The sequence below is a fragment of the Medicago sativa genome, chromosome 1, assembly GCF_051527215.1.
Source record: "Medicago sativa cultivar Bolivia chromosome 1, Bolivia_mono, whole genome shotgun sequence".
In the NCBI taxonomy this organism is placed as follows: Eukaryota; Viridiplantae; Streptophyta; class Magnoliopsida; order Fabales; family Fabaceae; genus Medicago; species Medicago sativa.
In genome coordinates, this window is record NC_140749.1 from 92,717,001 (window position 1) to 92,777,772 (window position 60,772).

The 60,772-nt window shown below is 32.7% G+C and overlaps 5 protein-coding genes and 1 pseudogene across 8 annotated transcripts; 2 read left to right on the top strand and 4 right to left on the bottom strand.

The window, feature by feature from the left end:
- Positions 1 to 6,378: 6,378 nt before the first annotated feature.
- Positions 6,379 to 11,583, bottom strand: LOC146959228 (uncharacterized). The gene is made up of 7 exons (XM_085753297.1): positions 11,544 to 11,583; positions 9,319 to 9,408; positions 9,161 to 9,219; positions 7,503 to 7,623; positions 7,124 to 7,173; positions 6,954 to 7,036; positions 6,379 to 6,857 (listed from the first exon to the last, which is right to left on the bottom strand). The coding sequence occupies exons 1-7, from the start codon at positions 11,581 to 11,583 to the stop codon at positions 6,743 to 6,745; spliced, it is 558 nt and encodes a 185-aa protein (XP_085609423.1). The 3' UTR covers positions 6,379 to 6,742.
- Positions 11,584 to 16,935: 5,352 nt separating this feature from the next.
- Positions 16,936 to 25,174, top strand: LOC146959229 (uncharacterized). Of its 2 annotated transcripts, none has more exons than XR_015024838.1 (14): positions 16,936 to 17,198; positions 19,580 to 19,691; positions 20,921 to 21,033; positions 21,179 to 21,301; positions 21,614 to 21,804; positions 22,094 to 22,169; positions 22,346 to 22,432; positions 22,576 to 22,656; positions 23,162 to 23,194; positions 23,279 to 23,332; positions 23,441 to 23,482; positions 23,897 to 24,049; positions 24,146 to 24,216; positions 24,555 to 25,174. XR_015024838.1 is itself a non-coding variant. In XM_085740779.1 (14 exons), exons 1-14 carry the CDS (start codon positions 17,034 to 17,036, stop codon positions 24,648 to 24,650), a joined length of 1,323 nt encoding a protein of 440 aa, XP_085596905.1. In that variant the 5' UTR covers positions 16,936 to 17,033; the 3' UTR covers positions 24,651 to 25,174. The 2 variants fall into 2 exon arrangements, 1 of the variants encoding a protein (XP_085596905.1); XM_085740779.1 differs by having other exon boundaries at positions 23,971 to 24,049.
- Positions 25,175 to 25,467: 293 nt separating this feature from the next.
- Positions 25,468 to 27,464, bottom strand: LOC146959230 (Zim17-type zinc finger protein). Its single transcript, XM_085740780.1, has 4 exons — positions 27,233 to 27,464; positions 27,028 to 27,143; positions 26,642 to 26,902; positions 25,468 to 25,868 (listed from the first exon to the last, which is right to left on the bottom strand). Exons 1-4 carry the CDS (start codon positions 27,387 to 27,389, stop codon positions 25,695 to 25,697), a joined length of 708 nt encoding a protein of 235 aa, XP_085596906.1. The 5' UTR covers positions 27,390 to 27,464; the 3' UTR covers positions 25,468 to 25,694.
- Positions 27,465 to 30,242: 2,778 nt separating this feature from the next.
- Positions 30,243 to 34,012, bottom strand: LOC146959231 (uncharacterized). Of its 2 annotated transcripts, none has more exons than XM_085740782.1 (6): positions 33,946 to 34,012; positions 33,724 to 33,841; positions 33,336 to 33,587; positions 33,103 to 33,246; positions 32,271 to 33,023; positions 30,243 to 30,627 (listed from the first exon to the last, which is right to left on the bottom strand). In XM_085740782.1, exons 2-6 carry the CDS (start codon positions 33,832 to 33,834, stop codon positions 30,397 to 30,399), a joined length of 1,491 nt encoding a protein of 496 aa, XP_085596908.1. In that variant the 5' UTR covers positions 33,835 to 33,841; positions 33,946 to 34,012; the 3' UTR covers positions 30,243 to 30,396. The 2 variants fall into 2 exon arrangements, with proteins under 2 accessions (XP_085596908.1, XP_085596907.1); XM_085740781.1 differs by having other exon boundaries at positions 30,243 to 30,996.
- Positions 34,013 to 37,741: 3,729 nt separating this feature from the next.
- On the top strand, positions 37,742 to 42,591 carry LOC146959232 (pentatricopeptide repeat-containing protein At3g49240, mitochondrial pseudogene; annotated as a pseudogene). The gene is made up of 3 exons (XR_015024839.1): positions 37,742 to 39,495; positions 40,402 to 40,489; positions 41,914 to 42,591. The product of XR_015024839.1 is annotated as a pentatricopeptide repeat-containing protein At3g49240, mitochondrial pseudogene (transcript).
- Positions 42,592 to 50,258: 7,667 nt separating this feature from the next.
- Positions 50,259 to 56,373, bottom strand: LOC146959233 (aspartate--tRNA ligase, chloroplastic/mitochondrial-like). The gene is made up of 12 exons (XM_085735789.1): positions 56,264 to 56,373; positions 56,077 to 56,152; positions 55,381 to 55,472; positions 55,017 to 55,137; positions 54,042 to 54,164; positions 53,650 to 53,827; positions 53,367 to 53,554; positions 53,199 to 53,270; positions 52,992 to 53,090; positions 52,815 to 52,895; positions 51,335 to 51,392; positions 50,259 to 50,660 (listed from the first exon to the last, which is right to left on the bottom strand). The coding sequence occupies exons 3-12, from the start codon at positions 55,422 to 55,424 to the stop codon at positions 50,461 to 50,463; spliced, it is 1,164 nt and encodes a 387-aa protein (XP_085591915.1). The 5' UTR covers positions 55,425 to 55,472; positions 56,077 to 56,152; positions 56,264 to 56,373; the 3' UTR covers positions 50,259 to 50,460.
- Between the last annotated feature and the right edge of the window lie 4,399 nt (positions 56,374 to 60,772).

The window sequence follows — 60,772 nt, forward strand, 5'->3', positions numbered from 1 at the left end:
CATGATTTTGTCAATAATAAGTGTTTTTCTTGTTGTGGCGGCGCAGATTCAGCTTCTTGTTTTCAGTGGCTTAACTGTGGAACACTATTTAGGGCTTTTGCTGGATTCATCTGTAGAACAAGGAACACCAACGAGGATCATCATGATATTGAAGATAAATGACAGAAAGAAACAAATAACTGGGAATGTGATAAGGGTAGAGTAGAGGGACAGTTTTACTATTGGAACATTCTGTTTGACAAAGGTTTTGTACTTTTGTTTACTTTTTTCACTTTACTTCAGCTTAGCCCATTGGGATTTGTCCAAAATTTAGGTTCTCAATGTTTTTATCTCTGACTTGTAGTACATAAATTAGTGTTTTTTTCAATTGAATTTTTTTCTACAATATACAATTGGCTAAAATATGGTATTGGTCCCTGCAAAATAGGTCAGTTTTGGTTTTAGTCTCTGCAATTTTTTTTTATAGTTTTTGGTCCCTGCAAAAATAGGTCAGTTTTGGTTTTAGTCCCTGCAAATTTTTTTTATAGTTTTTGGTCCCTGCAAAAATAGGTCAGTTTTGGTTTTAGTCCCTGCAAATTTTTTTTTATAGTTTTTGGTCCCTGCAAAATTTTTGTTTTTGGAAATAGTCCCTGACCCTAATTATGTGATGATTTGTCACTTTTGTGCATATGTGACATATGTGCTTACTTAATAAAAAGAATATTATTTTTTATAATTTATATAGCAGTAATTATTTTTTAATTAAAAAATAATAATAAAACAGATACAATAATTATTTTTTAATTTATAAAAGTGACAAATCATCACATAACTGGGGTCAGGGGCTATTTCCAAAAACAAAAATTTTTAAAAAATAATAATAAAACAGATACAATAATTATTTTTTAATTTATAAAAGTGACAAATCATCACATAACTGGGGTCAGGGGCTATTTCCAAAAACAAAAATTTTTGCAGGGACCAAAAACTATAAAAAAAATTGCAGGGACTAAAACCAAAACTGACCTATTTTTGCAGGGACCAAAAACTATAAAAAAAAAATTGCAAGGACTAAAACCAAAACTGACCTATTTTGCAGGGACCAATACCATATTTTAGCCTATACAATTATATATAATTGAAAGAAAAGAAAAACATCTTTTGTAACTCACTGTGGAGGTTAATCGTTCTACGTCATTTAGATCTATTTAAAGGATTATAAAAATCCATGTTTCGTAAAATTAGAAGACACGGGAGTAGAATTACAATTAACAATTGACATGTGAGTGAGATACCGTTGTTAATAGTGATAAGAATAATATAAACAATGCACGTTTCCGAAATTTATATAGGACTTACTCCCTCCGTCTCGGAATAACTGACCCATTTTCTAAAAAAAAGTGTCCCAAAATAACTGACCCATTTCAATTTTCAATACAACTTTCATCATTCCCAATACAATATAACACTAAATAATACTACTTTTATCATTCCCAATACAATATATTCCACTTTCCCCTTTATTTATACATTTTTCTTAATATGTGTGAAAAACAAAATTGTATCAATTAAATTGGGACGGAGGTAGTATATGATTTGACGAGATTCATAGAAGTTTTAATCAATAAAATAGAGTATATTGATATTTGTGTTAGAAAGTGTCATGCCAACCCTTCTCTAGCAATGATTAGGGTGTTTGCGGTACAGTTTTGAGCTAAAATTCAATCGAACTACAAAATAAAAAATTATGTGGTTTGGTTCGATTCATTAGACTTTTAAAATTGAAATCAAACCAACGTTGTTTAGGTTGGTTTGGTAACCAAACAATGTGGTTTGAGTTGGTTCGATTGTTGTAATTTTTTGTGATACAATTTTTTTTTTAGTGAATACAATCTTTTTTTTTTTGTTTAATCTTTTGTTTTCAACATTACAATCAAGTTAAAAACAACTTATTTCTAACAATGTTTCAAATTTCATCCAACATTCCAATTTCATTTTCTTCCATAATGTTCACATTAACATAGGCCAAATGAAAAACATGGACCAAAAAGTAACCTTTTTCAAGAAGAAATACAAAAGACTAATATTTAATCATTCTATAAAGGTTTTTATTGAGTTTATATGATTTAAGATATATATCTAACACAAAAGATCTACAAAAGTGCAAGTAACATCAAATTAAAGCACATATATAAATACATTTTTGAAATAAAAATCAGAAGAAACTTAACAAGAGAAAAAACATGTCATTCTATGAAAGTTTCCATTGAGTTTCTATGAGTATTGGGTTGAGTGACATAAGCTTAATTAGATTATCTTTTATGTTGTGGTTTGGTTCAGTTGATAAAATAAAAACCGCAAATCGAACCAAACCGCACGCTCGAATCATAAAATAACCCGAATACATCGTAATCAAATGTAATTTTTTACTCCCTCCGTCCCAAATTTTATGTCACTTTAGAAGAAAAAAAATTGTCCCAAATTATATGTCGCTTTACAATACCAATGAAACATTAATGTTACTTTTCCTATTATATCCTTAACTATTTATTACTCTTTCTTCTTTCAATTCTTTCATTTATTTTTCCCATATCATTTATTAAGGACAATTTTGTAAAACAACTCATAATATCTCTTTCCCACACAATATTAATTACATTTCTTAATATGTGTGAAATGCCCAAAACGTCATACAATTTGGGACGGAGGGAGTATTGTGTTGGTTTGGTTTTGAACACCCTTGATAATGATGATTCTCTAGTGATAATGATATTGACTTGACGTTAGAGACAATGCAAGGAATCTATACTATATATAAAGAAAACTACCCCTTTCAGCACACTTTTGGGTTGGAATTTTCTTTCCAAAAATACCCTTAATTTTAATTTTAATTTTAAATACAAATAAGACATGTAACAAATAGATAAGAATAAATTTAATCTAAGGAGAAAACTTACGCACAATTCCATATGAACTATTCTTACTGTTAGCCAATTATAAAATAACACGTGGATTACTAATCCATGTCACTAATCGTCCCCGTTAACCCTCTTTTACCTCCGTTAACCACAGATCAAACTCACAAAAAACTAAGACAAAGCAAAAACTCATGTTACTTTTTTATCAGCCAATTTTATGGTGTACATCTGTGTTGTTCCTCTCAATACAACCGACAAAGATTGCCATGTATTTTCATATCCCTTCCACAAAAAACAGTATTTCCATATTATTTTATTACTTCCACAAAAAACAGTATTTCCATATTATTTTATTAATTTATTAATATAAGTTACTCATCCTTAGCTTTTGATCAATTGTAACAAACGTGAGCAAAAAATAATGGTAAAGATTGGACTTTAAATCCTCTAAATAAATATTAGTAACAAACGTGAGCAAAAAATAATGTTAAAGATTGGACTTTAAATCCTCTAAAAAAAGATTAGTAACAAACGTGAGCAAAAAATATTGTTAAAGATTGTACTTTAAATCCCCTAAAAAAAAGAAGATTAGTAACAAACGTGAGCAAAAAATATTGTTAAAGATTGTACTTTAAATCTCCTAAAAAAAAGATTAGTAACAAATGTGACCAAAAAATAATGTTAAAGATTAGACTTTAAATCCTCTAAAAAAAATATTAGAAACAAACGTGAGCAAAAAATAATAATGTTAAAGATTAGACTTTAAATACTTTAAAAAAAATTAGTAACAAACGTGAGCAAAAAATAATGTTAAAAAGTGGATTTTAAATCTTCTGATAAAAAAATTAGTAACAAACATGAGTAAAATATAATGTTAAAGATTTGACTTTAAATCCTCTAAAAAAAAATTAGTAACAAACGTGAACAAAAAATAATGTTAAAGATTAGACTTTAAATCCTCTAAAAAAATATTAGTACTCAAAATATTTTAGAAACAGATTTGTTAGCACTATATTAAATATTAATAAGCAGGGTTCTCACAGTTAATAGTTTGTTCACGAATTGTTTTGTTTTTCTCAACCTCTCTCAACCCTTTGCATTAGAATTCAGAGTTAATCTGTTTAGTTTTTTTCTTTTTCTTTCATTTTACAACTAATCAAAGTCGATTAATATTGTGGATTATATATCTGACTTTCCTGGTTTATAAGCGATTATGGTTTAAATTGTTTACGATTAATTTTAAGAATTATTTGACTTTATTGGTTTATAATTGCTTATACAAACTATGATAATGTCGCTTTTTTTTTATATAAAGAGAACCGTGGTTTTTTTAAATTATTAAATAAAGGGAAAATAAGCAATAACATCCTATGTCGTTAAGCTCCTTCCACTGCCGTTTAAAGGAATAAAAGCATTGCTTTTTTCTTTGTGATTCCAAACATTTTGCATGTATACAATTGATAAACTGCTCCCATGGCTCCCATCCAATATCCAACAAAATACAATGAAATCAAAGTGTTAAAACCATTTAAACAATTCAAAATTGTTAAATGATAATCACACTCATTTTACCAACAACTAAAAACATAAACACTAGAAAGATTCAAACCATCATCTTTTGTTTTTGATTCCATTCAAAGCACCATCTGAGAGGCCATAAAAAGAGAGGACCGCTAAGAAGTATGGATACGAACACCGACACCAGATACAACACGGATACTGACACGCCAATAACGTTGATAATTTGAGAAAATCATATAATTTAGGGTAATTATATTCGTGGATGCAGATGTAACACGTGTTCAGACACATCTAATACGAGGAGTGTTTGTGATTCATAGGTGGGGAGTAATATCATAATTCATATATGGTCGAAAGAGCCGTAATCACACCTACAAATGATGATGTTCAAAAATTGAATGACATAATTATCAATTAGTTTCCAGGAGAATAACATAATTTGTTGTCATTTAACAAGGTTGAAGGGGATACTCATAACTTATATCAACATGAATTCCTAAACTCAACTGCCCAAGGAAGTATCCCACTACATATTTTAAAGGTAAAAAAAGGTGCACCTTTGATGTTGTTGCGAAACATAGACCCTAGATATGGCCTGTGTAATGGAACACGATTGTTATATCGTGGTTTATTTAAGAATATGTTGGATGTGGAAATCCTAATACGAAGCAATGCTGGAAAAAGAACATTCTTGCCCAGAATTAAATTAAAAACAAATGCGAGTTCATGACTTCCCTTTGTGCTTAGTAGAAAACAGTTTCCCGTTAGACTAAGTTTTGCTATTACCATAAATAAGTAACAAGAGCCGACCATTTCCAATGTCGGAATCCATCTTCCATGACATGTTTTCAGCCATGGTCAATTATATGTAGCTTTATCAAGAGGAGTTTCTCAAAATTCAACAAAAGTTCTCATTAAAGAAGCAAAAATAGAAGGAGAAGATGGAGACTTTACGAAATAATGTAGTTTTTAAAGATATTCTTTTATCGCAATCATAGCATTGTTTCTTTTACGTAACATGTCATTTATACATTTATTTATGATGTTTCTTTTACACAACACACACATTTATGTTATGATGTTACTAATTACTATTAGAATAAACAATAAATGATCATTATTTTACCTTAATTTTATATGTATGCAAACTAAAATATGTTGAGTTCAAAAATAATTTTGTTATATGCCTTGACAATATTTTGTTTATAAATTAATATATCAATAATGTCCATATTATTTTAAAATTTTAATCAAAATTATACAAACAAACATAATAAAATAATCACATGTGTTAGCGCAGTAAAAAGAGCGGACAGACGGGCACGATAGTGCCCGTCTTTCCGCTAGTATGGATAAGGTCGATGGTAAGGAATTTGAAAATTGATTTTCCCACTTCACACAAAGTTAAGAAACATCGTGAAATGACAAGTTTAATCCCAAATTTCATCGGTAGTTAACTAACTACCGCCGGTTAAAATCCAGCAACAATTAACTGCCGTTGGGGTTAAACTTGTCATGTCATGATGTTTCTTAACTTTGTTTGAAGTGGGAAAAGCAATTTTCAAGGAGTTGAAGGCAGTCAATATTAACGGGCCATGCAAAATCCTAAAGAGTCCAAGAGCCCACTTCATTATCAATGAAACCCATCAACTCATTCACACCAAACTCATGTTGTTACTCTTTCTTTTGGTGAAGTTACTAGTTACTACTAACAAACTATTTTGATTACCAACTAACCATATTTCCTGCACGAAAGCACAGATAGAAATTTTAGACTTCAGGCAACTCAAACCTTATCCAAGAACATCAGGCAACTCAAATATCTGAGTGGTCGTCGATGCCAAAACATTAGCTAAAATTACAGGGAATGACATCCTCACACTGTTAAGAGTTGCCCAGATAGTGGTCACTGATAGTTCCTGGAACTTATTTCTTAGACAAATTTCAACTCCAAACCATGTGGAAACATGACAAGTATATTACAGTAATACTATCAGTTGTTTTGAATCAATATTCTAGAATACAAGAAGGTCCAAATACTCTAGCCTGCCTTCTTTTCATCTTTCAATTATTTAGAGTCAGAAAGTGTTTCACTGGTACAATAATAAAACAATACAAGTAGTTTATTGGTAAGCAATTGTATTGTCGAAATTCCACCATGATCTCTCTGATCTGTCATACAGAAGAGCTTGGCGATCACGACTAAACTCAGTATTGAAAAATGCCTAAGATCAATAAAAGCTCATTTATCTAACTTGGTGCGAAGCTACAAAACTGAGATCGCTGCATTCTTTGCATTACACCCAAAAAACTTCCAGCAATAACTAGTGTAGTTTCGGCACGTAACCATCAACAGCAAAATTGTGAGTGGCAGCAGGAAGAGCTAGACGAATTCCATCAAGTTTGGGTGTAGCGATCACTTGGCAACCGAGACGTGATCTGCATAACTCTCAAAATTAGTCTATGAAGTATTTGAGAGGAACATGAGTAGCACATGAAAATTAAACTCCAAGTTCCATACATAAGAATACCCACGTTTCACAAAGCCCAAAAGCTAGATCCAACATGTCATTTTCCTCGTCCGTAGGATCTTCTAATTTATTGTAATATTCTACATCCTGCAAGTAAGTTGAAAACAGCATTTCAGGAAACTAATAAAATTAATCTCAAACGACACTTTACTCCATATATCACCATTGTTGTACCTTGACTATAACATGGCAAGTTGAACACGCAAGCGAGCTTTCACATGCTCCTACAGTAATATCACGTAAGAAAATCAACACTGGTAGGAGGAAACGGGAGATGCAAATTGACATGAACTAACACAAGCGCGTAATTTAAATAAAAAAATGCGGCACATGAAAAGGATCGATGATGAAGGCAACACAAAACATGTAGCAGGAATGAAGAAAGATTTTGCGAAAAACCAACAACGAAAAAGATGATCCAATTGTAGTTACATTGATGAAATAATAATATCTGTGTGCTCTATCAAACATAAAAACCATACATAAACAGAGATGTATCCACAAGACCATCAATGTAGAGAAAGAGTATAACAGTAATATCAAAAGTTCACACCTTCAAGTTCAATGTCGTTTACATGAGCAGCTTCTAGCATAGACATTCCAATAGGGACTTTTATAAGCTTTTCCTCACCGTCCTTCTCAACAAAAGTCACAGATATCCTGCATAAAGTTGTCTTGAAGAGTAAGGAGCATATCAGAAATATAGACAAATATATGACGTATGGCTTCCGCCTGAGTAGAAGCAAAACATGGTCTATGGAATGTAATTTTAGCAAAAGAAGTATTTCTAAAGTTGGAGATCATATAATACTGCAAGTTACATAGTTTAAATATCTTGGGTCGATAGTGCAAAATGACGGAGAAATAGAAGCAGATGTAAATCATCAAATTCAAGTTGGGTGGTTGAAATGGAAAAGAGCCTCAGGTCTTTTATGTGGTATGAAAGTACCGCTCAAGTTGAAGGGAAAATTTGATCGGTCAGCTGTAAAACCGGCAATTTTGTATGGAACAAAGTGTTGGGCAGTAAAGAACCAACACGCGAATAAAATAGGCGTAAGGTAGATGAGGATGTTGTGTTGGACGTGTGGTAAGACTAAAACATGATAGGATTAGAAATTACAACATTAGAGAGAGTTGAGAATGTAGAGATAAGACCAGTTTTATAGTAAGGAGAGTAGATTAGAAGGCGAATAGTCCGATCACTAAAGGTAAAAGATCTAAAACAAAACTATAATAAAAAATTAGTAAGAATCTAGAGATTAACAAGTTGGATTATAACAGAACATTGTGGCATAATATACTTGCTTGGCTAGTTAGCTAGGTAAAAGAGGGACTCCAAATTTTACATGAAGGCAGCTTATATGAACATGATTAATGTTGATCGTAATTACTTTTGTGATCATTATTACTCTTATATGTTAAGAAGAGTGTTTTGTTGAGTTCCAGTATCAGTCACTATGCAAAAAGAAATTCGGTGGATATCGATCCTCTCTGTTTTTTTTTTTTTTTTTTTTTTGGAGAGAAATAGAAAGCTAGCTACGTAAATCCCAAAAATTTAATATGTATGTATGAAGACATGTGGTTGGGTGGTGGCTTATGTTGGGAATTCTAGGGAAGGTTAAAATACCATAGTAAATCACCACATTGGGTTAAAAGCAACAACACAAATGATTTTGAGCTCCGCATCTTTACTCAAAAGGCTAAAACTCAATGTTTAGGTATATGAGTCTTCTCGCACTTTCTCGTTGCTCAACATCTAAGATTTCTAACTAACACTTGAAATATCAATAGCTTAAATAGTTCATTATACACATGATCGTCCTAAACACATTGAATGTCATATTCTAAGGCCCAATTTAAACACGGTTGAACTCTGACAAATTATTAGAAGCCGCGTAGAGTAGATCTCATTGTCGACCCTGATTATACACTAAAATACCATATATAGTATAGTGATGAAATTTGAACTGAAAATGGATTATCTTTTGACCTATTTTTGCAAAATGAGAACAATCTTTACTCCATTCATCCCAATATATTCAAACGCAGATGTGGTTGTTGAGAGGAATTATGTTTTTTAAATGTGGATCACTTGAATAAATGAGTGAATCCATTATTACGTTGAAACTGTTGAATAAACAAAAAATATTACAAGAGTGAAGCAAAAGGAAAAGCGAAATTGAGAGTATACTAACTAACTAACTAACTAACCGAATAATAATTAGGGGCGATTGGAGTAATTCTATTTGTACAGATGGATGAGTAATCACCTGAAACAGAAAGAAAAATGATTAATTAATTATTAGCATAGCATTAGCATGAGAGCATGAAAATTAAATGGAAAAGTAGAAGCAGTGGTGCATACGTACGGTGTTTAGCGATGGAAATAGCTGCTAAAATTAGCGATGGGTGGTTTAGATGATTGAAGAAGAAGAAGAGGAACAGGGAAACGCTTAACGCTTATTTTCTTTTTTTTTTTAATCTTCACCGTTCAAACTTATTTTGCTACGTGTCACACATCGGGGAAACACCCACGTGCGAGCTTCTAAAACAAACACTCCAGCTACTGGGTCCATTAAAATCTCTAAATTTTGTTACAAATATTTTCCAATTCTTTTTCTTTTGTTTTTTTTTGAAGGAACAAAATTTAGATTTTCTTCCTTCAAACAAAAAAATTTAGATTTTCTTTACTAAAAAAAATAATTAGATTTTCTGTTTTTTTTGGGTGAATTTCTAGATCTCTGCAAGCAAAAAAAAAAAAAAAAAAAACATGTCGTTTAAAATTGTTTTTTTCTTAATGTTTATATCTCTGACTTGTACATGAATTAGTGTTTTTATTAATTGAATTTTCTTCTACACTACCATTATACTCCTATAATTGAAAGAAAGAAAAGAAAAACATGTCGTTTATAAATTAATGTGCATTGCGGAAGTTAATCATTCGAAGTAATTTAGATTTATCGGTTATAATAATGTCACATGAGTAGAATTACCGGTTGACATGTGAGATAATGTTATTAATGGTGATTAGAATAATGTCAGAAAACTTGTAAAAATTAAAAAAAAATATCAGAGATACATTTCTATACACATTTTTTTAACATAGGCTTTTTAATCGGTTGAAATTCACATGTGTTTACGAAATTTATATAATCCAAAGAAGGTAGGGTTTGATGGCTTTGATGCGTAACTATGATGAAATATTTTAATTTCGTTTCTATGGGAGCGTAGGTTTGTCAAATATTCTCCATATGGAAATACAAGCGTTTTTAGTGGACATCAGACGGTGTTGGCATGCTAAATTTAGGAAAGTAATGTGTTTCACATATACCCTGCATGTGGTTCAACTTGTGAACATCTCAGTTTCATCATTATGTGAATGAGCTATAAATTATTGGAGATTTCATGAAAAAAGATTGGACAATATCTCTTCATCACACCTTTCGCGAAGGGAATGCATGTGCACATGTGATGTGCTAGCAAAGTTGAGAGTTATTCATTTGGTCATTGATCCTGACGCAGTTGGAAGTGTAGGCTAACAAGCATTAAATCTAGTTTGAAAAATTCTCTAAAATATTATTGAATGAATAAAAGTTGTCTCTTAACTACAACTGTTAAACTTAAATAGGGAAATAAAAAAATCCTAATTGGCCGAAAATAACAAACTGAACTAAAAACAAAGAATTACTAAAATTGGATTAAAATAAAAATATTAATATATTGCTAAGAAAACCCTCATACATCGTCTCTAAATTCAGCCTCTGCACTCCTCCTACACAACTACATCTTCCTTCCTACTTCTCCATGTTACCAAGTTTTCTCCACACGTATGTACAATAACCTGAAGTCGACTTTCTATATAACAATTTTGTAAAACAACTCATAATATCTCTTTATCATACAAATTAATTATATTTCTTAATATGTATAAAATGAGCAAAACAGCTTATAATTTAAAGACGAAGAATAGTAATTCCACATTAATCATGGGGATGAATGATTTAAATTAAACATGAAATTTTACATCGATACCTTTCTTCATTCAACCCGAACAAATATCTTTATTTTTTGGGGTCAAAAAGGAACTGAATTAAAATAGAAAGTATGGTGATATAGCAGCTCAAAAGGGGAAACAAATAATGCATCGTCATCGTCATCCTTTATTAGAGTTGAATTAATGCTGTGTTAATAGACGTTTATCCTTTTTTGAGGCCAAGTTAATCCACACCTTTCATTATACCAAGCAAATAGACTACTCACCTCACCCCATCTTCGTCAAAAAACACCGTTTTTCTTCTAATCTCATCTCATACTTAATTTATTTTTTTGGTCAAGCCTCTTTTCATATATAAAAATATTCCGATTACTACCAGTGACTAAAATTAGTAAAATTTAACCGCAGCTGAAGAATTCATGGTTTAGATTCACTGTCACTTTTAAAGCAGTAAAACACCATAAGGTGTTGAATAAGAATTTGATCATCCATCATTGCTTTGCTTGGGGAACTAATCTAGTAGAATCCATGTCTTTAGACCGACACTCTAGAATAGAATCAAATTATTGTAAGCTTTAAGGAATCAAAATGTTGCCGTACCTCTTTTCAAAGCATATCCATTTCCCAATGTTATCTTCATTTTCTATTCTACGGAATAGTAGTACTTCCTCTATTCCTTTTCTTTTGATGTTTTAGGTGATTGCACAAATATTAAGGAATCATTAAATTATATGAATAATTGTATGGTTTATACTAAAATACCCTTATCTACTCCTTTTTTTTTTTTTCTCAAAATTCTAATCTCCTTAATTATTGAAACTCACCACACAAATTGCATTTATTATTTAAACTTTCAATTTTCAAAGTGTGTTTTTCAACAAGGGTAAAGTTGGATAAAAAGTATTAAAAATTCTAAAACATCAAAAGTTTTGGAATAAAGTTTAAGCTCTAAAACATCAAAAGAAAAGGAATGGAGGGAGTAGTACATTACGAGCCAAACTCAACACATTAAACACCGATAAATGAATGATTGTAGGTTCAAATATGGAGCCAAACATGAGACGGTAGAACTATTTTCAACTGAAATTTAAACTACGTTCCCCATGTTGTAACAGTCTAGACTATTTTTCTCATTGTGATTATCTTATTCAAAATATGTCGGACACTAAACGTGGATATTACTTTCAATTAAAATTCAGATAGTACATAATATTTTGAATTTTAAAGTTGTAATTGTTTATACAACTATCTTTTGGATTTGATAGTCTCATATATTTCGGCATTGAATGAAAGCAAAAATAAATTACTATTGCAAATGAATAGCAGATTAAAAGAAATAATTTTTATTCTCCCATAAAAAATGAAAGTACCAATTTAATCCACGAAAAAAAAAATAAAGGCAACAATTTGGTCCATCTGAGGTCAGCACACGGTCATTTTAGTGTAAAATACACATCACATGGATTATTACATGAAAAGTGGAGTACCACAAAAGTTAGTCCATGAGTAAAGATCCTAACTCGTCAGTCATTTGTTCAAGAAATGGTAAGAAAAATCAATTGAAAAAAAAATGGTAGAAGGACTATCATAATTCATAACCCCCCCGGTTTAATTTTGCAGGGTACAAAAAAAAGAGTAAATTTGCCCCCTTAAAGACTAATATGAGTTTTGTGGTTTTTGTGATGGACGAAACTGAAATGCACTCAAAAAATTAAGATTATGTTTACTTTGTGATATTGTCTATTTTCATTTTTTAAAGTATGTGTTCATTTTGAACTTGCTAATAAGAGGACATAAAACTTTTGAAATGAACCATAGTGATGGAAAGAAGATAAAATATTAGCTAGATGTGACTTATTTATGAAAATTATTAAAACAACTTTTTGACATTTTTGTTGTTATCAAAAAGTAAAATTACTACAAATTTTAAAAATTGAAAATAGAAAGTATTTTCATAAAATAAATTGGGCCTAAGATAATTGGAGGTGCAAGTGTGTGAACGAAAATAAAATAATATGTGCCAATCACGGTTGACAGTTTTAAATACTAAGTTTTTTTTTAACTACACTAGTACGAATTTAGATTTTAGATCAATTTAAATTCCTTTTACCAAATTTTGTCTGTCTAAAATTTTCAGGAATTCATCAAAATTTTCACGATTGTTAATTTATCATCAGTATATAGATCCGCACAAACGTTGAAAGGTTTGTCTCTTGCTTAGATTTAATCGTTTCTTATAGGAAACTGCAATGTCATTTCACATTTTTGTCATTTTCACAACACACAAATTCTTCACTGATTTAGGCTCAACGTAACGTACTATTATTACGGGTACTATTGTGATGTAACATATGTTGCTCTCTAGGCAAGCATATGTAGTTTCATTTTTCAAATTATGCACTTTTATTCAATCAATAAATTCAAGATATAGCTCGATGAATTTACGGATAAATTGATGAAAAAACTAGTTTCAATCATGAATCTAATAGTAGTAGTATCGTTCACTCCAAGCGACTGATCGATCACTTTATCCATATTCTGTCGTTGTCCTTTGGCTTCTAGGGAAATCTCTTTAATACATAAATTAAGACAAATATTGTGTGAGCTAAAACCCTCTTCGAAGCAAAGAAAACAAATAAAGTAATATTGAGAAATAAAATACTCACTTAATTACACTTAATTTTAGTCTTTCCAAGCATTAAGCAGTGTGTGATTTTGTCCTAACAAAAGGTAACAAAAGAAAAGCTCCCAACAAAAGCAACTCCAATAAAGCCGTTGTATTGCAGCAATGTTACCCCTTTAATCACGTCCAACTAGCGATGGGAATAGGCTAGGCCGAGCTAGGCTTTGCAAGGCTTAAGTTTGGTCTGCCATATTTTTTTAAAGCCTAAGCTTGGCCTGCGGCCTGTCATATGTCTACTTTTTAGGTCTGAGTCTGGCTTTCTGAAAGCCTGATACGGCCTGCTAGCCTGTTTAAAAGCCTATATCTTATGAACATCTTTAACTAAGCAATGTGAGCTAAGTTTAAATGGACTAGAGAACTAATAGTTCAATTAGATTAAACTCTCTTTTGATAATCAAAATCAGGTTTTAGGGAATTCGACTATATATTGTATCAGATTTCTATTCTAGTTTATAATATTACATTTATATATGCAAAAAATTAATGTATACTAATAAAGCTTAAATTATTGAAGAAGTTTACAAATTTATATTTTAATTTAAAGTACAAAATATAGTATAATAATAAATAATATTATTCATATTACTTAAATAGGCCGACCTAATAGGCTCAAGAGGCTTTTTGAGAGGCATGTGGTCTGACCTTTTAAGCTAAACAGGCTTAAAAAAAGCCTAGGCCTTCTCTATTTAAAAAAAAAGTTTGGCCTGGCCTGGCCTGTCGTAGGCTAGGCCGTAGGCCCCTGTAGGCCGGCCTGTCCTATTCCCATCCCTACGTCCAACAAATGTGCTCATAAAATACCCAAACCAAACATGTTAGACTAGATTAGATTTTGTTGTCACAATTTCCCCTTCTACCTTATGTCCTATACCTCTAAGGCCACTATATAAATCCAACAAAAAGTCCTACATGAACAATTTTTTTTTTCTATGTCAAGATTTAATTGATAAATGTTCCCAATTTTCAACTCTTAACCACTTTCAGGAGACTAATATGATTCAAGAATCTTTAAGTACAATGAAGTGTAAAGCGTACTTAATGGAAGATATTGATTCATGTTACATGTTAAGAAACCAAATACAAAAATATAATCTTGAGAATTATGAATGTAACATATCAAAAACTTTAAAATTTATTTTTTAATATAAAACTTTCTTCTAATTCTTTTTTAACTCTTTGACAATTTAACTTGTGCTTACATATAGAGACGGAGGAAGTAGTTCCATAATACGATGAATCAATATTTTGAATATCGATTCTATAAAAAAAAAATAATAATACCGTTGGACACTAAATATAGACACCTTACAATTCCATAGAGAAAATTTATGAGAAACAAAAAAGAAAAGATGTGGTCCCCTAACATATATGTGTTGAAAATGGGTACAAAACTTGACGTCGGTAGGAAGGTATGATATTGAAAAAGCAATAGAATGAAACATAGTTTTGTACCCCACCACCAACATTGATTTGCATTTGTGCACGCAAAAGTAACCTGCTAATACGGTAAATCCAATAAGGATGAGCTTTCGTTAAAGACGACACAATCCAAACCAAATGAATAGGCTTAGAGAAAGAAGCTTCGAACCCACGTCTCCTTCTCTTCTTTTGCTTTCCTTGGTTGGTTTGTGTTGCAGTTAATATAATGAAAACGACAATTGGAATCTTCTTTTTATCTTTCTTTCTCTTTATCTTATTGCCTTCCCTCACTCACACTCTCACACTATAAAAGTAAGAAGATCTTGAAATATATTAAGAATTTTAAAAGGCTAAATTAAAGTAATAATAAATTAGTATCAAATGAATACTTTCATACATAGATTAGTATTGGGTTAATTATGTTTCTAGTCCCTATAAAATAGCGACCTTGTAAGTTTAGTCCCTACTTAATTTTAATAGCATTTTTAGTCCCTAATTTTGTTTTTCTGCACTGAGTATTAGTCCCTACTCAATTCAAATTTGTTTAATTTATGCATAAACTCTTAAATTTTTGAACAATTTTTTGCAGACATGTTTAGAACATTACTAAAAGTTCGTCCGCAAAAAATTATTGCAAAATTTGATTTCTACGTCCAGATTTTATTACTTTTTATCTTTAACTTTTGTCGTTTTAAAAAATTCATATTTAATTCATTTCATGTCAGAAAATTCTAAATTTTAGTAAACGAACCTTTCATAGTGTTCTAATCTTGTCTCAAAAAAATCGTTCAAAAATTTAAGAGTTTAAGGATAATTAATCAAACTTTGTTTTAGTAGGGACTAAAATTATAAGTAAATTTTTTTTATAGGGACTAAAAATGCTATTAAAATTAAGTAGGGACTAAATTTACAAGGTCACTATTTTATAGGGACTAGAAACATAATTAACCCATTAGTATTTGAGCTTAATTTGATTGGACATACTCCTACATAAAAAAAATGATTGGATATTGTTTTGTTATACCGTTCAAAGTGAAATATAAGTAACAATAGTTTTTTTGAGAAAATAAGTAACAATGGTTAAAAAGATGATGTAAACACATACATCAACTTTTCAACAATATTTTTGTTGATATTTCATTCTAGAACAAATAAAAAGAGTTCAGTAACTGTAAATAAACTTTGTAAATATATTTTACAAGATATCTATTTATTTATATCTTAGATAAAGCTATGTTATTCTCTAAAAATAGGACTCTAATGACTAAAACACGATAATTAAAAAAATTGAGGAATTTTTTCCACTTGAACTAAACTTAGTTGTCTTAGACATTTTGGATAATATAGGTAGGAGTTAGAGTTCGAACACCTCACCTATTCATCTTAAAATGTGAATTTCTAACCACTAGACTACTTAAAAAAATGGATTATAAGAATTAAAATAGTTTTTTTTAAGAAGAAGAATTAAAATAGTTGTTAATAGTATTAAATATGTTAATAATTTATTATTTTTACAAGTTTACCCTTCAAAAGAAAGAGATCGAGATGATTATGTTCTCAACATACGTCGATCGTAGGAAAAATATATAAAAAAAACCGAGGAAAAGGAAAAATATAAAATAATTAAGGGTATTGATTTCTTTGGCAGAAAAAAAAAATTAAGGTTATGTTGGTAGAGAAATAATGAACGCAATTGAAAATTCAAAGTGAATTTTACAAAATAGGACAAATAATCAATAGAAATAAAAAAGGACGGTACATAAATATTTACATTTTTTTGGTGAATACACGGGTTAAAATATCTGAATGAGAGGAGTACGGGCCCACGGATCTGTTTCATTGTAGAAGCAACGGAAGCAAATATATATTGAGTATAACAGAGTGACATTTTCTGAGTACTATAACCTCTCTTCTCTTCTCTCTGTACTCCTTCCACTTCCAAAATCATAAAAGGCCAAACCCAATTGAGGAACATATATACATAATAATTCATGGAAGGGTTAACAGGGCTTAGTCACGTATTTGTGACAATGTTTCTAGCAGGCTTTGGAGGAATTATAGTTATGCCTGCAATCACTGATGTCACCATGGCTGCACTTTGTCCTGGTCAAGATGAATGCTCTCTTGCCATTTACCTCACTGGTTTCCAACATGCTGTGAGTTCATTCATCTCTTTTCTATCATCTTATAACATGGCCTTTCATTTTCAATTTTCAGTTCTCAATATGAAACAAACTTCTTTGAATTAGGCAGGCGTTCCGGTGTCGGATACGTATCGTGTCCAACACCAACATATGATTATATTGAATCATTTTATTTTTCTACTTAATGTCGCGTTTATGATGTTCACGTGGAGTATGTGCTTCAAAGGTTGTCATCACTTTCTGGGTACAAAGCTCTTCTCATAAAAACAACTGTCTAGCAGCTACAATATTAACGTTTCTTTTCATAATAACGGTTCTTTTCTTTCACACGCCACAGGATCAGTTATGCACCTCACCTCTGTTTTTTTATAAAGAATTTAGTAATATTTATTTTTTTCCTTTCCAAAAATTTGGTAATATTTTTTATTCTTATTCTAATATTATAACGATAATACAATACTCAAAAAAAAACCGATAATGCATTAATTAAGTTCCAATATCTCTGATCGATGGGGCAAAACGTTTCATTCATCAATGTCTCAATATATAGTGTAGGCATAATTGCAATGATTAAACTAACTATATAATTTTCATAAATAAAAAAAAAGCTAATAATCTCTTTAAAAGAACTATATAATAAAAGGTTTTTAACCACAATTTTGAATTTTATTAACAACGATTTTTAGACGTTTGTGATATTCATTAGCCATGATGAATTTCAATTTGGTTTGTTTGAAAATATTAGGAATTAGGAATACTAGTAATGTAATGTAATGTGTTATTTTATTTAAAATTTAGTTGTTTTTTTATTCTATTAAAAAATGATCATGCTTACAACAAAAATAATAAGTTGAAAAATGGCCATATCGTACTGGTAACACAGTTGAATATTTATTTATAAAATAATAATGTGGTAATATTCCCCATTTCTGTTCCCGCAATGGAAAATCCCCATATAGGGACTCAATTAGGACAACCTCTGCGAAGATCTCCTTTTACTATGGCAAATTGACTTCCTTCATCGTTAAGTTTTATTCACAAGCTTTCTTATTAGGCGATTGGAACAAAGGAATCTAGCAGTGATTAAGCTTAGAGCAATTACTTTGGTTGGAGAATGAGTGAGAAGAGTACTTACTCTGTCTCCTCTTATATTATATAGTTATAGTTAATCTTGATGATTAAATAATCAATGAAGTTGTATCTAGCTAGGTTAAAACTCTCGCAATGAGCTAAATTGAATCCCGATTGAGAGAGGTACAACTTCTATTTAATTTAGTTTCTAATACATTTCAAATATTATCATTTTATTTAAGTTGAGGGAACCTAATGATTAAATAAATATTATTATTGAAATATAATAATATAAAATCATCAGTGAAACATATTTAATAATTTTTTTGAGGTGATGTGTATAAGAGAGATCCGGTATTTTATTAATTACTAGGAGTAACATTTCAATTAATTATTTTTTTATAAATCAAAGATGTATTCTTGCGGAAGCTCTATTGAAAATTTTAGATGCTTAAAACGGTGGGAGCTTCATTGAAAAAAAAAATTAGATATGAAAATGTTAAGGTGATATGAAAGAAGTTAGGATTCTCTCCGTTTATCCTTACTCTCATGAAAGTGGATATAGAGGTACTATTAATGATGTCGTCACATGGCCAACAAAAATTAAATTGGTAGTAATAGTATGAGCTAAGCTACTATCTCGTTTGCAATTGAATCCCTGTTTGCGTTCCAGTGTATATTCACTTACAAGCTTACTAATAGTATTAATCATTTTATGATAAAATTAAGCGATGTGTCTTTCTCTTATTCCTATATTAACATATACTTGTAAGTTACCTAAGATGAGCTTTTAGTTATCCCGTATGCATCGTATACATAATTGTCAATAGCTTGAAAGGTGCTGTTAAATTCATCACATGCTATCATAGTCTAGTGAAAGTGGCTTTTGATAACCACCACTCTTTTGGCTTTTGAAGATCTATTAATAATTAATAAAAGTATTAGTAATTAATTATTTATCTATCCCTAAAATTTTTTTTACCTAAATTTATCCTTCACGAGAAAATTACTTTATCTTTTCTATATTTTAATCTTGATCTTAAATAATAATTAAAAATATTTTGACAAAAAATAATAATTAAATATAAGGAACATGTTCTGCTTAATAGAAATCGCATTTTTTGATCTTGAGCATATGCTTTTCTGATGATAAACATTAAACGCATATATGTCAAAATAAAAGTCCATCAAATTAACCTAGAATTTCCACTTATTCACGGATGAAATTAAACTATTTGTTAAAGAAAATAAGCATAAAGATAAAGTAGTTACTAGAAGTTAAGTGCTGGTTAAGATAATGACTTTTTTTGTGCATGTGGCAGATGATAGGAATTGGGTCAGTATTGACAACACCACTAATTGGGAATTTGTCTGACCGGTACGGCAGGAAAGCCTTGATCACACTTCCTCTCACTGTCTCTCTCATTCCTCAAGGTATATGGAGTATTATAGTTTATGATGATTAATTATTATACAGAATATTAATAACCAATTACTAGTTCATGTTGTTTTCTAACTTATCAGCTTAATTTGTTAATTCATTTTTTCATTATTTCATTTCATTTCATTTCATGCTTAAATTGATTGGTTTGTTATGGCTTGTTGTGAACCCCACCACAATATACTAGTAGTGTGTTTAGTGTATTAGTTTATGATTGCATTTCTTGTAGTGCAGTATATTGTCTTTTAAAATGAGTTTTCACAAGGCTATTCCATTACATTTACATTGGACCGACTTTCCTTAATTGACAAGAGCTAAATAATTTTCCAAACATAAAAAACTGTGAAAATACACTATTGATGTATACATTAGTGGGAAGCCTAATTATCAATGATAATGATTCATCCATAGCAAGGGACCAAGAGAAAGAAAGAAAAAAGTTACAGGCAAACACAAACACACTCCACTCCCATGGGAGTGTAAGATGTAACATGGATACCCTTGCTGTTTGGCACTCAACGCCATTTCAACCTTTTGGTGATGATGGGGTTGCCACTACTTTTGTTTTTCTACTCTCTTGGAAGAGAAAAGTAATTATGGATGAATATTTATTATTATTGTTTTGAATAATTTGTGATGGTTATCAATTTATATTAATTTATAATACTTATTGTACCAACATGTGGTTGGTCCGAGTGTAAGAGACTCAAACACCTTAAAAAAGTAGTCAGTTGAATACAGACTTTTGCATATGGAGAAAATTTGATTGGGAGAAAGATCCAACATTTTGTATACAATAGGTTATTGGACAAAGATAGTTAAGACTAAACTTTATAATAAAAAAAAATATAATTGCTGTTATACCCCGAAAGAATCACTTGAAGAAATAGCATGATGTTTTCATCAGTGTTCAATCTTATCAGTGTTACTACAAGTAATGATTTATCTTACTAACATATTTCTAACCTGGTGGATAACTTCAAAATATGATACCATACAGAACATAAACATGATACAATGGTTAAACAGTTATTAGTAAAGAATTAAAATTGTTAGCAACCACAGAAAAGGATAAAATTCAAAGTGACTCTACAATTTTTCTGAAAAAGAAATTGTATGTGCTTATGATTTAAGGAATAGGATTGAGTTCGTCCATATTCATTATATCAAGGCAAATTATATACATACTAATTAAATAAAATAATGTCTTGTATATATGCAGCTATATTGGCATATAGCAGGGATACAAAATTCTTCTACGCATACTATGTTGTCAAAACTCTTGCTGCCGTTGCAGGCGAAGGCAGCTTCCATTGCCTAGCTCTTGCATATGTGGTATTTCACAATCTCATTAACCTATTCAATCACACATTTAATTTACACACAAATTGTCACTCAAAACTATATATAAATGCTTCTCAGCTAATCATTTGATTAAAACAAATAATATGTGTTTTAATTTTGATTTACTTATTATCAGGCAGATATGGTTCCGGTTGGAAAACGAGCATCAGCTTTTGGAATACTAGCTGGTGTTGGATCAGCATCATTTGTTGGCGGAACATTAGCTGCTAGATTCCTATCCGCAGCTTTAACATTTCAGGTTACATAGTAAAATCAAATTTGCTATCTACATACACTTGAACAATGTTTAAAAAGTAAAAAGAATACAATTGAATCTGTTAGTGTGCTGCTAGCTGTTTGTGGTATCTGTCATAATCAGATTTTAGTCGTCACAGTAACTACTGCGGATGAGTCGCAATCTTTGATACCGGAAAGATTCATGGTCAAATGTGACGGTCACATTGTGGTTTTGGAAACATAAAAATTGTTACGTTGTGGCCCCTATATTTAAAACCCTAATGGTAATATACCCTCATTCTTATTTTTCTGAATTTGTGATGGGTTTATTTAGGTTGCTTCAGTCTCCTCAATGATAGGATTGGTGTACATGAGAATTTTCCTTAAGGAAAGTGCACCTATGAGGCAGCCATTATTGAAGGAGGCAGAGGAACCATGCATTCAACAGTGTGAGGATGATTTGCCACAAAGAACATTTAAGAAACTACCTTCAATGGGGGATTTAATTTGTTTGCTTAAGTGTAGGTAAGTAAGGCAGTGCAGAAATGTATTTTGCATTGGTATATATAGATTGAAGGTATTAATTCATTTTTGACAAAATCTCTTTGTGATCATCACCTATTACCAACTCAAGCAATTACTGAATTGTTAGCATTTAACTTTTTCAGTTAATTTTCTTTCATAATCTCGCCAGGATAGCTTATGAAAACAACTTATACATAAGCACTTAAATGAAAAACGCTTAATTAAACAGTTATCCAAACAATGCTTAAATATGATAGAGTTGTTGATCTTACAAGCTTTACTTTTGCAGCCCTACATTCTCACAAGCAGCAATTGTTTTGCTCTTCAATAGTCTTGCAGACGGCGGCTCGATGGCTGTAACGCTGGTAAATAAGCAGTACATTCTTACAGAATACAAATCAATTCATAAGATAGCATGATTTTAGGTTAGATGCAAAAAATCATAGGGTACACTTCAAACAACAAGCAACTGTCTATGGATACTGCATAATCAAAACCGAAATTCTGTTACTGATTAAAATAAACTTCCTACCATATGCAGTATTATTTGAAGGCACGATTTCAATACAACAAAAATCAGTTTGCCGATTTGATGATGATTTCCGGGATTGGAGCTACTCTGACGCAAGTATGCCATAGTCCTAGTATAATCATTTTGTTGAATTTGATTGTTCTTTAATAATCTGTTCAACATTTTCAATTTCCCTATATTTCAATGGAAGATTGGAAATTTTACATTTTAATCGGTTGTGTACTTGCAATTTTGTCCAGCTATTTCTCATGCCCATATTAGTACCAGCTGTAGGAGAGGAGAAGTTGCTCACAACAGGGCTCTTTGTTTCCTGCATAAGTGTAAGTTCAAACCTGACACAGATGGATTTCTTGTTTGAAAGCATGCTGCTTATAGTATATTTCAATACTAATCATGCATTGATTGAACCATATGTTATGCTTTTCGGCTCCTCTAAATTGAAAATATTAATCGTTGATAGATAAACCAATACTTGATATTTATGTACATTATAATAAATCATGAATAAGTTAAAATGTCAACCACTAATTTTCCAATTTTATTCTCTATTCATTTTAGATGAGCCAAATCCGATTGAACCACATTGTTATATTTCAATACCATAGTGCTTGAGTTTTTCGTGAATCTGTTTAACTTGATACAATTAGCAAAAATCAATCACAGAAATCAAAGAAAAACTTAAAAATATAGAGTTGAATCCATTCAAACCAAAGTTTAGCTATGAAATTATAGTAGTATCATATTTATGCAATTTTCATTCTGATTTGTTTTCTCCTTAATTTTATTTTCTCAGTTACCTTATGATCAGTTTATTATTCTATGCAGATGTTGATGTACAGTATATCGTGGTCAGCATGGGTAATTATTTTTTAAAACCTTTTCATTTGCTTATTTTATTTTATTTTGCAAAACATTCCTTCAAGACTGTTGAAAACCATGCAGGTTCCTTATGCTCTAGCAGGTTTCTCTGTTTTAGGAGTTCTAGTGCGCCCATCTGTAAGTTTCTCATATTTTCATATTACTCCCTCTATCATATTTTCATATCTGTTATTGTTTTAATACTTCGGAATTGTACTCTAATCTTTCACATTTCCATTGCCACAGCTAACCAGCATTGCATCCAAACAAGTTGGACCTAATGAACAGGTATCTTAATGGAAGAAGAAAAAAAGACAAGACGATGATTCTCTTTATTATTATAATGCTGAGAATGGATTTTGGATCTTCTCATGTTGAAATTCAATATAAGAAGAATAGGCTGGTGATCTTACCATAAAAAGTATTTAAGTAAATTTTAATGGTGGGATCACCAACATAATCCTCTTATGTTGAATTACAACACTAGAGGATCCAAAATCTACTAAAAACACACTCATTTTGACTTAGGTTTTATTACAGAGTAAAACTCATGTGAGTCTTATCAAATAGAGAATGGGATCTATTTTTGAATTTTATCTAATGATAGAAATATGTTGAAAGAGTATGTTAGAGAATACAAGACTGGCTCGGAAAGTTCAGATTACAATGTTGAAAAATCATACACTGAATCTGTTGTTATAGTTACTCTGTAGCGTTGAGTGAAAACTTTGCTCAACTTCATCTCCATGTGCTTAGAAGTTCAGTGTTTGATTTAGGGAATGGTTCAAGGATGTCTCTCAGGAATCACTTCCGCCGCCAACATCATATCTCCGTTAATTTTCAGTCCACTGACAGGTAAAACTCTTATTAAGAGCAAAATCTACAGAACATATATAGTGCTACTAAATTAGGGGGAAATCAGAAACTAATAAGCTTCTACATGGTATGCAGCCTTATTCCTGTCAGAAGATGCACCATTTAATTTTCCTGGATTCAGCCTAATGTGCCTTGGGCTAACACTGGTAAGCTGATCCTTCCACCTTAAGATTCAGCACTTAATGAGGGTTAGTTATAGCTGTTTTGATTACATAACAAGATAACTGATTCCTACCCTTTGAATTAAGAGTAGAAGTAAGGCTAGAATATTGATATCATGAACATGTTTTGCATGGTTTTCTAACTCTCACAGACAATGATACCACAAATTCACATGTATGAACAAGAGTTGGTTTATGATCATAAATGAACTTTCTCTAGGCATGTTGCTGACTGCTAAAAAAATTCATTATTCATCATATATGTCAATTAGTTCTTCCAATTTTCCTTGGTCATGAAGTTAACATTGTACATTGTATTTCAGATGACCGCGTGTTTCCTTAGTCTAATGATTCGTGCTCCCCCTCCTATTGTGGGCGACAAAGTTAGTAGTAACCACTGCACAGAAACCTTGGTATGAGGTGGGGAGATAAGTCTGCTTACTATTTGGCAGAAGCAAGCAAAATTATCTATCCATCATTCATTATTTTGCCTCTCCAAAATTGTTGTACATAGCCAATGAGAGATAAGTTGCAAAATAATAGAATGAACCATACTTTAGGCACATATTCTAATTCTACAGAAGACATGTATGCTTTGACACGTGGAGAGCAAGAACACTCAATATCGAATTAGAGAAACAGGGACATGATTCAGTTAAAGTTGGTTTTGAAATATCAGGTGAACCAACTGCTAAATCACAGAATTCCCTGTAATTATAAAGAGGAAATGTGGTATGTATTTATGAGCCACGGTATCTCATCAGTTGTGTTGGAAACCTTTAAGTCTCCAATATTATGTATGTATGTATTGTATTCAAACAGTCTTGGAGTTATGTTGTATTTCTAGCTGTTATCATTTTTCCGGAGTTTCCTCTAGCTAGAGGGGCCCGTTTGACACTCAGGTTTCCACATATAAATTAGTGAAGGACTATGTTTTTTAGTATGATTTATGTTATGGTTGACTGATTTCAATCAAGCATGTGAACTTGAACTGTTTCATATAATTATTGATTTTGATTATGAAGCATTCTTTAAGAAAAAATAGGTTCTTTTCTTAAAATAAAATTATTACCATGACAAAATTATGGAAGGAAACAAGGCTAAAATGCACTGATTAAAAAGATTTTTAATTATGGTGGAACATTCAGACTTCAGAGATAGGCAAGGAAGCAATGGAACAGAGAGAAACAAAAATTGATCCTAACCATCTCACAAGATGAAGAGAAGCGAAAGAGATAGTTATGTAATGTATTGTATATTATCAAATTGATGATCGTACAAATCAATTGCGAAGCTATACATGCACATATTAATATTATTTTGTTTATTACTATACAAAGCAAACCCCTGACATTTTTACTATTAAGCATGAAAACATAAACAATATACAAGACAGCTAGTCTAAAATTCCTTATATGATGATCAGAGGCAGAAAATATATGCTCCATAAGCTGGCAATTCACTCATGTAACGGGGAATACATCATCATCGTCGTCGCTATCTATGTCCATGAACCTGAACTTGAGATCATCCCATCCAGGACCTTTATACTTAAAACTTGAATTCAAATAGCAATTCGTCTCCTGAAACAAGTTCAAGTGATCCACAAGCTTATGATACGCATTGCATTCACAACACTGCCAACAATGGGAAACACAAAAATATGGTCAGCTTTCTTTCCATCAGTCTCCATTAGAAATTGGACATGACATTCTCAATTCTTTTTTCGTATACTGCTTTTTTACATCCCTTTCTTGCAATGAAATTTTTCACTCCAGAATATCGACGTCAGTCTTTTAAGAGCGGGTTGAAGGTTTTTAAATTCAACCGGCAGGGTTGAAGTACATTTTGCTCATTCATATATAGAGTGCAAATATGTTGTAAAAATATTATATAGTACATATTTTCTGTATACAAATAAATTATGAAAAATATTAAAATCATAATACTATCAAATTTATAAACACTTGATTAACATCCTTCAAAAAAAAAAAAATTTGATAGTATTAAAAACATAAGTGTTGATATTTTCCTATCAGCTTTCCTAATTCTCAGGGCCAACTCGAAGTCTAGCATCATATGGCAGTTTATACTTGTCATCTTTGAGAGTTAAGTTTCAAACTCCAATGGTTAGCTTGTTATTCCAAGATCATGTTTAAATTATAAATGGCATGTCCGGATTGCCCCTTATTCATGACAACTATCAGCTAAATATTTCAGTTTAAAGACAAACTGCCTGTCTTATGCAATCCATGACAGTTCACATAAATAATTGAACCAAACTTTGAGCAGCTCGGCTACGCAATCAACATGCAAAATTTTACCGTTTGAGAGTTTTGGTCAGATATAGTGCAACATTCGTAACAAGTTTGGTGTATAATATTCCTACTTCCTTAAAAACCATTATTACCTGAACAAAAACAGTGCCATCAGTGTAAGCATGAGGATTAATAGCGCGAGTAGTTCGCTGGCCACAAATGGTACAAGTAAAAGCGATGAGCATCCTTCGCCTGGGAGATTTAGTGAAGAGTGACCATGGGAAAGTGGAAATATTGTCAGTCCCAGATTGGCCATCCTTGCCAACAGCAGGAACAGGGGGACCTTCCATCCCAGAACCTGTTGTCCATCCTCTACCTGTTGCTGCACTCAACACCAGTCCCATCGCCGCATCCTGATCCCACAAATTATAATCAGAATTTAATGAATTTCACAAGTCAACAAAAAAAAAAAATCAAACTTTTTCATCCATCACATATAAAAATAGGGAAATTAGGGTTAGAGAGAAACATTACATACATTGGAAAGAGGGGAAATGGAGAAACAGCGATTAGTGGGAACTGGAGAAAGGTTGAAGTTGAGTTCGTTGGATGATGATTTAGATTGCGATTCTGAATCGTTGTTACCATCGGCACCTGAAATGAAAAAAAAAAATAATAGTAAAATTAATGATGGAATTAGAAGATTGATGAAAGAAAAGATTGATCGAGAAGAGAATACGGACGCTTAGAAGAGGGTAGACGAAAGTGGAAGGTTTTCTTGGAAGAAGAAAGAGATGATGATGATGATGATGATGATGTTCTTGTTGAAGAAGGGAAGATGGAGAAAGAAGGTAGAGTTGTTGTTGCTACAGAAGATGAACTCAAACATTCCATCATCATCAGATTGATTCTCAATCTCAAAAACAAAACAAAACAAAACACCTCCTCTCTTCACCTCTAAAAATATCCCAACACAAACACAACAATACACGGCAAATAATATTTATGTTTATATTTCTTTAAAAAAAATTATATTTATATTAAATATTACTCCCTCCACCCGCAGAGATAAATAATATCGTATAAGATATTTGTCTCGGTGAGTATTTTCATAATATCAAATTTTCATAGTTCCTGTGAGTTTAGTTCAGTTGGTAAAGACAATGCATAATATATGCAAGATCCGAAATTCGAATCCCGATCACCACAAAAAAAAAAAAAAAAATCGATCCAACCCTTAATTTCGGTAACATTTCCTCATATAGTGATGAGGATATTGTGATTTTAAATCAAGCTATGGCCCTTTATCAGACGGTTGTGATAGGAACCCAATTTTGAGAAAATCTATAATTCATCAACTATTTGGAAACCATGTACACAAGTAACTTGGTTGGTTGTGTGTTTTCGATGTGTAGTAATTCACAAGTGAAATGTTTCTTTATCAAAAACAAAGGAAACAAGTTAAATGAAACAATATCCGAATCGTCAATCGTGTACTCGGGAGGTCAAACTCAATTTTTGAACACCAAGAAAGAAAAAAAAAAGATTAAAGCCTTAAACAAAGTCTCATCTACAATGGTGTTGAATGGTCGTGTTGAAAGCAAGGTTAAACACTTGGATGTAATGCAATGGTGTGTTGAATTGGAGGTGAGAGGAGTTGAATTGGTTCAACTTATGTACAATGGTCATTTTTATTCAATAACCTTCAACACCCACTTTTTCAATTCCCAACACTCCACATCATTTTCTCTCTCTTAATTCAACACCCATTCAATTTTTACCACTCCAATGGTTTTCATTCAACACCCTACCCCACCACTTTTTATTTCTTATTCTTATTTAATTTTTGTTTTTATAATTACATAAAATTATAATTATCGATTATAATTAAATTAAAATAATACAATTAATTTTTTTAAAAAAAACTATTTATTTAAATAATTTATGTTTATTTTCTTAACTTAAAATGCAATACAACAAACTAAGCACGCGACACACAAATAGCTTAAAATGCAAGACAACAAACAAGCACACAACACACAACCAATTTGAGGATATTGGTTGGGAAATTGATTTGGGTTTTGAGGATGTTGGTTGAGAAATTGATTTGGGTGTTGATAATTGTTGGGATTTTGGTAGCTAAATGGGTAATCAGAAGAATTTTGGGTGTTGAATTGATTGTTATTGGGATCCATTTCACTAATCAAAGACTAAAACTTTAAAAGAAAGACTAATAATGAGATTAAGAGAGTGAAAAACTTGATTTTTTTTTCTGTGTCCAAATGAAATGATCCAAGTCTCTATTTATAGAGAAAAAAAATCACGAATTTTGGTAAAAAAATAAAATAAAAAAAATTTATTTGCAATGAAATAATTGAGTCCAAATTATTAAGAAGATAAAAATCCAAGCAGCCTGTAATAACGCGCCACGTGTACTGTGCCACCCACTAAACATTTCTCTCTCCGCTTCCTCTCCTTCTTCACGCGCCTTGTTTGCTCTTGTAAAGCACATGCGCTTTTTAACCAACCAGATGACGACACGTGGCAACGCGGTGCAGGATTCAACAAGTTGAATTGATTCATCACCCAACTCCTCCAGCTCATCTTCAACAAGGCTCTTCCAATGGCTTCAACAGGCTTCAACATGTTTAAGGTCAGCATTCAATAAGCCATTGCATATGGTCTTAGTTGAATTCTGCCATGCGGGGCCCGTAGCCGCCACGTGGCAAATTTTGATTGAGATTTCTCTTATCTTAGTAATTTGAACTCAATTATTTCACTGCAAATTAATTTATTTTTTTACCAAAATTCATGATTTTTTTTTATAAATAGAGACTTGGTTCATTTGATTTGGACACAGAAAAAAAAAACCTTTTCACTATCTTAATCTTATTATTATCTTTCTATCATCTTAATCTTATTATTATTTTTCTATTAGCTTTTCTTTTGAAGTTTTAAACTTCTTTTTAGTGAAATGGATCTCAATCATAATCATTTCAATACCCATAATTCTTCTGATTACCCATTTAGCTACCAAAATCCCAACAATTTTCAAAATAAATTATTTTAAGTTATTTGTGTGTCGCGTGTTTAGTTTATTGTATTGCATTTTAAATAAAGAAAATAAAAATAAATTATTTAAATAAATTTTGTTTTTACATAAAACTAAAAAATAAATTGTTAAGTGTTTATTATTTTAATTTAATTATAATCGATAATTGTAATTTTCTGTAATTATAAAAACAAAAATATAAAATTAAATAAGAATATGAAATAAAAAATGGTGGGGTGGAGTGTTGAATGAAAAACCATTGAAGAGAATACTTGTTGAATTATTAGGTAGAAGAGAGAGAAAATGATTGAAAAAGTGGGTGTTGAATGGTATTGCCATTGAAAATGGTAAAAACGGCTAATTTACATCGGCTATGCTCCATTTAGGCTAAGCTCCATTTACTCCATTTAGGGTTTGGATGCAAGACATGTGGCAAAAAAAATATGTACCGGTTGAGATTTTAAATTAAAAAACAAATATTTGTTTAATAAAAATACATAATAATAACAAACAAAATCATCTTCCCTTCTTCTCTCATATCACAACAACCTTTTATTGTTTTTTAATTTAAAATCTCAACCGTTAGATATTTTTTTGCCACATGTCTTGCATCCATATCCTAAATGGAGTAAATGGAGCTTAACCTAAATGAAGCATACCCGAACTCAAAGAAGTAATAATGTGTGTGCTATAGATCAAACTTCATAAAAAAACAGAAGACCACAAATAAAATTTAAGGGCAGTTGTATACGCACGAAGTACGGTTAAAAAAAAAAAAAAATTCTACTCAACAGTTATTCTTAAACCTATGTTATATATACAATTGACTAACATTGTCAACAAGCACAACTCAACTCAACTGAACAAGTCATCTTGGTTGATTGCATCTCCATCATCACCATCATCGTCGGTAGAATCGTCGCTAATAGTATTGAATGTCAGTATCAAGTCTAAAAGTTCTTGATCTGCAGTTGAGTGTTCTGCAGTGTTTTCTGTCCTAGCCCTCCGTCTTGGAAGTGAAAACAGTTGCAACATCAGGTCTTCCTGAGAAGCTATCTGGTACATCCAGCCCCTAGCCTTGGGTTTCTGTCGGACACACAAAAGTATTATCAATTCGCATCATTACAAACCACCAGAAAAATTATCATCTTTGCCATTGTCATCATTATTATCATCACCAACACCATTGTTGTCATCATCATTACAATCATTGACACCGCCTTTGTCACATTCATTAATATGATCGTCGTCGTCTTCATCATCACAATCTTCATCGTCATCCTTGTCCTCATTATCATCATCATAATCAAACATATCATCGCAATCATCATCATCATCATCATCAAACATATCATCATCATCATCAAACATTTCATCAATAAAATTGTCATCGTCGTCGTTGTCGTCCTCATCATCATCACTCTCAAACCAACGAATTTCATCAAATATGACAACCTTTTTCAAAGTAACAGCAGAGAAATTAGTTCCTCTGCTGCTTAATAGTTCACTCGTGTAACATAAACATCAATATTCATATGATAAATCATTTAACAATAACAGACCAGTACCAATGTTAAAATGATGTTGGTTAAGGACTTTCCAAGACGAGGATATTAAATTTTCTTTTATCAATTTAGAAGCATTTTAAATCGGGTAAAAAGTATTACTGCTATTTCATAAAATTATTTGTGAGATCATAGTACTTATCAGGCTTTGCATTCATAACACCCACCCAACTCCCCATGGCCAGCATGTTCAAACCTTGTTATTATGTTATTTAGGTCTTAACCGTGCTGCTGTCTGGATTAGTCCCCATTTCACATGGTCAAATAGGCCCAGTCCATTATTCAAACACTACTAATCTAAAGAAATCCCCGTATGAACTGTTGTGGCCAGAAAATCAAATATTTTCCTTAAAAGATTATTTTAAACCAAAATCACGAGCTCTAAAAACAACTGATCTGGGAAAGATTATTTCCCGTGTGTGTGTGTGTGTGTGTGTTCAATACTTCATCATAGGATTTCATATTATGCTCAACACATAATAACAGAAATGACTCGGCTTTAACTGTTGTGACCTTCAATAAATCACCCTTCATTAATTATTCTAATAGAAAACATTACTTTTATAGGTAAAAAAAATGCTTTGGCACTGAACCAGTTAATAAGCAAGCATACTACAACTTTGCCCTGGACTACATAATCAAATAACCACAGTCTGGTCAAGGGAAGATTTGTTGTAGAGGATAAGAGTTGAGGTTTTTAATATTTGTGGTGTGGGTGATACCAGACTAGTATATTCTTGAACTTGTTGAGATTGAATGTCAGCCAGGGGTAGTTAGAGGAAAGATGACCAAAAAAAGCTTTGGACAATATCTTCAGATTATTTATTTGGGTTCTAATTTTATTTTTTAAATGAAGATTTTATGAAAACTGTCCCAGTTAGAGAGATATATATAAATAAAACTTGCGTCATGCTAACATGTGCCCTACGGGCACTTGTTAAGGAAAATAAACATAGAAGTTTATATTGAAAATAACAATTTCAAAGCTCTAAAAAAATTAAATACCTCTTTCCAACACAACATTTCTATATTGATTTCCTTAACTTGTGCTGTAAGTGCACTAACTAGTTCGAAGCATAAAAGGCATCATCCACATAAGATAATATATGATTTTTGGTCGAGTTCTGAAATGCATTAACTAGCTCAAGAAGACTGAATTCATACCTGCTCAATATTTTTTGGCAAAGTAGCTTTCTCGAGGGCCTTTGGAGTCCATATCTTGATGTCATGCTCAATACCGCTGCTTGCAAGAACTGTTGAATGAGGATGAGACTCGATACAGTTCACAACATGCTTGTCTGCTTCCATGACACGAATAAGCTCACCACCTTTCTTCTTCCATGTGAAAATACGACCACAGTCTGACCCACTCACCACATACTCACAATTAGGCCCAAAGAAATTAACACCCTTCACTGTCTCGCAATTCCTGTGTCCTTTGAAAACTTGAGGGGCAATTTTAACATCAGCATCTGTGTTTGATGGAGATTGTGCAGATCCATGACTGCCTCCTGCTTCACTTGTATCACTATCCACAGATGTAGGGGATCCGGGAACAGGGTCCAGTCCCAAACCCATATCTTGTGTAAAAAGGTAAATAAATTCATCATTGTATGACACAAGAAGCTCCCTTTGTTCAGAAAAGGCCAGGCCTGTTATTCCTACTCTCTCATCACCAATCAAGTGCGGAGGGCAAAAGTAGTCAGTCGGTTGACCAAAATCAGTGGATGCATCCCATTTATACTTGCGGATATCAAAAAGTCGGGTATACTCATCAGACCCAGCCACCGCAAAGAGATTTGGGTTCCTTGGATCAATTGCAATTGCATTAAGATGGATGACTGGCATGTAATTCCAACTATCCTTAAGTGGCTTGCAGGTGAAAAGCTCTGTTGCAGTCCCAGTTCTAAGATCAAACTGTAAAGATAGTTGGTGAGAGAGGACTAATCGATAAAGAACGAAAAACTATTGGTATGAAAAAAATGCAATGACTCACATGCTGAACTAATCCATCTTCACCACAAGTGTAAAATATATGAGGGCTCCCAGGCTCGATAGCCAACTTATGAGCCCGTCCTTGATGCCTGCCCAATAACTTGGTTTCCACACGTCCATCTTCAAGAAGCTGAGCATGTCTCACCTAAAATTGATAGTTTACATTGTTTTAGTAAAAGGGCCTAATGACATAATAATAAGAATGATGATTATGTGAGTGAAAGTGATGGATACCTGGCCATCAGCAGCACAAGTGACAATGCTACGATCATGGGAGTGAGGCATGAACTTAGCCTGGAAAACATTGTTACTATGACCGGAATGGAAGGAGAGCTTAATACGGCCGGTTTCCCAATCCCAGAGAATAATCCTCCTATCATCAGAACCTGAAAGCAGAATGTCACCATCTGCATTGAAGCATACAGTGTTGACACAGCCTCTGTGCTTATCGAGCTTTTTGAATACATCAAGTCGAAGAACAAGATCCTAAATCACGTAATAACATCAATTAATTAATTAATTAATCAGATTACAGGAAACACATTCATATGTTTTGTTTTGAAACCCTAATTATTTGATTTCGAAAATTGGTAGAGAGAGAGAGAGAGGGGTAAATGGTGACCTCGGAGGCGGCAAGGCGGTTAGGGAAAACTCTGGCAGGTAAGTGACCGAGCTCTCGATTGGAGAGATCGCGAAGGGGTTTGTGGACGCTGTTCCTTGCTCTCTTGTACATCCTGATCCTGAGAAAAGGAAAAGAGTAAAGTTAATTAGGGTAAGAGAATAACGATGATGATTGATTGATTGATTGATTGATTGATTGAAAAAAATGGTGGTTGAATTCAACCTTGGAAGCCAGATTGTGTTTCGTGTTTCCTGTGATGCGTTCGTTGTTGAAGAGTGAATCTGAGAGTGGGGTCCTTTCTTCTGCGTGCGTGTTTCTTCACGTAAATTTACTCTGTTAACGTGGCACCCACGCCTTAACCCCTCTAAAAAAATTGAAAAACTAACTTCTAATCAAAAATTGGCAAGGTTCTTTTTTTGAAGGGAGAATTGGCAAAAGGTTCTTTGTTACAAAACAAAAAGGGTTAAATATGTTTTTGGTCCCTATAAATATATCAATTTTTCGTTTTAGTCCCTATAAAATTTTCCTTCAACTTTTAGTCCCTATAAAATTTTCAATCACAACTTTTGGTCCCTATTTTAAAGTTAATTTTTGTATTTTTTTAATGAAATTATGCAGAAATGTGTAGAATATTGTAAAAATATTTCCCAAAAAAAATTAGAATTTTTTAACAAAATACAAATTAAATATGAATTTTTAACCATAAAAAATATAAAAATTCATATTAAATTCATGTTTTGTTAAAAAATTCTAAATTTTTTTGGGAGAGATTCTTATAATATTATGAATTTTTCTGCAAAATTTTATTCAAAAATATGAATTCTACATATGATTTTACTTTAAAATAGGGACCAAAAGTAGTGATTAAAAATTTTATAGGGACTAAAAGTTGAAGGAAAATTTTAAAGGGACTAAAATGAAAAGTTGGTATATTTATAGGGACCAAAAACATATTTAACCCAAACAAAAATGATCTTAACATTTTAATACTTTCGAGATTATTTTTTGAGTTTTTTTTTTATAACAAACCAAATGATACACTCCATCTATCTTGTCCTATTTGAGTTTTTACGCAAATGATTAATTAGTTGATTCTAGGGTGGATTCTAGGGTGAGGGCTCTATTAAGTCCCTCACCGGTGGAGCACTCAACTTAACCGTTAGATTAAACAAGGCTTACACGATCTCTTTAGGCTTTACCACACTGAATTAATGTTCTTTCTCTCTTAGCCAATCTCACTCTCTCTCCACCGTGAATACTCAAATCAACTGATAAAATATGAAGACGTAAGTACTCGATAGGCTAGAAAAAAGAAACTGCTAGAACTATGTTGATATCAAAGCCTCCATTAATGTTTTTCTCATGTCAAGATCTATAAGTGCCCTGAAAAATATCACCATTGACAAAATGAAAATGGAAACGTACAGTTGCTAAGTTTTTTAAAACACCCTTATATTATTTTCTGAAGTAAAAAAACTTTTATAACTTAAATTTTCCATTGCGTGCTTGATATTAACGATGTGGTTTTTCAATTTTACCATCGAAGCATAATGGGAAAAATTTGGAATTTGTAAAATTATGTCATGGAACGAGGACTGAATTTCCATTTGTGTGGATGGACAAGTAATTGTGTTTCACATCAATTTTTAACCCAGACAATGGTTGTGGAAATAACTTGACCCTAGAGCCATGGTTTTTACTAGTGAGAGAAGAAGATATTTGTGATCTAGTGTAGACGGTGTACAATAAGATGTGCGTAATTTGATTAATCTGACGCTTCTTAATAGTGGTCCACCGGTGAGGGACATAATTGGACCCTCACCCTAGAATTCACCGTAAAATATGTATCTGTTTCAAAAAATAATTAGTAAAATATGTATCATTTACTTTTTTTTTTGAAGAAAAAAAAAGTAAACGATACATATTTTACTAATTGTTTTTTGAAACAGATACATATTTCAAAAAATAATTAGTAAAATATGTATCATTTACTAAAATATTTTTATTAATAATAAAGGTCGTGCTAACTTGTGCCCTTAATCAACCCAAAAATAGAAGTATTTCATTAATACTTATGCATTCAATTAAAAGGTAAAAAAATTAAATTCAATGCACGAATTCCAATAAAAAAATTATATATTTGACTCATTGACTTGTGCTTTGAGAGCACAAGATAGTATTTCCCTAATTATAATTAGTAGAATAGTTATAGATGATTGAAGGGCTACTTTAACAAGTGCCTTATAACATTAGTTAAAGATTAAAAAAAGGAAACAATTGTTAAATTCTATGTAAAAAAAAAGTTATTTTTTGGTATTTCAATAAGTTAAATACATAATTTCCATGATAAAGTTTTTACTTTTAGTTTCTAAACAGATGCCCAAAGGCACTTGTTAGCATTTTTCATTATTGAAATGCAATAAACAATGGTATGTTAGTGGAAAATAATAATAAATACTATATTGGTATTATAAAAGGGACAAGTAATTTGAGACAAAATTTTTAAGAAAGATGACACATATTGTGAGACGAAATGAGTGTATATCAAAAAAAAAAAAAAAAACAACAAAATGATAATCCCTTTAGTACAAGGTGTACCGGAAAAGACTACTAGAAGTTTACAACATTACAAGCAAGACAACAGAGACATCAACCAATACTCAAAAAAGCTAACGGTTTACCCACCACATATGATAGTCAAAAGAAAAGTTAGTATATTTTGTCTTCAACCACCTCAAAGAGATCAATTTTACTTTATCTAACAGCTGCAAAATAGATTTTTCTTTAAAACTAAAAAGCTTATTATTCTTTCTGTCCACAAAATTCAGATCAATGCAAACCAAAATAATTGTAAAAAATTACGGCAAGCACATGAACCTCATATGGAGTGAGAGAACCAATGAAAATGACCCATGTTTTTTTAGAGTCTATTAAAAATCAGAATTCATCTTGTATTTATTTATTGTAATAAAAAACATTTATAGTTTGTTTGCATATTTAACTATATAAAAAGGATTTTTTATTATAAAACTACTCCATTATTGTAAAAGGATTTTTTTACACTTCTCCTCTCTTTCATGTAACAAAAACTATTTTTTTAAAACCACTCTTACCGGTTTCTCATTTAAAGTTGTTTTTAGATTTTTTATAAAAAAAAACTATGATAAACAGATGCAATATTCCTAAAAATGATTATTTTTATAAAAATAAAGGTAATTTTTTTCTTAAAAAAACTATAACAAACTTTATGTGTATGTAAACATTATTAGAAAGTGTTGATATATTATATAAAACAAAAATCAAAGTATCACTAGAAAGTGATTGATATATATCATATAAAAATTAAAGTACTACATTTAAAAGAATAATAGTAGTGGTGTTTGTCAAACGTGGAGAATATAAAAGGTTAGCTCAAAATAAAATGTTTCCATTTATGTCCAAAATATGTGAATAGGTGATTACCAAAAATTGTTTCGGTTCGTGCTCAAAGTATGTGAATAGTTGTTTACCAAAAACTTCTTTTATTTATACTTTTTTGAGGAATTCTTTTATTTATACTTAACATTTGAATTACAATACGATGCTAAAATATAAAATAATAATTAATTGAAGCCTTTTTTATTTCCTCAAAATAAAACTTATTGAAACCTTTTATTTACACAACTAATTGAAACCTTTTTAAAAATTAAGATATAATATAAGATTTTATACGTAAAATTTGTTGAGATATTCATGATACATAAAAGACAAGAGGTTTTTTATTTGAAAAGACTCGGATTTTACATATATTATGCATTGTTCTTACCGATTGAGATAAGCTCATAGAAATAAATTTAATTTAATTTAAATAATCAACTTATGTTAAAAAAAATTGGTATAATATTTTAAAATCAATAGTATAGATTAAATGTAAAATTTTAACTAAATTAAAGTAATATTTTTTTGTTGAACGAATTTTTTTTTTAAGAATTGGTAGAAGTGCAGGTGTTTATAGTCCATCTTCCTCTCACACTCAACCACGGGCATGGCACTCTCGAAAGCAACATTCCTCACCAGCCTGAAAACCGTCGCACAACCTAACCGCAACATCCGTATATTCTGTTCACGCTTTCTCTCCTTCGCATCGAACCTCTCTCCGCCTTTAACCTCAACCATCAACAATCACCCAATCCAAACCTTAAATCACAATCTCCACCCTATCATCTCAACCCCAGTAACCCTAAACTCCCCTAACCGGTAACCGTGTCAACCTTCACAACACTATTCTAACCTTAATCAGCAAAAACGATCTCGATGAAGCTGCACTCTACATGCGCCACTCTATTTATTCCAATTGCCGCCCAACCATCTTCACCGTCAATGCTGTCCTATCAGCCCTCCTCCGTCAGTCTCGCTATTCCGATCTTCTATCCCTCCACCGTTTCATTACTCAAGCTGGCATTGTTCCCAATATCATCACTCACAATCCTATCTTTCAGACTTATCTCGATTGCCGCAAACCTGATACTGCTCTTGAGAATTTCAAACAGTTCATCAAGGATGCTCCTGTTAACCCTTCGCTTACCACTTTCCGCATTCTTGTTAAGGGTTTGGTTGATAACAATAGGCTTGATCGTGCTTTAGATATTAAGAATCAAATGGATGCTTCCGGTTTTGCACCTGACCCCTCTGGTTTATCATTATTTGATGTTGGGTCATGCCAGGAGTTCTGATGGGGATTCTGTTTTGGGGTGTTTGATGACGGGTTATTTTCTCAAGGGGATGGAGAAGGAAGCTATGGAGTGTTATCAAGAGGTTTTTGTAGAGGGAAAGAAGATGAATGACATTGCTTATAATTCGGTGCTTGATGCTCTTGCCAAGAATGGGAAATTTGATGAGGCAATGAAGCTTTTTGATAGGATGATCAAGGAGCATAATCCTCCTGTTAAGTTGGCTGTTAATTTGGGAAGCTTTAATGTCATGGTGGATGGTTATTGTGCTGAGGGAAAATTCAAGGAGGCGATTGAGGTTTTCAGGAGCATGGGTGAGTCTCGTTGCAAGCCGGATACGTTGTCATTTAATAACTTGATTGAGCAGTTGTGTAATAATGGGATGATTTTGGAAGCTGAGGAGGTTTATGGAGAAATGGAATGGAGGGCAAAGGAGTGAACCATGATGAGTATACGTATGGCTTGTTGATGGATACTTGTTTCAAAGAGAACAGGCCTGATGACGCTATTTCAAAAAAATGGTGGAGTTGGGTTTGAGGCCTAACTTGGCTGTTTACAATAGGTTGGTTAAAGTTGGGAAGGTTGATGATGCCAAGTCTTTCTTTGACCTAATGGTGAAGAAGCTCAAGATGGATGTTGCTAGCTATCAGTTCATGATGAAGGTGCTGAGCGAGGCAGGAAAGTTGGATGATATGCTTCAGATTGTTGATATGTTGTTGGATGACTATGGGGTCGACTTTGATGAGGAATTCCAAGAGTTTGTTAAGGTGGAGTTGAGAAAAGAAGGGAGAGAAGAGGACTTGGCCAAACTGATGGAGGAGAAGGAAAGATTGAAAGCTGAAGCTAAGGCTAAGGAGGCTGAGGCAGTAGAAGCTGCTAAAAATAAAAAAGGACCTGGAATTATATTAACTTCCATGATGCATGGTAACAAGGAAACAGAGTCAGAGAGCTCTGATGCCACTGCTACTGAGTCAGAGCTGGTAGAGAAAACAACTGAAACTGCTGATTCAGACGAAGGAGAGGCTAAAAGTGATAGAGCAAGTGAACAGCTAACAGCTTGAAGGTTCCTTTTGCTTATTTGCATTTGATTGCTAGGTCATGCTTATATAGTTGTAGTTGATTCTATATGCAGATTATTACATAAGGACTGCATCATACTTTTGAAGTTGTGCATTGTAGGCTTAGTCTATAAACACCACAAATCAATTGCAAGCCAAATAAATGTTAAATGCTGTAATAGTGATTATTCGAAATCGACTGTTATGGCCTTGATATGTTCATATCTGTCTGGTTTAATTTGTATTTGTTTCCATTGTTTTTCTTATTCTTCTTTAATCAACTATGGTAGTGTGTTTGGTGAAAACTTGGATTGATGTTCATGATCATGAGCGGGATTGAAATGATATTTTGCATGGATTAGTTTTAAGGAAATTTGTCTTAAGTTTCTGTCATAGCGAAATGATGACAGATTTTGCGCCAATTGTGGCAGCTTGTGAAGTGCTATCTGCCTTGGTGGCACAATGAGTCGCAAACCCAAGTTTATATGTTGAAATTTTGGTCATCTATCATAAACTGTCATCCACCTTTGTCAACATTGTTCCCTATATCTTGTGAAGAAAAAAACATTGTTGCCCATATTACAATCATTGCATCTTGTCAGATACTTTCTTCTGCAAAGTTTACTTGATATTTTCGTATGTCATTACATTGCAATGCGATTTCACACAACTACCTGCTAAACTTTGGCTGCTTATTAAAGATCACTGTTTCTTATGTTATTATAGTTAAAATATATCTAGGACTGAATTTCTAATTGAGCTACTTATGTTGGACATACGCTATTTTGTTGTTCATGTTAACGAGAAAATAAGGAAGTAGTAACTTTCTTTTATTAACACACCTCATTTAATTCATGTAATAAGAAATAATACAATCTTATCTGATCATTTTACATTTTGGGCATGAACAGATCAGACAGGCACAAGAAATTTCAAGGCCTCTCATATCTTATCATCTAGCTCAAATTTTATGGTTTTCCTGTCTCTCCCAATCTTTAGGTACTCCTCAAACTATTATTTTAGGTCTTCATGTAGGTTTGTGGTTGAACTCCATTCCAATTTACTTTTGGCTGCTCTATGCTCAGCATAGAAATACTGCATCATACATAGTTCATATACAATGTTAAGCTATAATAACCGAGAGTTGTGTATTTCAAACTTGACAAATGCCCGTGATGCAGAGTTCATTTGGTTAAAACATAACTGATGAGCTTAATCTGTTCAGTGATTCGTGTTTTACTGTTAAGCAAAACATTGCAAGTAGTTCGTAAAATTTTCTTTACATGAATTCATCAATTCAATAAGGTTGTAATGTATAATGAAAGATAGGATACTAGTACCATATTACGGAAAGGGAAAGCTTTCTTTGCATCAATACCAATAGATTTTGGATCGTAATGAACAATGTTAACAGGTATGTATCTTATTTATACTGAATTAAAAAAATATATATGCAAGTTAAATTTGGATGTCTTCTTTTAATCTTTTTGGATTACCGGGAAACAAACAAGAATATATACAAAATAAAGTAGCAGAAGTACCTGCGAACAGAGCATTGAAATTATAAAAACAATAGTTTGTAAAGTCATTAAATTATTCTTGCAAAATATATCTTACAGAAGCTCTAATGCTTAATTACAGGCCATTTTTTTATTGTCACAATTTATGATTTACACTAGGTAGCCTGTTATCATTTTGCTTAATTGATACTCCATCTGGGTTCAATTATAAGCAAAACTGTAACTAACCACACATTTTAAGAGTAGTGGTTTAACCCATTTGATTTTCTTGATGTAATCCCAAAATATTTCTTTTCATTTAGTTTTGTATGAGAACTTATTTTATTGAAGGGTATTTTGAGAATAATAGCATTAAAAACGATAAATTAGTTAGGTTTTGCTTATATTTAGAACCATCTGATAAGACTCCTTTTTGTCTTAGATTTGAGACCAAAGTAGTAATTGAAAAGGATCTGCTCTTACTGAAATTTAGGTTTTAATTTTAATTATCTCGAGCTAATTTGTCTGCTTTTTTGAGTTTGCACACACGAAACTATCTGATCTGACTGTGCATATTTAGTTGCATAGCTGATTTGGACTAATGTGAAGCTGCCAAGCATGGAATGCAGTTCAATTAACATTGGAAGACTCTTAATCATATTCATGTTTTGCCTTTAAATTATGCTTCATATTATTTTCACCGTCGCTAAGTGCTTGGTCAGTTTTTTGTTGGTAATTTTTTTTACTAAGCCTCTATTCTTGCTACCATTTGTATCAATTGGGATTTTTCAAGTTATACCTTCTATGGCAAGTGATTTTTCAAGTTTTTCTGTAATTCTTTTGTTAAGGTAAGGTCCTTTTCTTTCATTACCTTACCTTCCATTAACAAAAGTTTATGTTATTCTAACGGTAGCATCATTGCAGATATTAATGCGGCAAACAAGCTTGGAAGCTTGTAATCCAGCTGAACAACAGAAGGAGTGTGTGATCAATGCAACACCTTCTTCATGCAGTCATGCTTCTAGCCCTTTATAACTTACATCAAGAGTACTCTTTCACTTGTGATCAAATTTTGGGATTTGTTACTGTTTCTGATATGGATAACGTCACACACTCACACCTATCCTTCTGGCACCACCAAGATATTCAACTGAGCCATATGTTGCCAATGCCCTGGGTGATATTATTGCATGTGCATCTCTTGGAAATAATCAAAATCTTTCTCGAGGAGGACCAACCAACTTTAAGTCTCGTCCCAAATGCGAGCATTGTAATCAACTTAGACACACTATTGGTCGTTGTTGGAAGTTGCATGACAAGCCTCAACATCCGGTAAATGCAGCTCAGGTTGATCCTTCTGACATTGTTCAGACCACACCTCCTCAAGGTTCTCCAACAAGCTACAGTGATTTCCTTCGGTGTTGTCAGTCTAATCAAACTCCAGTTCTACTGCTTCAGTTGCACACACCAATAATTCATGTTTTCCTCTCTCAATCATTGTCATGTGGTATTTAATCAAAACATTTATTAGATCGAGACTTTATTGTGGTATTTGATCAAAGCTTTTATGAAATTTAGAAGATCTTAATTATGATTTGAAAACATTTTAAAAGACTTTTTTACGATGAAAAAAACTTGTGGTATCGATCAATACTTTTATGTAATTTAAATAAATTTAGTGATATTCAATTAGGGTTTTGTAGACTTTTAAAATTGAGTATAGAACAAACAAACAAACAAAAAAACAATAAATATCAAACGATCCTATGTAATCACATGCTTACACAAAATTGTGCGAAAACGCCCGCTGAAACGGAAACCCTTGACGCAAGGTAGATAAAAAGTGGTGAGAGAATAAACAGAGGGTTACAGGTTTTATACGGTGCAACTTCGTTTTTCTTTGTTTTGACGGAATTGCGTGTATTGTTTTGCCATAGACATTAGACTTACTAATAATCATACGCGGTTGAGTGCAACTTTAGGCTCACTAAATTTTTTAAGTTGGGTTTTTTTTTTTTTTTTTGGCTCACTAAATTTTTTAAGTTGGGTTTATTTTATTTTTTTTGACAAGTTTTTAAGTTGGGGTTTTTTTTTTTTTGAATAAAAGACTGATTGAATTAATTGATAAGATCATGAATGTACATGGGTTGAACTTGGCTAGGAACAGACTCCCACCAAATGTCATTGGGCTTATCATGGGCAATTTGGGCTAAAGTATGGGCCACGTGATTGCCATGCCTATGAGTAAAATGAAATCTACATATGTCTAACTGGCCACTAAGGAAACAGATCTCAGATAAGATAGCACCAAGATAAGTTCTATCTTTCAAAACTGGGATTCTGAGCTTGTCAATAACAGCTTTGCAATCACTTTCGAGGATAACTTTACGAAAGCCACTAGCCATCGCGAGAACCAGACCGGCGTAGATCCCATAGGCTTCTGCTGTATTCGCACAATCAAAGCCGTTTCTGTTCCAAGTTGCTGAGACTAGAACGCTTCCTGCCTCGTTTCTGATGATACAACCTAAACCCCACCTGTCGGAGACTTGAAGATTGGCATCACTGTTAACCTTAACGAAGCCATGTTCCGGACGAATCCATCTTTTATGGGCTGAAGCATGTCCTCCTGGGTTAGTGATGGAGGAGCTGGATCTAGTGAAAGCATGAGTAGACTCAGTAGCCGGTATTGGAGCATTAGCTTGAAGGTAAGCAGAGAGGCTGGAGTTAGCTCGCTGGATGATGTGAGTTTCAGGAACGAGGATGTCTTCGTGCACAGCTTGGTTTCTTGCATGCCATAAACTGTAAGTAATAGCTGCTACTTGAATGACTGTATTGCTATCCTTATTAAGAATGATGTCAGAAATCCAATTAGAGAAATGTTGTTCTGGGATGCTAGGCATATGAATAGATAGCTGAGATCCAAACCAAACTCTCTCTGTATAAGGGCATCTCATGAAAATATGGGTAGTAGTTTCTTCTTTCCTGTAACAACGAGGGCAGAAAATGGGGCATCGAATCCCTCTTTTGATCAGGTTAGCTCTAACAGGGAGGGAGTGGTTTAAAATACGCCATAAAAGGGATTTGTGTCTAGGGATAGTTTTAAGGTTCCAAAGTTTCTGCCATACAGAGTTGTTAACTTTACTGACAGAGGGGTCTTTGTTGTTCTCATATTTCCACCTCTGAATAGCATAGTAACCACTCTTAACAGTATAACAACCATTCTGATCATACATCCACATAAGGGTATCAGGTTTATTGGGGTGAATGATGGGGAGCTGGATAATTTGAGAACTGTCTATAGGAAGAAAACTTTGCTGGATAAGGTTGTGGTTCCAGTCAAAAGGGGATTCAGTAAGAAGATCTTTAACCAGGGGAGGACTGCTAGGATTAAAAAGAATTGGTTTGAAACCATTATTATTAGGGAGCCAATTATCCCTTTGGATCTGAACTTGAGCACCATTACCAATCCTCCAACAACACCCTTTATTAAGGATCCAGATAGACCTCTGTAGGCTTCTCCAAGCATAGCTAGGATTGTAACCAATTGTAGCTTTAAGAACATCAGAGTGAGGGTAATATTTGGCTTTAAAGCATTTAGCCAAAAGAGAGTCCGGGCATGTATGTAATCTCCAGATTTGTTTAGCCAACATGGCTAAATTAAAATCCCTAAGAATTTTAAAACCCATGCCACCTTCCTTTTTCTGTTTGAAAAGAGTTTGTTTAGAAACCCAATGGATCTTTTTGGTATGATCTGTACCACCCCACCAAAAATTACAAACTGCCCTCTCTATATCTTCACAAAGAGAGATGGGTAAGAGAAAGCAGCTCATGACATAAACCGGAATGGCCTGAGCAACAGCACGAATAAGAACACCTCTACCCTCAAAGGATAGGTTTTTCTCTTTCCAACCTTTGAGCTTTTTCCTTATCCTATCCATAAGAAACTTGAAATCTTGAGCTTTAGATCTGCCAAACTGAGTAGGGAGGCCCAAGTATTTATTTATATTATCACAAATGTTGATAGGAAGATTGGCCTTAAAAAGCTCTTTGGTACTGGAGCTAATATTAAGACTGAAGACCATATCAGATTTGTTTAGATTAACTTTTTGACCTGATATAGCCTGGTAATGAGCAAGGATTTTGGCAATATTAAGGGCCTCTTCAGGTTTAGCCTTGCAGAAAAGGAGGCTATCATCAGCATATAGCAGATGTGTAAGACATGGAGCATTAGTTGCAATAGAAATACCATGGATAAGGCCTTGATTCTTGTATTTGGTAATTAAACCAGATAGAACCTCCGCACAAAGGATGAAAAGATAAGGGGATAGAGGGTCCCCTTGTCTAATACCTCTCTTAGGTGAAAACTGTTCAGTAGGAAAGCCATTTATAAGAATAGAGAAAGAAACGGTTTTAATACACTTCATAATAGTGGAGACCAAAGTAACAGGGAAACCCATGGAGGTTAGAGTACCCTCTATAAAGTCCCATTCCAAGCTATCATAGGCTTTGACAATGTCCAATTTGATGCCTACATAACCATTACTACCCTTTCTCTTCTTCTTAATATAGTTGAAGGCTTCTACAGCAAAGAGGGAGTTGTCTGTGATAAGTCTGCCAGTGATGAAGGCACTTTGAGCATCATTAACAATGTGAGGTAAGATAGTCTTGATTCTGTTGGCTATAGATTTGGTTATGATTTTCAAAGTGACATTGCAGAGGCTGATAGGACGAAATTCAGCAGGGGTAGAGGGGTGGGAAACTTTGGGGATAAGGCTAATATAGGTAGAATTAAGAGTGGTAGGGTCCCCATTGTGATTAAGGATATTGAGAGATAGGGACAGGATGTCTTTCCCAACTGTATCCCAATAGTGATGGTAGAAAAAGGCTGTTAAGCCATCTGGACCAGGTGCTGAGGCCCCTTTTAATTGGAAGGCAGCTTCCATGACCTCTTGTTCTGTGAAGCTTGCTGCAAGATGTCTAAACATGTCCTGGTTAATTCTGTTGCTAACCACCCCCATAGTGTCGAAAGGAATGCTAGGTCCAGTGCTAGTAAAGATGTCTTTGAAGTAATTAATAAAGATGGCATGAATATGGTTATCATCTCTCCAAGTGTGCCCAGAAGGATCAGAGATAGAGTGAATGGAATTTTTCCTTTTCCTTTGGCTGGCCCTGTGATGAAAATATTTAGTATTCAGGTCCCCATGTTGGAGCCATTGAACTTTGGCTCTTTGAGCCCACCAGATTTCTTCCTTAGCAAGCAAACCATCCAAGATCTTTTCTTCTTCCTTAATTTGGTTGATGATGTTATCTGAGGGAGTAGAAGATTTGAGTTGGGTGAGTAATGATTGGGAGGTTTTCACCTTATTAGGAATGTCACCATATTTAAGTCTTCCCCAGTTGTCTAGACTGTTAAGAACCTCCTGAATTTTCCTGGAGCAGTCACCAATGTTATTTCCCCAGCTGGATTTAACAATTTGGTGGCTTTCTTTATCTTCTGCCCATATGTGTTCAAATCTCCGGATTCTTTGCTTTCTGTATGTGGGCTTGCATTCATCAGTATCAAAAAATTCCAGAAGAATAGGAGCATGGTCAGATGAGTATCTAAGTAAATGCTTGTTGATGAACCTAGGGAACTGAGATAACCAAATAGAGTTAGCACAAAAACGATCAAGACGTTCCTGAATGTGGTGTTGATTAGGTTGATTGTTGGCCCAAGTATACTTGTGACCAATAAAGCCTAAATCATTTAAATCACAGTGAGTTAAAGTGTCATTAAAAAGATTAATAATGGAGGTATGAGAGTCATTTCCCCCTAATTTTTCAGAGTTGGAAACTATCATATTGAAATCCCCAAAAATAATCCAACTATCATGCCTTCTAGTCAAATATAACTCATTAATAGTTTCACAGGTTTTATGTTTAGCATCATGATAGGGAGAGCCATAGAAGCCAGTAGCAAACCAATGAAAATTAGAGTTAAGAGCAGTAATATAGGCATCAATTATCATATTATTAGCATTAAGAATCTCAACATGTACATTATCATTCCACATGAGGGCAAGGCCTCCAGATCTGTTGCTAATACTAGTGGTGCAATCAACTATGTAGGATTTAGAAAAAGAGCCATAAGAAAAACAAGTTTTAGAATTTTTATCAGATTTTCTAAGTTGGATTATTCAATTTATTTTTCTATTTGGTTTACTATTAAATGATTAATCATCATAATTTTTTTTTTAAAAAAAAATCTGTTTAAAAGAAAATACAAAAATTTCTCAATTATTTTTATTTTCTTAAAAAAATTGTGTGACGTATTTTCATTATTATTTTTTTAGCATCATAAAATAATTAAACGACAATATCAAATAATAATAAAGTTTATCATAGAATATTTGAAATTAACAAACTAAAGTTGTATGACATAAAATTGCAATAGCATCAAAACAATAAAAAAAAAAATGCAACATTATACTTTGTCACTTAACATGTTTTGATTTTCAATATAGAGGGCGCATCATGTCAGTTTTGAAAATTATACTTGAATTATGACCAATCCTTACATCTAAATTCAAGGTTTCTCCATGGATTTCATTGTTAGCAAAAATAAAAATGGAGAAAATAATGTGTTTTCATTTTTGTATTTTTGATAGACCGTAGACGTTTAACTCACAGTGGTAGTTTCGAATTTAATTTAGAATGATAGAAGAGCACAGGTAAGGGGTTTAGCGATCCAAGATTTGACAGGAATTAAATTTTGTTATGAAGTAATCGAATGCAAAGCTTGTGAAATAATTGCAAACTCCTAAATCTTCATGAAAAAGAATTGTGCACTGTGCATGTTTTTCCAGATAGATAGATGTATGGATTGGAAAGTGAAATTGTAATCTAAAGAAGGTTGTGATTATATTTTGCAGCAAGCTAGTGCGTTGTCAATTGTACAATTATGTTTTTTAAACAAATGTTAAGAAATGGTGACTGGAAGGCAATTTCTGAAATGTTAAGCAACCTAATTTCTGAATGAGAAGCATATGAAAGCTAAGAGGTATCCGTCAAACAGATTTTTAACGCCGTGACAACCCAAGGGAGGTTTTTGTTTTTTCAAAACTAGAGGGGGTGTTTGTGTCATATACCCATACTTGAGGGGAGGTAAGTCTATTTTTCCCTTGATATTTTACTTATTCCATATGAAAACAAAAAGAATAAATGTTGGGTTTGAATCTATAGTTTTACCCGAAATTCATTTTTCTATATAAATTTTACATTTTTTGAAACCATATTCATCTAATTACTCAATCCAACGCAGTTTTTTGGATTTTTTTAATGGGTTTACTCGAATTTTCTGCGTTGACCCGGAGGTTATTTGCGTTTGTTTCATGTTTTGAGGATTAGCTTATTTATTTATTTTTATACTAGAATCTGACCCGCGCAATGCGGCGGGTGATGGATTATTTTATAGTTTTTGTTAAACTTTTAATTAATAATTAAAACTGTAAGAATTAGCATCCCCTCAAAACAAGTAAGATATATATGAATGTTAAAACTGTAAGAATGTCATTAAGGTAAAAAAATAGACACCTCGTTTGGTCATAAAACTATAGCAGCATGTCAAACCCTTAATTTGATAATAGGACAAAATTTTCTTTCATAATCGGGTAATTTAGTTGTGAAAAAACACCATTACAATGATTCATACATATTGCAGTGAGATTAAGAGACATCAGGACCACATAAGCTAGTGCCTCAAGAACTCAAAGGAATGTAAGGTAACTAAGGAAGGGCTGCATAAGCCGAGTTGTATTTATTCAACTCCAAGTCTGTTTATACTTTATCCACTGAGTTCAACAATTAAAGAGTTTGTGATCCCCAGGTTGTAAGCAAAAGCCCCTAGAAACTCAACATTGCGGTTTATGAATATTCCTCCACGGGAAGAGGGGCCAGGATTTTCATTTGATGCTCCATCAACATTGCATTTAATCCAATTAAATATTGGATGTTGCCAGATAACTTCTTTGATTCTAGGAGCATTACCATGATTGATCTTGACTGAGAATGCTTGCAATATGACAAAATCAGCAATGGAGGAGTTTGCAGCCAAATTAGAGTTGCTACTAGTCATAGCAGTTGCAAAAATGATGATATTGATTGATGATCTCTAACTAATCTTTTTATCAGCAAATTTTAGCCGGTTTCTACAAAACCAAATAGTGTTGAGACAGTTTATTACAGCTGACAAAACAACAATTTTACACAGAGGCGACCAGTTCCTTTGGCAAAGTTGTATTGCATCATGAATTGTTGTAAAGTTGCATTGAAGACTCAATAGAACTTAGCCATTGTCAAATAGACGCCGCAAAGGTGCATTCAAGAAATAAATGAGTTGTTGATTCTTGCAAAGAGTTGCTAAGACTGCACATTGAAGGTTCCTGACAACCTCTTAAAGCAAGATTGTCATCTGTAGGTAGCTTGTTGTGCAAGCTTCTCCAGACCATAAGAGGTTTTGAAGGAGGAATGAAAATGTTCCAAATGCTCTTTGAATGAAAGATCATTATGAGAATGGTTCCAAATATATTGATCATCTCTATCAAACACAAGGATAGTAATCTTCTCTATAATATTCTGCAACGTGGGAAAGATTTGAGAGAGGCTTTGTGGAATATTCAAGGAAGAATTATGAATGAAAAGATTGACTCTTGATTGAAGCAAAGAATGAATGCTAGGTGGAATGTTCAAAGTTGAGACCAAAGGTGCTCCACACGATGAGTTGATAACCACTTATCAGTATTTGTGTTTAATGCTGCTCCAAAAAGATGAAGATATATGATAAGAAATTGGAATTTGGTTTTGTATGACTCTATTTCTCAAAAATTGAGTTTTGTAGGTAATAGTTTTCTTCATTCTCTTTGCACACAAGAAAGAAAATGATTTTGGGTGCAGAAGCGTTCGGCTTTCAACGTGCGTATAGTGTGAATCTTTTCATAAATCCATCCATGCCTTTTGATAAGAATAAACAACTCTTCAAAAAGACTCAATGAAGTAATGTAACATTCCTGCATGCACTCTTTTATGCCTACACCCTTTGATGAACGGATAGCATATTCATTAAAGAACGTACAAATTAAAAAATATTTAAAGTTAAAGGCCATAAAGAGATAAAAACTCTTGAAACAAACCATAAATAAACACATCTTTGTATATAGATAACTTCTTATGGTGTTCTTAGTCTTCCATTATTTTCTTCACTCGTTTCGCCAATGAATAATAGGAGCGGAAAATTGTAATCAAGTCCAACTGGACTTGAATAAAATCAATAAGATTTTCTTCGGCTCGAAAAAAATGCGATAAACAACATGGAAATGTAGGTTTACATGGCAACCCTCCTAAAAATACACAGTGATTTATTTAAAATTTTAAATGTACATAAACTATTCTTTAACAGAGTACAAAAATGGGTATAAGCAACAGAACTATGAAGAATTAAATGCCTATCTGTGTAGTGATGGAAAAATCTTTCAGCTGTCGGGGATCCACCTCGGAAGGTGATCTGGTGAGGGCACACTGTGCAGTTCTTGTTTTTGGTAAAGCAGTTGATGTTTTTGGGAAAGCAATGACATCCTTGATTGAATTAGCACCAGCTAGCAACATAACCAATCTGTCCAGACCAAAAGCTATGCCTCCTGCATTTGATATATAATAACAATCATCGGTAAAATCAACTGCTATTAAACATATTGAGATACAATCGGCGTGCCTCATGTTTTTATAGTTGTGTTCAAATAAAGATACGCCAATTAAATTCCAACTTGATAAATATAAGATGTTTTTAGTTTAGAGGGAATGGAAAGTAATATTAGATTATTTCTATACTTATAACTGATGTGTGAAATGAGACAACAGCAGAAGAGTTAGTGTCACATCCTTCTATTCACTAAGTTCTTTCACCTTCAATAAAATTGCTTGAAATATTTCCTGTCTCTGCAGCTGTAGTTTTAACATAAGTTTGGCTTATAATAAATGTTAGACGTCTTATCATATAACTATTGCCTTATACATGTTTACAGGATCAGCGTTAATACTTGGTTCCCACATTAGTGATAATAGCAAATGCCATTGATTGTGTTGTGAACTTGTGATCACTTCAATTCTCAAACAGATTGCAGTGCAAAAGAAATACTCGTCTAAACCGCCACTACCTTGCAGTTATTGATAACTGCTACTTCAATAAATAAAGAAAACTGGCCTTTTTTTCTTTCCTCAATATGGTTGTGCACAGACAAATGCTACTCTAATAATATAATTCAGTTTATCGACAAGGGAGGAATGGGGCTATAAACCATTTTAGAAGAATTACCATGTGGCGGAGCCCCCATGTCAAGAGCTTCAAGAAGATATCCAAACTTCGCTTCAGCCTGAAAAAGAAATTATAATAATTCAGATCAGTCCAAGCCAGGCATGCCTTGAAGGCATAAATATAAGCATTCTACCCTATTTCCAAAATATAAGGACCGGTAAGATTGACTGTGCCACAGAGCACATAAGAAAAAAAAAGTCAAAACTGAAGTTCACATTAACATGTCAGAAAATTGAAATATATAGATATAGGGTATACCTAACAAATGTTGCAAGGGCACATGTTAAGGAACCAAATATAGAAATATTGTCTAGGAAAGAACAATTTTTTAACTTTCAATGAATTGAATACACCACTACCAAGACAATATTTCTACTTTTTAATTCTTTAACATATGCCCTTACGAAACTTGTTAGCATTTCCCATAGATATTAACGTTTGAGACCTGTGAGTTTGATTTAACGTTTGAATTACATAAGTATTTCAAGTGTTATGTTGCTATTATGTGAGTGCTACTGTTTTTGAGGAAAGAATGTGAGTGCTACTGTTATAATTACATAAGTATTTCAAGTTTAAATTACGTAAGTGTTATGCAACTATGTTTTAATGTGAGCTATGCTTATGAATTAAAATTTACTTAAGTATTTCAGGTGTGATTTAAAGGTTTTGTCTTACGTATGCTATTTTACATGCATACATGTCAATTTATGTGCGCATATTTGAGATTTATGAGTTTTGCATAATCTTACGATTATATGATTTTACTTCCCCTTATCAATCATGCGTAGAATCTATATATTTTGACTTACCTTGAATGAATCAATGTCCTGTCCCATGTGATGTAATCCAAACATATACGTATAGTGACTCCCCTTACTATTTTTATTTTTTTTGCACAATCTCCTCTCTGCTTTTCGGGAAAGTCTCAAGTAAAATTGTCATAGGCTTGTATTTTCATACCGTTGGGAGCCCAAGGAAAAGTTGTAGACCCAATCACCCAAAGTAACCAAATCTACGTGGGAGGATATGTGTGAGGATATATGTGTTAGAGTGGGGTGAGTGGGGAAGTTAGGCAATTTGTGAAATCAATTCTATTCTTATGATCCCCTCTTGTATCAACCTTCCTACTCTAACATTCTGATTTCTAAACCTTTCTGTAACACTTTCAAGAAGAGTATTTGGTGTTGATTTTCTTGTTATTAATAAAATCGTACTACCTGTTCTCCCAAAATTTGGTAGAATTGCATGCAATATTATACCAAGATAGTAAGATACTTGAGCGGAAGGTACTAAAACTTTTTCCTATAATGATAACACAGTGGAAGGTATAGCCAGAAAATGAATAGAGTACAAGAAGCCAATGTTACATGATTCTAGTCTAAAAATTTTCAGCCAACATCACCTCACTTAATAAATATGAAAAGATAGAAACTAAATGAAAAACATAAATAAGAGTAGGAATAGAGTCGCATGTACTAGCCTGCTCCATTGAGATGCCTACAGTCTCCAAAACCTTTTGTTGTATGTCGCGTTTATAAATTCTCAAACTCCCCCCACCAATCTGACATAAAGTATAATATATTGAATATCAGTCGCAAAATTTTAAGGCTCGCAAGATAAAGGGAGAGGAAAGAAATTAGAAATAAATCAGAATCACCTTCACCCCATTGTAAACCATGTCATAAGCCAATGCACGAGCCGATGCAAGGTCGTTCATGTCTTCAGGATTTGGTGCAGTGAAAGGATGATGAAGAGCCTGCACGAGCCCATAATTAAGAATAATGAAAAGAATAATACAGGACATAACCAGATATCTTGTTTATTGAGAAATACATTGCTGGTTGTTATTAAAAGCAAAACTCACCTCAAGCCTCTGCTCCGAATCATTCCACTCAAACATTGGAAAGTCGGTAATCCACAAAATTGAATGTCTGGCCTAAAATTCAAACAAAAATAACTAGATAACATAAGTGAAATGAATAATGGAGAAAGATAGGAAAAAAATTCATTTAAAAAGCAGATACCAACTTACATGGTCGATCAAACCTAATTCATTTGCCAAATAAACTCTAAGACAACCTAGAGTTTTATTTACAGATGCATGATGACCAACTGCAAATAAAATCAGATCACTTGGTCCCGCAGAGCATCGCCTTAACAAATCCTTTGTAGTTGCAGGATCCATACTTGATACTAAAGCGGAAATTCCCTCAATATCCCCTAAAATTAAAGGTTTACACATTAAACACTGGAATATGACAAACATGTCTCAAAATATCATAGAACTGAGTATTGATAGGGAATTACTAATTTACCATTCTCCATGATCTTGAGAAAAGGTAAATCCTTTGCACCGTCTGCTTGCCTATAAATATGACGATACCTAAGAACTGAATTTGAGTACTTTGGTACACACAATACTTTAATAACTCCACCACACTCCAAGGAATCAGAGAAAACCTTGAAGGAAGACCCTGAGAAAATGTCAGATACCTGCAGCCAATGAAAAGTTATATCTCAGCAAAGATGAAGCAAATCTAGGTAAATTATGGCAATACAAACTAAAACACAAACAGTGATTCAACACAGGATGACAACAAGCTATATCAAATAAGAAAGGCATGAAAATATATGAGAGGATCATAGAAACTACGATATGCTACAAACCACAAAAGTACTATGGAGGAGGTAAAATAAAGATCATTACATCTTTTAATTCTAGATCAAATCTGGTATCTGGACGGTCCAAACCATATCTATTCATTGCTTCAGCATATGTAAGCCTGGGGAAAGGATTTGGTAATTCCACACCCTTAATTTCAAGAAAAACCTGCAATAAAAACCAACTTCAAAATTAGACATAATATACATGATTCGATTTTTATGGTTTTCTTTCTGTAAAACCACGTCCACAAAAGATCTATATCAAACAAAATCTACAAGCATCAACACCTTCCCACTTCCACATGGCTTAATTGATCCACCGGTCCCTTAATTTAATTGTTTGCTGCACAATGGTCCCTTAACTAAAAAACGTCTCAAAGTGGTCCCTTAAGTTTCTTGCCGTTATAGGTTTTGGTCCCTTCCGTCAGTTTTAACCCCGGATTGTTGGATCGTGCAGGTCTATTGTATCTTACAGAGAATCATCAACACTTAAAAAAAATTCCCCTTTCTTCATCTTCTTCCGTCCACCACTTCTTCATCATTTATACAATATCCCAGAAAGAATCCAGAGAAAATAAATCAACATTTAACACAATAAATAAAATCCACATTCAACATCAATTCATCCCTTCAACATCATGAATTCATGGCTTCAACACATTCATTCAACACAACAAATAAAACTCATATTCTTAACCAAAATGTTTATCCCAAATTCAAAATTCAAAACTCATCAACAAATTTTTAGTTATGGGACCACTTTGCAACAATCAATTTAGTTAAGGGACCGGTTGATCAATTAAGTCTTTCAACATATATCTTTTCCTGATATAAGTGAGACTGCAAATATCAATACCTGCTTCTAAATCTGTAATAGTATCATTTGACATTTCAAACCACCAAAAGAAGTTATCATCTGTTAGCTTGTTCCTCCATTCTAAATTTTTATTTAATATATGCTTCCATTACTTCAAAATTGTGGATAAAATGAATATAATTATAGATGGCATAAACTAACCTTTCTGATCAACTCTTCATTAAGAGACAACATATCTTCTAAAGGAGTAAAAGCCATTTCCATATCTAGTTGTGTGAACTCAGGTTGTCTATCAGCTATTAAATCTTCATCCCGAAAACATCTGCGAAAAGTAAATTGCATTTAATCCAAAAACAAAAATGCTCAGTTGCATCACAATCTTTATAATGTAATTTTGGTTTAGCTTATAAAAGCAAGCATTCTGTATTCTTGGTTTATGTAAATCGTGCAACCAAATGCTTTTTTTATACGAAAAAGGGAAGAGTTTTTACAAATCCTCCATAACATAAACCAAGATACAAATAAACTCAAAATAAAATTTAAAAAAAATAAAAGAATACCATACCTTGCTACTTGATAATATTTATCAAAACCAGCTACCATTAGCATTTGCTTAAAAAGCTGAGGGCTTTGTGGCAAGGCGTAGAATGTTCCTCGCTTCATAATTCATGTGACAGAATCAACAGAACATAAAATAAATTACATCTCTTAAAAAATAGATAAAACATTCATATTGCTTTTTATCTTAGCAATGCTCTTCTCATAAAAGACGTTATGCCAATAAAATAAAACAAAATAAAAATTCAGTGACATAATACAAACAACTTGCTTATGGAAAAATACTACAATCTTTGCAATCATTTCTACACAGTCAAAACATAACAGATAAATATAAAAGGACGATGCTTTGTGCACATATGCACAAGACAAATCTGCATATGTTCTACATTAATGCCATTGAGGTGTAGGTAGTAAATATCTTTTGAAGCTGGGATCATAAATCCTATCAACCCCTAAATTCAACAGTGCAATATCTAATTGAGCGTTTGAAAAAACAATTAACTGATCTGATTATGCAAAAGATAAAGATAATTGCCTGTGCTGAACTTTTGACGAGACCAATATTTATAAAGTCTGTTGACTTATTTGCTCTATTGTAACTAAAATCCATACTAAACAAAGAGAAAGAAAGACTAACAAAATGTTAGACAAATAAAATGAAATAAGGATCTCATACAATAGATGAAAAAAATCTCAATACCTGGATTCTTGATGGAACTAAATAATCCCGGGCACCTTCTGGTGTGGATCTTGACAATATTGGAGTTTCAATCTACCTTATGAACAAAAAAGGTAAAGATCAACACAGGATGATACTAGATACCAACAACCAAAGCACGATGTGCAAGAGACTCGAAAATTCAAATGATGAATCTACTGGATAGTACCTCCACAAAACCATGTATGTCTTCTAGATATCTTCGTATGAGTTTAACCACATTATGCCGCAGCAACATGTTAGAATTCAATTGCTGCCTCCTTAGATCAAGACATCGATACCTAAAAATTTCAAATGTAAGCAATAATGAAAACATCAACTTCAGTCAAACATGTGTCAGCAGCACATTCAACCACATCATCAAACTTGATAAAATATCATAATTTTACAACCAAATGAGGAATTAATACCAAAAGCAGTCATTTGGTAATAAAAAAAATACCAAAAGCAGTCATAGAGCAACTTATATTAAAACCACACTCAAGCACGAGATGTACTAGGATGGAACAATACCAACAAAAGCCAACCAAAGAGGCAAGCTGGACACAGAACAGATAAAACCAAGAACAAATCCCCAAGGCAAGCAAAATTTCCAGCAGTAGCACACAACACAAAGCACTGACCGAACATGCTAAAAATGCACCTAACTCCTTCGCACCTAACTCATACAACCAAAGAAAAGCCTCCCACCAGAATAACTAACAGACTTCACCAAAACTTGAAACAGCAAGAAATTCTCCACTTTCAAACTTGATTTCAAGCTTCAAGACTATTCAAAAATAAAAACTCATCACAGCTTCCCCCTAGATGTGGATACCTTACAAAGCAAGGACATGCCTTACATAGACATTACAGACGTCAACAAAGGATACCATGACAGAATGTTGGTCTTACCAGTGAAAAAACGTGACAGTATGCTGATAGCAGACCGAAACAGCCCAGACCCGTGGACCTTCAATAGTTCTAATTTAATTTTTAGTATTAAAATATTTTAAATTGGTCCACACTGCATTATGTTGCATCGGTTGGTGAACTTATGTATATTTTTCCAAATGCTTTCTGTTTATGTTTTCTGAGTTTAAAATAATCAATTAATAATGACATTTTTTCAGGGTACGAGACTAATGTAATAATTGAATAACTCTTGTGCAACACTAGCTTAAAGTCATGGCAGTAAAGGATGAATAGCACTAGATCACAAGATTAAGAACAAATCAGGGCTGCGTTAGACTAAAATCTGATTAGAGTTTTGAAAGCTATCAATTAGAAACTCTATTTCTGCTCCATGTAAACTATCTAATGTAGTGCTAAAGCATTAGAAAGACACTGTTAACGAGCATTGTGATCTAATAATGAGCATCATATGATGATTGGTGAAAAGCAATAGTGTTGAATTTCTCTAAGGCTTTGTTTGGGAGTTTGGAGGGAAGGGGAGGGGAGGGATTTGGAGGGTGTGAAATATAGAGGAAAACGGAGAAATCTTTCACATTTTTTCAAAGAGTGTGTTTTTAGAGAATGATAAATTAATGCTTATGATTAATATATTTTTTTATTTTAAGAATATTATAGCCACATAGATTCATTTTGAAGAATTCATATAAATCCTCCAAAACCCAAAACCCTCCTCAAATACAATTTTTGAGTTCCCCAAATGAGGAGGATTTTATGTTATGAAGAAAAACAAACCCCCCCCCCCCCCCCCCCCCCCAAAGCCCTCCCTTCCCATTGTCCTTTATTTCTTCCACTCACTCCTTCCTTTTTTTCCAAAACCCTCCCCTCCCCTCCCTTCTAAACTCGCAAACAAAGCCTAAGGGTCTGTTTGGGAGGGGGTTTGAGGACCAAGTCTATATTTTGATATATATTTGGTATTTTTAAAAAATTAAAAAAAACATCATGATTAATGATCATATAATAGTTCAATCACACTTAATTGATTTAAAAAACATTTTATAGTTTTGATAATTTCAAAAAGAAAAGGAAACCCTCCCCTCCTAACCACTATGGATTAAACTATGTTTGCCTTACGAAACCAGAAATTGAAGTTGTTAATATTACATGTCTCCATGTTTTGGAACTAAAACTAGAAAACTTACATAATACAAAAAAGAATAGGTACCATGCAAAATTCTCATTATGAATAATAAGTAATAAATAAAAGAGTTAATAACATGGACCTGAAAAGGGTTTCCTCTTGAAGAGAATCTCTGGCATGATCATCATCATGTGTGGTAACTAAGAATGGTAACTTTGCATTGACAGAGTTTAACACTTGAACCTCATTTGCAACAACCTCGATCGTGTTGTTGTGGATTGATTGAATTAGACGAGACCTAACAACACCTTGAATGGCAACGACATACTCGAGTCTTACGTTATTGATAGCATAATGTGCGGCTGGAAATTCATGAGGAAGTGTTTTAACCTGAATAATGCCGGTATGGTCTCTAAGATTGAGAAAGGCGAGTCCACCGTGGGATCGGTGAAGTGCAACCCAGCCACAAAGGCGAACTGTTTAGCCGACATTGTTGGAAGATAATTCGCCGCAAAAATGAGTCCTTGAAATCCATTCAAGGGATTCTTTGAGGCGCCGAAGGTTCATCAAACGAAATTCTTTTGGGAATAATGACGACATATTCTTCTTCAAGAATTTAAAAAATCAGAAATTCATAACAAAGAGGGAATTTAGTGAAGGTTTAAGGCAGAACACTGCGGTTTAAGTTATTTCAAGTAAGTATCCATTCAAAAAGACAGTCAATTTTAGGGTACCTTTGTTTTAGCTTGAAAATAAATTAATTTGCTATTTTTTTTTTTTTAGATTTAAAAAATCTGAAGCCATTTTGGTTGTTTATGAATCATGAGAATTAATTAAAAAAAATAATGATTTTTAACTAATTCATGTTTTACCTCTTTATTTTTTGAAAAATTTAATGCTAACCATATGCCAAAAATGATTTTTTTTTATAGCTTTTTTTTAAAAAATAGATTTTCTTTTCTGAAAAAACGAAAAACAAACTCATCCTTAATCCCGGACCTCCAAACATACAAAAATCAATTTTTTAACATTTCAGAATCATGTTTGAATGTTCCAAAGGAGAATCAAAATATAGACAAACTAGAGTTTCAATTTATACTCAATCGTGAAATGGTAAAGCTTTTACCGGTATTTTTGCAAGGACTCACTACTGATGGTTAATTTGAGTTGAAATTTATGAATGCAACACAAGGTGATACACACAAGCACTAAGAACTACTCCCTCCGGTCCTATTTACAAGAGACAATTGATTTTTTAGATACATTAAATAATTTATGTATTTGATTTAGATTCTTGACTAGATACAAAAATTATAAAATGTATCTAAAAAGTCAACTTTCTCTTGTAAATAGGACCGGAGGGAGTAGTTCGCAAGAGAAGCTAGATTGTAAAGATGAATGGCATTAGAAAACTGAAAAGTTGTGTCATGGTAATCAATGATTCTCCAACAAAGAAAAAGACAATGTGTTCAGATTTTAGTCAACACTGAGCTTAAGTTGAATTTACCCCTACCACTATACTTTAAGTATGACTTACCCCTTCCTATAAAAACAAAAAAAGTATAACTTAACCCTACAATTTTAATATTCACCAGATACATAAGGTGTAACAGAGAATCTCTTTTGAGATACAATCAAAATATCCTGACTTTACTTGCACACCCATATTCATTCAAGGCCATTGATAATAGTAAGTTGTAGAGTATAATTACATAATATAATAGTTTTCTTCATTCTCTTTGCACACAAAAGAAGAAAGAAAATGATTTTGGATGCAGAAACGTTTGACTTTCAAGCTACAAATAGTATAAACATATTCATGCATTTTAATCGAATAAACAATCCTTCAAAAAAAAACTCGATGAAGGAATGTAATATTTGACCACATATATTTGAATGTATCAACCATGTAATGAAGAAATAAACCATGTTGTGTGTCAAAGTTCAGTGTTCAAATACATGATATCTATTAAGTATTAACCATCTACTAAATGTAATTCTTTCAACAAAAAAAAATCTACTAAATGTAATTAAACATGTATTTGAAGTACATTAACCATGAAATAAAGGGTGACGGTGCATACGATGTCGGTGTCAAAATAACATTTTTCTATACTAAAAAAGAACATGCATTTTGCAATTGCAGATAAACGTAAATAACACAAATATCACCCTTTAGGCATAACACGTGAAATGTCTAACTACGATGATATCGTAACATTCTAATCTAAGACAACATAGGAATCAAAGAGACATAAAAGATGTGAGCACCATTAAAATATTTGATGGAACTTGATATGTGTAACATCTTAAACTCTTAAAGCGATAAATCACGTAATTAATACAATCAAACAAAGAATTTAGATGCTACTTCTTCTATGAGTCCAAAACATGCATAATAATTTTTCAAAACATCGCAACAGAATAATATCATAACATCTCATCAACAAATAATAAAATCTCCAAAATAACCATGTTACATGTATCATAATACATCCCCAAATATAGATCTCAAATCTCAACATACTGAATGATAGTCTCAATAAACAAATAATAAAATCTCCAAAATAACCATGTTACATGTATCATAATACATCACCAAATATAGATCTCAAATCTCAACATACTGAATGATAGTCTCAATAA

Excerpts from the sequence above, each read along its gene's own strand:
- LOC146959228 (XM_085753297.1), bottom strand. The coding sequence starts at position 11,583 with ATGAAGATAACATTGGGAAATGGATATGCTTTGAAAAGAG. Across the intron at positions 7,174-7,502 it reads AAACGACATTGAACTTGAAG|GAGCATGTGAAAGCTCGCTT; the intron begins GTGTGAACTTTT and ends ATATTACTGTAG. Across the intron at positions 6,858-6,953 it reads GCTTTTGGGCTTTGTGAAAC|ATCACGTCTCGGTTGCCAAG; the intron begins GTGGGTATTCTT and ends AGAGTTATGCAG.
- LOC146959229 (XM_085740779.1), top strand. The coding sequence starts at position 17,034 with ATGGAAGGGTTAACAGGGCTTAGTCACGTATTTGTGACAATGTTTCTA. Across the intron at positions 19,692-20,920 it reads TGTCTCTCTCATTCCTCAAG|CTATATTGGCATATAGCAGG; the intron begins GTATATGGAGTA and ends GTATATATGCAG. Across the intron at positions 24,217-24,554 it reads TGTGCCTTGGGCTAACACTG|ATGACCGCGTGTTTCCTTAG; the intron begins GTAAGCTGATCC and ends ATTGTATTTCAG.
- LOC146959230 (XM_085740780.1), bottom strand. The coding sequence starts at position 27,389 with ATGATGATGGAATGTTTGAGTTCATCTTCTGTAGCAACAACAACTCTA. Across the intron at positions 27,144-27,232 it reads TCGTCTACCCTCTTCTAAGC|GTGCCGATGGTAACAACGAT; the intron begins GTCCGTATTCTC and ends TTTTCATTTCAG. Across the intron at positions 26,903-27,027 it reads CCATTTCCCCTCTTTCCAAT|GATGCGGCGATGGGACTGGT; the intron begins GTATGTAATGTT and ends TTGTGGGATCAG.
- LOC146959231 (XM_085740781.1), bottom strand. The coding sequence starts at position 33,834 with ATGTACAAGAGAGCAAGGAACAGCGTCCACAAACCCCTTCGCGATCTC. Across the intron at positions 33,588-33,723 it reads ACCGCCTTGCCGCCTCCGAG|GATCTTGTTCTTCGACTTGA; the intron begins GTCACCATTTAC and ends TACGTGATTTAG. Across the intron at positions 33,247-33,335 it reads CTTGTGCTGCTGATGGCCAG|GTGAGACATGCTCAGCTTCT; the intron begins GTATCCATCACT and ends TATCAATTTTAG.
- LOC146959233 (XM_085735789.1), bottom strand. The coding sequence starts at position 55,424 with ATGCTAATGGTAGCTGGTTTTGATAAATATTATCAAGTAGCAAG. Across the intron at positions 53,828-54,041 it reads TTGATCTAGAATTAAAAGAT|GTATCTGACATTTTCTCAGG; the intron begins GTAATGATCTTT and ends CATTGGCTGCAG. Across the intron at positions 50,661-51,334 it reads CATGGGGGCTCCGCCACATG|GAGGCATAGCTTTTGGTCTG; the intron begins GTAATTCTTCTA and ends TATCAAATGCAG.